At 45.7% G+C, this 70,330-nt stretch overlaps 5 protein-coding genes across 6 annotated transcripts in view; 1 reads left to right on the top strand and 4 right to left on the bottom strand.

The window, feature by feature from the left end:
* LOC134863328 (protein SPT2 homolog) overlaps window positions 1-1,303 on the bottom strand; it is a 1,563-nt gene extending 260 nt beyond the window's left edge. Inside the window, exons 1-2 of the mRNA XM_063881793.1 lie at window positions 1,215-1,303; window positions 1-1,140 (exon numbers count right to left, since the gene is read on the bottom strand). The exon at window positions 1-1,140 is cut by the window's left edge and continues 260 nt beyond it. Of these exons, the coding sequence (XP_063737863.1) occupies window positions 1-934 (934 nt within the window). The 5' untranslated portion in view covers window positions 935-1,140; window positions 1,215-1,303. The remainder of the gene's footprint in view (window positions 1,141-1,214) is intronic.
* mipol1 (mirror-image polydactyly 1) overlaps window positions 1-14,732 on the top strand; it is a 31,816-nt gene extending 17,084 nt beyond the window's left edge. Inside the window, exons 5-6 of the mRNA XM_063881887.1 lie at window positions 7,455-7,616; window positions 14,546-14,732. Of these exons, the coding sequence (XP_063737957.1) occupies window positions 7,455-7,616; window positions 14,546-14,612 (229 nt within the window). The 3' untranslated portion in view covers window positions 14,613-14,732. The remainder of the gene's footprint in view (window positions 1-7,454; window positions 7,617-14,545) is intronic.
* A 33,692-nt stretch (window positions 14,733-48,424) lies between these two features.
* On the bottom strand, window positions 48,425-52,778 carry LOC134863765 (forkhead box protein A1-like). The gene is made up of 2 exons (XM_063882443.1): window positions 52,713-52,778; window positions 48,425-49,378 (listed from the first exon to the last, which is right to left on the bottom strand). Exons 1-2 carry the CDS (start codon window positions 52,776-52,778, stop codon window positions 48,425-48,427), a joined length of 1,020 nt encoding a protein of 339 aa, XP_063738513.1.
* Window positions 52,779-62,954: 10,176 nt separating this feature from the next.
* On the bottom strand, window positions 62,955-67,656 carry clec14a (C-type lectin domain containing 14A). 2 transcript variants are annotated; one of them, XM_063882671.1, is made up of 3 exons: window positions 67,504-67,656; window positions 64,333-65,303; window positions 62,955-63,584 (listed from the first exon to the last, which is right to left on the bottom strand). In XM_063882671.1, exons 2-3 carry the CDS (start codon window positions 65,295-65,297, stop codon window positions 63,368-63,370), a joined length of 1,182 nt encoding a protein of 393 aa, XP_063738741.1. In that variant the 5' UTR covers window positions 65,298-65,303; window positions 67,504-67,656; the 3' UTR covers window positions 62,955-63,367. The 2 variants fall into 2 exon arrangements, with proteins under 2 accessions (XP_063738741.1, XP_063738742.1); XM_063882672.1 differs by lacking the exon at window positions 67,504-67,656 and adding an exon at window positions 67,298-67,459.
* A 251-nt stretch (window positions 67,657-67,907) lies between these two features.
* Window positions 67,908-70,324, bottom strand: LOC134863907 (tau-tubulin kinase 1-like). The gene is made up of 8 exons (XM_063882673.1): window positions 70,292-70,324; window positions 70,004-70,206; window positions 69,867-69,904; window positions 69,696-69,773; window positions 69,417-69,564; window positions 69,203-69,331; window positions 68,923-69,002; window positions 67,908-68,516 (listed from the first exon to the last, which is right to left on the bottom strand). Exons 3-8 carry the CDS (start codon window positions 69,867-69,869, stop codon window positions 68,487-68,489), a joined length of 468 nt encoding a protein of 155 aa, XP_063738743.1. The 5' UTR covers window positions 69,870-69,904; window positions 70,004-70,206; window positions 70,292-70,324; the 3' UTR covers window positions 67,908-68,486.
* Between the last annotated feature and the right edge of the window lie 6 nt (window positions 70,325-70,330).

Raw genomic sequence — 70,330 nt, 5'->3', positions numbered from 1 at the left:
TGCTGTTACTAATGTGTGTGACTCCACCTTTCCTGCTGTTACTGCTGTGTCTGACTCCACCTTTCCTGCTGTTACTGCTGTGTCTGACTCCACCTTTCCTGCTGTTACTGCTGTGTCTGACTCCACCTTTCCTGCTGTTACTGCTGTGTCTGACTCCACCTTTCCTGCTGTTACTGCTGTGTGTGACTCCACCTTTCCTGCTGTTACTGCTGTGTCTGACTCCACCTTTCCTGCTGTTACTGCTGTGTCTGACTCCACCTTTCCTGCTGTTACTGCTGCTTTTCCCAGCTCCACCTTTCCTGCTGCCTCTCCCTCCTTTACTCCCTGTGGGTCTGCCTCTCCCTCCTTTACTCCCTGTGGGTCTGCCTCTCCCTCCTTTACTCCCTGTGGGTCTGCCTCTCCCTCCTTTACTCCCTGTGGGTCTGCCTCTCCCTCCTTTACTCCCTGTGGGTCTGCCTCTCCCTCCTTTACTCCCTGTGGGTCTGCCTCTCCCTCCAAGTTTACTGTCCATGCTGCTGCTCCTTGGTCCTCTTCTGTCTCTCCTGCCACCGCTGCTCCCTCCTTCCCCCTGGTGGGGCTGGGCGTTGTTTTCCACGCAGATTTTGGACACCTGGCCCCCTGCTGAGCAGCTGTGGCACTGGAAGTGCAGGTTCTCCGGCTTGTAGCAGCGGTAGATGTTTTTGAGGTTCAGTCTCGATTTACTGATGGTTCTGAGCGCCTGGATCAGATCCTCTTTGGGAACCACAGAACCGTCCTTCGGTTGATCAAATACTCTGGTGAAGACGAAGGCGAACTTCCTCCAGTGAGGAACGTTCCGCTCCAGGTAGTCCAGGATGTTGAACTTGTGGCTGCGGTTGGTGCACTTGTGTCCGCAGGGGGACAGGTAGGTGTAGATCAGCAGGAAGTCTTTCCTCCTCTTCAGCAGGCCTTGCATTTTAGTCAGAACTAAGGGTTCTGCATGCACAGGTCCTGCCTGTCGGGCGACCACCACCCTGTTCCCCACGTAGACCTCCCCTTCTGAGAGGGTGTCTTCAACATGGCAGCTGTACCGGTCATCCTTCAGGACCTCAGGGAGGCTGTCTGGGTTCAGGTTCTTTCGGGATGTCGGCAGCAAAACAGAACTGCCCTCTTATTTGGTACCTGAGGAAGGTGGAGATCCGTCAGTTAGAACTTCTCCTGTAAATCACGTGACCTACGGACAGGAAGTTACTTACTCTCTCCGAAACGCCTCGACCACACCAGTCAGCCAGTTCACCGAGACACAGCTGCCGACTGGGAGCAGAGAAACCAGCAGCGAAACCAGCAGAACGTTGGAGAGCTGCTTCATCTGTCAAACACATTATATATAACATGTTAATATCTCCACACTGAGTGGAGAAAACACCACCTACAGAAACACTGAGGAGAAAACACCACCTACAGAAACACTGAGGAGAAAACACCACCGACAGAAACACTGAGGAGAAAACACCACCTACAGAAACACTGAGGAGAAAACACCACCTACAGAAACACTGAGGAGAAAACACCACCTACAGAAACACTGAGGAGAAAACACCACCTACAGAAACACTGAGGAGAAAACACCACCTACAGAAACACTGAGGAGAAAACACCACCTACAGAAACACTGAGGAGAAAACACCACCTACAGAAACACTGAGGAGAAAACACCACCTACAGAAACACTGAGGAGAAAACACCACCTACAGAAACACTGAGGAGAAAACACCACCTACAGAAACACGAGGAGAAAACACCACCTACAGAAACACTGAGGAGAAAACAACACCTACAGAAACACTGAGGAGAAAACACCACCTACAGAAACACTGAGGAGAAAACACCACCTACAGAAACACTGAGGAGAAAACACCACCTACAGAAACACTGAGGAGAAAACACCACCTACAGAAACACTGAGGAGAAAACACCACCTACAGAAACACTGAGGAGAAAACACCACCTACAGAAACACTGAGGAGAAAACACCACCTACAGAAACACTGAGGAGAAAACACCACCTACAGAAACACTGAGGAGAAAACACCACCTACAGAAACACTGAGGAGAAAACACCACCTACAGAAACACTGAGGAGAAAACACCACCTACAGAAACACTGAGGAGAAAACACCACCTACAGAAACACTGAGGAGAAAACACCACCTACAGAAACACTGAGGAGAAAACACCACCTACAGAAACACTGAGGAGAAAACACCACCTACAGAAACACTGAGGAGAAAACACCACCTACAGAAACACTGAGGAGAAAACACCACCTACAGAAACACTGAGGAGAAAACACCACCTACAGAAACACTGAGGAGAAAACACCACCTACAGAAACACTGAGGAGAAAACACCACCTACAGAAACACTGAGGAGAAAACACCACCTACAGAAACACTGAGGAGAAAACACCACCTACAGAAACACTGAGGAGAAAACACCACCTACAGAAACACTGAGGAGAAAACACCACCTACAGAAACACTGAGGAGAAAACACCACCTACAGAAACACTGAGGAGAAAACACCACCTACAGAAACACTGAGGAGAAAACACCACCTACAGAAACACTGAGGAGAAAACACCACCTACAGAAACACTGAGGAGAAAACACCACCTACAGAAACACTGAGGAGAAAACACCACCTACAGAAACACTGAGGAGAAAACACCACCTACAGAAACACTGAGGAGAAAACACCACCTACAGAAACACTGAGGAGAAAACACCACCTACAGAAACACTGAGGAGAAAACACCACCTACAGAAACACTGAGGAGAAAACACCACCTACAGAAACACTGAGGAGAAAACACCACCTACAGAAACACTGAGGAGAAAACACCACCTACAGAAACACTGAGGAGAAAACACCACCTACAGAAACACTGAGGAGAAAACACCACCTACAGAAACACTGAGGAGAAAACACCACCTACAGAAACACTGAGGAGAAAACACCACCTACAGAAACACTGAGGAGAAAACACCACCTACAGAAACACTGAGGAGAAAACACCACCTACAGAAACACTGAGGAGAAAACACCACCTACAGAAACACTGAGGAGAAAACACCACCTACAGAAACACTGAGGAGAAAACACCACCTACAGAAACACTGAGGAGAAAACACCACCTACAGAAACACTGAGGAGAAAACACCACCTACAGAAACACTGAGGAGAAAACACCACCTACAGAAACACTGAGGAGAAAACACCACCTACAGAAACACTGAGGAGAAAACACCACCTACAGAAACACTGAGGAGAAAACACCACCTACAGAAACACTGAGGAGAAAACACCACCTACAGAAACACTGAGGAGAAAACACCACCTACAGAAACACTGAGGAGAAAACACCACCTACAGAAACACTGAGGAGAAAACACCACCTACAGAAACACTGAGGAGAAAACACCACCTACAGAAACACTGAGGAGAAAACACCACCTACAGAAACACTGAGGAGAAAACACCACCTACAGAAACACTGAGGAGAAAACACCACCTACAGAAACACTGAGGAGAAAACACCACCTACAGAAACACTGAGGAGAAAACAACACCTACAGAAACACTGAGGAGAAAACACCACCTACAGAAACACTGAGGAGAAAACACCACCTACAGAAACACTGAGGAGAAAACACCACCTACAGAAACACTGAGGAGAAAACACCACCTACAGAAACACTGAGGAGAAAACACCACCTACAGAAACACTGAGGAGAAAACACCACCTACAGAAACACTGAGGAGAAAACACCACCTACAGAAACACTGAGGAGAAAACACCACCTACAGAAACACTGAGGAGAAAACACCACCTACAGAAACACTGAGGAGAAAACAACACCTACAGAAACACTGAGGAGAAAACACCACCTACAGAAACACTGAGGAGAAAACACCACCTACAGAAACACTGAGGAGAAAACACCACCTACAGAAACACTGAGGAGAAAACACCACCTACAGAAACACTGAGGAGAAAACACCACCTACAGAAACACTGAGGAGAAAACACCACCTACAGAAACACTGAGGAGAAAACAACACCTACAGAAACACTGAGGAGAAAACACCACCTACAGAAACACTGAGGAGAAAACACCACCTACAGAAACACTGAGGAGAAAACACCACCTACAGAAACACTGAGGAGAAAACAACACCTACAGAAACACTGAGGAGAAAACACCACCTACAGAAACACTGAGGAGAAAACACCACCTACAGAAACACTGAGGAGAAAACACCACCTACAGAAACACTGAGGAGAAAACACCACCTACAGAAACACTGAGGAGAAAACACCACCTACAGAAACACTGAGGAGAAAACACCACCTACAGAAACACTGAGGAGAAAACACCACCTACAGAAACACTGAGGAGAAAACACCACCTACAGAAACACTGAGGAGAAAACACCACCTACAGAAACACTGAGGAGAAAACACCACCTACAGAAACACTGAGGAGAAAACACCACCTACAGAAACACTGAGGAGAAAACACCACCTACAGAAACACTGAGGAGAAAACACCACCTACAGAAACAGAGGAGAAAACAACACCTACAGAAACAGAGGAGAAAACACCACCTACAGAAACACTGAGGAGAAAACACCACCTACAGAAACAGAGGAGAAAACAACACCTACAGAAACACTGAGAAAACACCACCTACAGAAACACTGAGGAGAAAACACCACCTACAGAAACACTGAGGAGAAAACACCACCTACAGAAACAGAGGAGAAAACACCACCTACAGAAACACTGAGGAGAAAACACCACTACAGAAACACTGAGGAGAAAACACCACCTACAGAAACAGAGGAGAAAACACCACCTACAGAAACACTGAGGACTGAACAGCTGTCAGAGAGTCTTGTGATGATGTGTCGATGATCAGACAGATGTGGAACTCGAGGTCTCTAAAGTCACTAGTTTGTCTCAGTCTTTAACTCTCACTGTTCTCTCAGTCGGTCTCAGTCTTTAACTCTCACTGTTCTCTCAGTCGGTCTCAGTCTTTAACTCTCACTGTTCTCTCAGTCGGTCTCAGTCTTTAACTCTCACTGTTCTCTCAGTCGGTCTCAGTCTTTAACTCTCACTGTTCTCTCAGTCGGTCTCAGTCTTTAACTCTCACTGTTCTCTCAGTCGGTGTCAGTCTTTAACTCTCCTCCTTTCAACCAGTGGATCCGTCTCTCTGATGGACTGATTATTATTGTGTTCATACACCCAGAGGCATGAGGAGGTCTGTGAGTCTGCACATCCACACTTCTGCTTCCTGCCGGACACAGATAAGACTTCTGCTGATGAGCCTCTGAACCTCCCTCCATTACTGTGTGTGTGTGTGTGTGTGTGTGTGTGTGTGTGTGTGTGTGTGTGTGTGTGTGTGTGTGTGTGTGTGTGTGTGTGTGTGTGTGTGTGTGTGTGTGTGTGTGTGTGTGTGTGTGTGTGTGTGTGTGTGTGTGTGTGTGTGTGTGTGTGTGTGTGTGTGTGTCTACATCTATAGATGAGCTCTCTCATGGCAGCGGCTGGTCTGAATGCGCCGCTGTGCAGAGTGTGATCCTCCATCCATCAGCAGGATGATCCTGCAGGGGGGGCAGTGTGTGTGGGGGTGGGGGGGGCATGCTTTCTGGAGGAAATCTAAACTCAGACCAGAAATGATTTTTATCTTTCATTTCACATCACTCTATCTGTGCACGTTACACAGATATCAAAACCTGTATTAACCTGGTGTCTCTACTTTAAAGAGTCCTCTCCTGCTGTAGTGTCTCTACTTTAAAGAGTCCTCTCCTGCTGATGTTCAGGTGTATATCAGTATGTAGTCTCTACTTTAAAGAGTCCTCTCCTGCTGATGTTCAGGTGTATATCAGTATGTAGAGTCTCTACTTTAAAGAGTCCTCTCCTGCTGATGTTCAGGTGTATATCAGTATGTAGTGTCTCTACTTTAAAGAGTCCTCTCCTGCTGATGTTCAGGTGTATATCAGTATGTAGAGTCTCTACTTTAAAGAGTCCTCTCCTGCTGATGTTCAGGTGTATATCAGTATGTAGAGTCTCTACTTTAAAGAGTCCTCTCCTGCTGATGTTCAGGTGTATATCAGTATGTAGCGTCTCTACTTTAAAGAGTCCTCTCCTGCTGATGTTCAGGTGTATATCAGTATGTAGTGTCTCTACTTTAAAGAGTCCTCGCCTGCTGATGTTCAGGTGTATATCAGTATGTAAAGTCTCTACTTTAAAGAGTCCTCTCCTGCTGATGTTCAGGTGTATATCAGTATGTAGAGTCTCTACTTTAAAGAGTCCTCTCCTGCTGATGTTCAGGTGTATATCAGTAGGTAGCGTCTCTACTTTAAAGAGTCCTCTCCTGCTGATGTTCAGGTGTATATCAGTATGTAAAGTCTCTACTTTAAAGAGTCCTCTCCTGCTGATGTTCAGGTGTATATCAGTATGTAGAGTCTCTACTTTAAAGAGTCCTCTCCTGCTGATGTTCAGGTGTATATCAGTATGTAGAGTCTCTACTTTAAAGAGTCCTCTCCTGCTGATGTTCAGGTGTATATCAGTATGTAGCGTCTCTACTTTAAAGAGTCCTCTCCTGCTGATGTTCAGGTGTATATCAGTATGTAGTGTCTCTACTTTAAAGAGTCCTCGCCTGCTGATGTTCAGGTGTATATCAGTATGTAAAGTCTCTACTTTAAAGAGTCCTCTCCTGCTGATGTTCAGGTGTATATCAGTATGTAGAGTCTCTACTTTAAAGAGTCCTCTCCTGCTGATGTTCAGGTGTATATCAGTAGGTAGCGTCTCTACTTTAAAGAGTCCTCTCCTGCTGATGTTCAGGTGTATATCAGTATGTAGTGTCTCTACTTTAAAGAGTCCTCTCCTGCTGATGTTCAGGTGTATATCAGTATGTAGAGTCTCTACTTTAAAGAGTCCTCTCCTGCTGATGTTCAGGTGTATATCAGTATGTAGTGTCTCTACTTTAAAGAGTCCTCTCCTGCTGATGTTCAGGTGTATATCAGTATGTAGAGTCTCTACTTTAAAGAGTCCTCTCCTGCTGTAGTGTCTCTACTTTAAAGAGTCCTTTCCTGCTGATGTTCAGGTGTATATCAGTATGTAGAGTCTCTACTTTAAAGAGTCCTCTCCTGCTGATGTTCAGGTGTATATCAGTATGTAGAGTCTCTACTTTAAAGAGTCCTCTCCTGCTGATGTTCAGGTGTATATCAGTATGTAGAGTCTCTACTTTAAAGAGTCCTCTCCTGCTGATGTTCAGGTGTATATCAGTATGTAGAGTCTCTACTTTAAAGAGTCCTCTCCTGCTGATGTTGAAGTGCCATAAGCCTATCACCTACAATGTGTACATAGTGATGTCACTATGTGTCTCGAAGTAAACAACTCAGAAAGACAAAAAGTATCCTCTTTCAGCCCTCAGGACCCCCTCACTCTCTCGCAGCCCTGTGACAACGTCTTTTCAGCACCAACCCTCCAGCTGCAGGTGCAACAGCTGTCCGAGGAGAAGCGGAGCGTGGAGGTGGAACTTCAGCGCTGTCAGGAGTCGGAGAGAGATGCTAGAGAAAGAGGGCACAGGTAACAACACACCTGTAACTCACACTTGTAACACACACCTGTAACAGACCTGTAACACACATGTAACACACACCTGTAACAGACCTGTAACACACATGTAATACACACCTGTAACAGACCTGTAACACACATGTAATACACACCTGTAACAGACAGCTTCACTGCAGAGCGGCAGGATGTGCACACCTGTCCTGATGATATCTTAATGAGAGTCAGTAACGAGGTCATCAGCGATGATCCATACGAAATGTTTCATTTACTAACTAGCATCAGGTTGTAAACATGCTAATCACATGATTACTCCTGCCTTTATCTGGTGCTTCCTGTTTGCTGCTCTCAGCGGGGGGGGGGGGGGCACTTCCTGTCTTCAGAGCACGTCTCTGTATGTAAAGCAGCCGTCAGCAGAGATGTGTTCAAAGACTGGTTAAGCGTGTGGTACTAAGGAGCTTTGGCGCTGCTGATTGATATTCGGGCTGCACGGTGATATTAATCCCGGGATGACGGCGGCTCTTCTTCTTCTTCTCTTCTTCTTCTCTGCTCTCACGGAGGATGAGCTCATCAGGAAACAGATTAACGTCCGTCTGCGTCTCCGGACTCAAACCCGCGGCGCCAGGCTCTCATTCAGCTGCCGGCGGGGGGGCGGCTCTGAAGGGCCTGAAGAGAATGTTTGCTCTGAGAGAAAAATCTGCTCTCATTACCGACACCTTAATTTGGTTTGGAGGGAAAGTCGTCAGGGTCACTTCCTCCTTATTTCCTCAGGAACTTCATACAGGAAGTACTCTCTGAAGCCCAAATAAACAGGAAATTATGTCCAAATAAACAGGAAGCTTCAGGTACAGACAGGAAGCTTCAGGTACAGACAGGAAGCTACAGGTACACACAGGAAGCTTCAGGTACAGACAGGAAGCTACAGGTACAGACAGGAAGCTACAGGTATAGACAGGAAGCTTCAAGTACAGACAGGAAGCTTCAGGTATAGACAGGAAGCTACAGGTACAGACAGGAAGCTTCAGCTACAGACAGGAAGCTTCAGGTACAGACAGGAAGCTTCAGGTACAGACAGGAAGCTACAGGTACAGACAGGAAGCTACAGGTATAGACAGGAAGCTACAGGTACAGACAGGAAGCTACAGGTACACACAGGAAGCTACAGGTACAGACAGGAAGCTACAGGTATAGACAGGAAGCTACAGGTAGAGACAGGAAGCTACAGGTACAGACAGGAAGCTTCAGGTACAGACAGGAAGCTACAGGTAGAGACAGGAAGCTACAGGTACAGACAGGAAGCTACAGGTACACACAGGAAGCTTCAGGTACAGACAGGAAGCTACAGGTACAGACAGGAAGCTTCAGTACAGACAGGAAGCTTCAGGTACAGACAGGAAGCTTCAGGTACAGACAGGAAGCTTCAGGTACAGACAGGAAGCTTCAGGTACAGACAGGAAGCTTCAGGTACAGACAGGAAGCTTCAGGTACAGACAGGAAGCTTCAGGTACAGACAGGAAGCTTCAGGTACAGACAGGAAGCTTCAGGTACAGACAGGAAGCTTCAGGTACAGACAGGAAGCTTCAGGTACAGACAGGAAGCTTCAGGTACAGACAGGAAGCTTCAGGTACAGACAGGAAGCTTCAGGTACAGACAGGAAGCTTCAGGTACAGACAGGAAGCTTCAGGTACAGACAGGAAGCTTCAGGTACAGACAGGAAGCTTCAGGTACAGACAGGAAGCTTCAGGTACAGACAGGAAGCTTCAGGTACAGACAGGAAGCTTCAGGTACAGACAGGAAGCTTCAGGTACAGACAGGAAGCTTCAGGTACAGACAGGAAGCTTCAGGTACAGACAGGAAGCTTCAGGTACAGACAGGAAGCTTCAGGTACAGACAGGAAGCTTCAGGTACAGACAGGAAGCTTCAGGTACAGACAGGAAGCTTCAGGTACAGACAGGAAGCTTCAGGTACAGACAGGAAGCTTCAGGTACAGACAGGAAGCTTCAGGTACAGACAGGAAGCTTCAGGTACAGACAGGAAGCTTCAGGTACAGACAGGAAGCTTCAGGTACAGACAGGAAGCTTCAGGTACAGACAGGAAGCTTCAGGTACAGACAGGAAGCTACAGGTACAGACAGGAAGCTTCAGGTACAGACAGGAAGCTACAGGTACAGACAGGAAGCTTCAGGTACAGACAGGAAGCTTCAGGTACAGACAGGAAGCTTCAGGTACAGACAGGAAGCTTCAGGTACAGACAGGAAGCTTCAGGTACAGACAGGAAGCTTCAGGTACAGACAGGAAGCTTCAGGTACAGACAGGAAGCTTCAGGTACAGACAGGAAGCTTCAGGTACAGACAGGAAGCTACAGGTACAGACAGGAAGCTTCAGGTACAGACAGGAAGCTTCAGGTACAGACAGGAAGCTTCAGGTACAGACAGGAAGCTTCAGGTACAGACAGGAAGCTTCAGGTACAGACAGGAAGCTTCAGGTACAGACAGGAAGCTACAGGTACAGACAGGAAGCTTCAGGTACAGACAGGAAGCTTCAGGTACAGACAGGAAGCTACAGGTACAGACAGGAAGCTACAGGTACAGACAGGAAGCTTCAGGTACAGACAGGAAGCTTCAGGTACAGACAGGAAGCTTCAGGTACAGACAGGAAGCTTCAGGTACAGACAGGAAGCTACAGGTACAGACAGGAAGCTTCAGGTACAGACAGGAAGCTACAGGTACAGACAGGAAGCTTCAGGTACAGACAGGAAGCTTCAGGTACAGACAGGAAGCTTCAGGTACAGACAGGAAGCTTCAGGTACAGACAGGAAGCTTCAGGTACAGACAGGAAGCTTCAGGTACAGACAGGAAGCTTCAGGTACAGACAGGAAGCTTCAGGTACAGACAGGAAGCTTCAGGTACAGACAGGAAGCTTCAGGTACAGACAGGAAGCTTCAGGTACAGACAGGAAGCTTCAGGTATAGACAGGAAGCTTCAGGTACAGACAGGAAGCTTCAGGTATAGACAGGAAGCTTCAGGTACAGACAGGAAGCTACAGGTACAGACAGGAAGCTTCAGGTACAGACAGGAAGCTTCAGGTACAGACAGGAAGCTTCAGGTACAGACAGGAAGCTTCAGGTACAGACAGGAAGCTTCAGGTACAGACAGGAAGCTACAGGTACAGACAGGAAGCTTCAGGTACAGACAGGAAGCTTCAGGTACAGACAGGAAGCTTCAGGTACAGACAGGAAGCTTCAGGTACAGACAGGAAGCTTCAGGTACAGACAGGAAGCTTCAGGTACAGACAGGAAGCTTCAGGTACAGACAGGAAGCTTCAGGTACAGACAGGAAGCTTCAGGTACAGACAGGAAGCTTCAGGTACAGACAGGAAGCTTCAGGTACAGACAGGAAGCTTCAGGTACAGACAGGAAGCTTCAGGTACAGACAGGAAGCTTCAGGTACAGACAGGAAGCTTCAGGTACAGACAGGAAGCTTCAGGTACAGACAGGAAGCTTCAGGTACAGACAGGAAGCTACAGGTACAGACAGGAAGCTTCAGGTACAGACAGGAAGCTTCAGGTACAGACAGGAAGCTTCAGGTACAGACAGGAAGCTTCAGGTACAGACAGGAAGCTACAGGTACAGACAGGAAGCTACAGGTACAGACAGGAAGCTACAGGTACAGACAGGAAGCTACAGGTACAGACAGGAAGCTACAGGTACAGACAGGAAGCTACAGGTACAGACAGGAAGCTTCAGGTACAGACAGGAAGCTACAGGTACAGACAGGAAGCTACAGGTACAGACAGGAAGCTTCAGGTACAGACAGGAAGCTTCAGGTACAGACAGGAAGCTACAGGTACAGACAGGAAGCTTCAGGTACAGACAGGAAGCTTCAGGTACAGACAGGAAGCTTCAGGTACAGACAGGAAGCTTCAGGTACAGACAGGAAGCTTCAGGTACAGACAGGAAGCTTCAGGTATAGACAGGAAGCTTCAGGTACAGACAGGAAGCTTCAGGTACAGACAGGAAGCTACAGGTACAGACAGGAAGCTTCAGGTACAGACAGGAAGCTTCAGGTACAGACAGGAAGCTTCAGGTACAGACAGGAAGCTTCAGGTACAGACAGGAAGCTTCAGGTACAGACAGGAAGCTTCAGGTACAGACAGGAAGCTTCAGGTACAGACAGGAAGCTACAGGTACAGACAGGAAGCTTCAGGTACAGACAGGAAGCTTCAGGTACAGACAGGAAGCTTCAGGTACAGACAGGAAGCTTCAGGTACAGACAGGAAGCTTCAGGTACAGACAGGAAGCTTCAGGTATAGACAGGAAGCTTCAGGTACAGACAGGAAGCTTCAGGTATAGACAGGAAGCTTCAGGTACAGACAGGAAGCTTCAGGTACAGACAGGAAGCTTCAGGTACAGACAGGAAGCTTCAGGTACAGACAGGAAGCTTCAGGTACAGACAGGAAGCTTCAGGTACAGACAGGAAGCTTCAGGTACAGACAGGAAGCTTCAGGTACAGACAGGAAGCTTCAGGTACAGACAGGAAGCTTCAGGTACAGACAGGAAGCTTCAGGTACAGACAGGAAGCTTCAGGTACAGACAGGAAGCTTCAGGTACAGACAGGAAGCTTCAGGTACAGACAGGAAGCTTCAGGTACAGACAGGAAGCTTCAGGTACAGACAGGAAGCTTCAGGTACAGACAGGAAGCTTCAGGTACAGACAGGAAGCTTCAGGTACAGACAGGAAGCTACAGGTACAGACAGGAAGCTACAGGTACAGACAGGAAGCTACAGGTACAGACAGGAAGCTACAGGTACAGACAGGAAGCTACAGGTACAGACAGGAAGCTACAGGTACAGACAGGAAGCTACAGGTACAGACAGGAAGCTACAGGTACAGACAGGAAGCTTCAGGTACAGACAGGAAGCTTCAGGTACAGACAGGAAGCTTCAGGTACAGACAGGAAGCTTCAGGTACAGACAGGAAGCTTCAGGTACAGACAGGAAGCTACAGGTACAGACAGGAAGCTTCAGGTACAGACAGGAAGCTTCAGGTATAGACAGGAAGCTTCAGGTACAGACAGGAAGCTTCAGGTACAGACAGGAAGCTACAGGTACAGACAGGAAGCTTCAGGTACAGACAGGAAGCTTCAGGTATAGACAGGAAGCTTCAGGTACAGACAGGAAGCTACAGGTTCAGACAGGAAGCTACAGGTTCAGACAGGAAGCTACAGGTTCAGACAGGAAGCTACAGGTACAGACAGGAAGCTACAGGTACAGACAGGAAGCTTCAGGTACAGACAGGAAGCTACAGGTACAGACAGGAAGCTTCAGGTACAGACAGGAAGCTACAGGTACAGACAGGAAGCTTCAGGTACAGACAGGAAGCTACAGGTACAGACAGGAAGCTTCAGGTACAGACAGGAAGCTTCAGGTACAGACAGGAAGCTACAGGTACAGACAGGAAGCTTCAGGTACAGACAGGAAGCTACAGGTACAGACAGGAAGCTTCAGGTACAGACAGGAAGCTACAGGTACAGACGGGAAGCTTCAGGTACAGACAGGAAGCTTCAGGTACAGACAGGAAGCTACAGGTACAGACAGGAAGCTACAGGTACAGACAGGAAGCTTCAGGTACAGACAGGAAGCTTCAGGTACAGACAGGAAGCTTCAGGTACAGACAGGAAGCTACAGGTACAGACAGGAAGCTTCAGGTACAGACAGGAAGCTTCAGGTACAGACAGGAAGCTTCAGGTACAGACAGGAAGCTTCAGGTACAGACAGGAAGCTACAGGTACAGACAGGAAGCTACAGGTACAGACAGGAAGCTACAGGTACAGACAGGAAGCTACAGGTACAGACAGGAAGCTTCAGGTACAGACAGGAAGCTACAGGTACAGACAGGAAGCTTCAGGTACAGACAGGAAGCTTCAGGTACAGACAGGAAGCTTCAGGTACAGACAGGAAGCTTCAGGTACAGACAGGAAGCTTCAGGTACAGACAGGAAGCTTCAGGTACAGACAGAAGCTTCAGGTACAGACAGGAAGCTTCAGGTACAGACAGGAAGCTTCAGGTACAGACAGGAAGCTACAGGTTCAGACAGGAAGCTACAGGTTCAGACAGGAAGCTACAGGTACAGACAGGAAGCTTCAGGTACAGACAGGAAGCTACAGGTTCAGACAGGAAGCTTCAGGTTCAGACAGGAAGCTTCAGGTACAGACAGGAAGCTACAGGTTCAGACAGGAAGCTTCAGGTACAGACAGGAAGCTTCAGGTACAGACAGGAAGCTACAGGTTCAGACAGGAAGCTTCAGGTACAGACAGGAAGCTACAGGTACAGACAGGAAGCTACAGGTTCAGACAGGAAGCTACAGGTTCAGACAGGAAGCTTCAGGTACAGACAGGAAGCTTCAGGTACAGACAGGAAGCTTCAGGTACAGACAGGAAGCTTCAGGTTCAGACAGGAAGCTACAGGTTCAGACAGGAAGCTACAGGTTCAGACAGGAAGCTACAGGTTCAGACAGGAAGCTACAGGTTCAGACAGGAAGCTTCAGGTACAGACAGGAAGCTACAGGTTCAGACAGGAAGCTACAGGTACAGACAGGAAGCTTCAGGTACAGACAGGAAGCTTCAGGTACAGACAGGAAGCTTCAGGTACAGACAGGAAGCTTCAGGTACAGACAGGAAGCTACAGGTACAGACAGGAAGCTTCAGCCACAGACAGGAAGCTACAGGTACAGACAGGAAGCTTCAGGTACAGACAGGAAGCTACAGGTACAGACAGGAAGCTACAGGTACAGACAGGAAGCTTCAGGTACAGACAGGAAGCTACAGGTACAGACAGGAAGCTTCAGGTACAGACAGGAAGCTTCAAGTACAGACAGGGGGTTTATTACTAAAGGTGTATGATGCGTTCAGGTTCATTCTGACAGCACAGTGTTTCCCCCAACAGGTTGGAGCGTCTGGTGGAGGTTTTGAGGAAGAAGGTGGGGTCAGGAAGTGTCCGAGCCGTCGTCTGAGCCAGCTTCTCCAGGGTTGAGGGTTGACTCTCAGAGTCGTGGAGGACTTCAGACCAGGATCTGGCTCTCAATCAAAGTGGAAACAATTGTGAAATAAAGTCTCTATATTAATGTTGATTAGATCCTCGGTTTCACATCAAACTCTTTATTTCCTGGGATTCAGTTTTGAGTCTCTGTCTGTGAGTCTCTGTCTCTGTGTCTCTGTCTCTGACTCTCTGTCTCTGTGTCTCTGTCTCTGAGTCTATGTGTCTCTGTCTCTGAGTCTATGTGTCTCTGTCTCTTGAGTCTGTCTCTGAGTCTCTGTCTCTGTCTCTCTGTCTCTGTGTTTAAGGTTCCTCTCTTTAGTTTAACTCTCTGTCTCTGTGTTTAAGGTTCCTCTCTTTAGTTTAAACTCTCTGTCTCTGTGTTTAAGGTTCCTCTCTTTAGTTTAAACTCTCTGTCTCTGTGTTTAAGGTTCCTCTCTTTAGTTTAAACTCTCTGTCTCTGTGTTTAAGGTTCCTCTCTTTAGTTTAAACTCTCTGTCTCTGTGTTTAAGGTTCCTCTCTTTAGTTTAAACTCTCTGTCTCTGAGTCTCTGTCTCTGACTCTCTGTCTCTCTGTCTCTGTGTTTAAGGTTCCTCTCTTTAGTTTAAACTCTCTGTCTCTGAGTCTCTGTCTCTGTGTTTAAGGTTCCTCTCTTTAGTTTAACTCTCTGTCTCTGTGTTTAAGGTTCCTCTCTTTAGTTTAAACTCTCTGTCTCTGTGTTTAAGGTTCCTCTCTTTAGTTTAACTCTCTGTCTCTGTGTTTAAGGTTCCTCTCTTTAGTTTAAACTCTCTGTCTCTGAGTCTCTGTCTCTGACTCTCTGTCTCTCTGTCTCTGTGTTTAAGGTTCCTCTCTTTAGTTTAAACTCTCTGTCTCTGTGTTTAAGGTTCCTCTCTTTAGTTTAACTCTCTGTCTCTGTGTTTAAGGTTCCTCTCTTTAGTTTAAACTCTCTGTCTCTGTGTTTAAGGTTCCTCTCTTTAGTTTAAACTCTCTGTCTCTGTGTTTAAGGTTCCTCTCTTTAGTTTAAACTCTCTGTCTCTGTGTTTAAGGTTCCTCTCTTTAGTTTAACTCTCTGTCTCTGTGTTTAAGGTTCCTCTCTTTAGTTTAAACTCTCTGTCTCTGTGTTTAAGGTTCCTCTCTTTAGTTTAAACTCTCTGTCTCTGTGTTTAAGGTTCCTCTCTTTAGTTTAAACTCTCTGTCTCTGTGTTTAAGGTTCCTCTCTTTAGTTTAAACTCTCTGTCTCTGTGTTTAAGGTTCCTCTCTTTAGTTTAAACTCTCTGTCTCTGTGTTTAAGGTTCCTCTCTTTAGTTTAAACTCTCTGTCTCTGTGTTTAAGGTTCCTCTCTTTAGTTTAAACTCTCTGTCTCTGTGTTTAAGGTTCCTCTCTTTAGTTTAAACTCTCTGTCTCTGTGTTTAAGGTTCCTCTCTTTAGTTTAAACTCTCTGTCTCTGTGTTTAAGGTTCCTCTCTTTAGTTTAAACTGAAATTAATCTGTGCTGATCGCTCTGACTCCGTGTTCCCAAAAACTTCAAATTAAAATTAAACTTTGACAATTTTCAACAAAAAACTCAAACTGTGTCCCCAAGAAATATTAAGACAGGAATCACTGTAAATATTAAACGTACCATGATCAGGTTCACTTACTCGTTTTAATTCCTCCAGAAACATCGAGATGTTTGTCCTTCAAATAAACTCCAGCTACATGTTGGGCCTACGTTACCCAGAGTTCCCCTGGCTGTGACCTCCGAACACCAGAGTCAACAAACTGTTAACATGTAAACAGACAACTACTGTTTGAATATTGATTGATTTACACACACACAAACACACATTCTGTGCTGCATTACTCTATTCTGACACGAGGAAATCTTTGAATTGTCGACCTGGCTGCAGTACACATACACACACACACACACACACACACACACACACACACACACACATCTTCAGGTGTTAATGAAACTGAATCGTCCAACATTAAATGCATAATAGTAACAGCCTGAACTTTATTCTGAAAAGCTCAAAAATAAAAACAGATTTAATTCAAATAAAATCATTATTAAATGTATTATTTCTTTATTTAAAATGATTCACCTGACACTCTGAGGTGCTGTGTGTGTGTGTGTGTGTGTGTGTGTGTGTGTACACACACCCCCTCAGCTGGCTGCCATGGTAACGGAGACCCCTCTTCTTGGGTGTCCAGTTTTAATCCTGCAGCCATTAATCTGCTCAGAAGAAAGACTCAGTTTGTAGGAGCTCCAACTTCTGACGCCACCTGTGTGTGTGTGTGTGTGTGTGTGTGTGTGTGTGTGTGTGTGTGTGTGTGTGTGTGTGTGTGTGTGTGTGTGTGTGTGTGTGTGTGTGTGTGTGTGTGTGTGTGTGTGTGTGTGTGTGTGTGTGTGTGTGTGTGTGTGTGTGTGTGTGTGTGTGTGTGTGTGTGTGTGTGTGTGTGTGTGTGTGTGTGTGTGTGTTCTTTGTGATGATGTCTATATTATTATCCCTGCTCTCTGATTCAAGATTCAAGAAGCTTTATTTATCGCGAGGGAAATTGAGGTGCAACAGTTCAATACAAAGAAGGAAGGAGAAATATACACTCAATATAACTAAACTACTAAATATACACTAAATATACATCAAATATTACTAAATATAAACTAAAATAACTAAATATAAACTAAATGTATCAACAATAAGAGCAGCTTTGCAAATATGAAATAGTGAAGTAGTTACAGTAACTACGTAGGTATATACAATATACAACAATACGTATAGTGCAAATGGCAGCACAGTAATAAGAGAACTAATGAAACTAAGCTGAATACTAAATACTGAATAAAGTGACATGTGTAAATGGAGTGAAATGAAATGACAGCATTGCGATGAAATAAAGTGTCACTGAGTCTCCAATGTTCCTCTAACGACCTGAGGTGGATGAGTTAAAGAGTCTGATGGCCACAGGAAGAAAGGACTTCCTGTGGCATTCTGTCTCACACCGGGGTGGAATGAGTCTATTGCTGAAGGTGCTTCTGTATGAGGTCAGCACCTGGTGGAGAGGGTGAGCGTTGTTGTCCATGATACTACGCAGCTTGCGCAGCATCCCCCTCTCAGACACCACCAGCAAAGAGTCCAGCTGGACCCCCAGGACGGAGCCAGCCTTCCTGACGATCCTGCTGATCTTGTTGGCGTCTGCTGACCTCAACCTGCTTCCCCAGCACGCAACACCAAAGAAGATGGCACTGGCTACCACCGACTGGTAGAACATCTTCAGCATGGTGTTACAGACGTTGAAGGACCGGAGCCTCCGCAGGAAGTAGAGTCGGCTCTGGCCCTTCTTATACACAACCTCAGTGTTCTTGGCCCAGTCCAGTTTGTTGTCCAGGTGAACACCCAGGTATTTGTAGTTCTGAACAATGTCGTCAGTCACCCCCTTGATGGAAATGGGTGTGGGGGTAGATTTCCTCCTGCGGAAATCCACCACCAGCTCCTTTGTCTTGGCGGTGTTGAGCTGCAGGTGGTTGAGCTCACACCACTCAACGAAGGAGTCCACGACGCTGTACTCCTCATCATTTCCCTAAAAAGAGAGAGAGCGACTGTTGCTGGCTGCCGCTCGTAGCAGCGCCGGAACCTGACTGATTGGCCCACAGATGTACTTACTTAAGTTTCTAAAAGTATACTTAACACACACAGAGATAAATCCATCTATCGGCACAGAGTTAAAAAAAACGCCTCAGTTTTCTGAATGGAGTTTAATATTTAATTATTATTAAATAAAGCAAAAAACAAATAAATCAGGACTTCATTCCATCATTAAGCAGTGCGTCTCGACTTCTGAAACAAGCTTCGACGGAAGAAGCTTCGACTGAAGAAGCTTCGACTGAAACAATCTTCGACTGAAGAAGCTGCGACTGAAGAAGCTTCGACTGAAACAAGCTTCGACTGAAGAAGCTTCGACTGAAACAAGCTTCGACTGAAGAAGCTGCGACTGAAGAAGCTTCGACTGAAACAAGCTTCGACTGAAGAAGCTGCGACTGAGACAAGCTTCGACTGAAACAAGCTTCGACTGAAGAAGCTGCGACTGAAACAAGCTTCGACTGAAGAAGCTGCGACTGAGACAAGCTTCGACTGAAGAAGCTGCAACTGAAAAAAGCTTCGACTGAAGAAGCTGCGACTGAGACAAGCTTCGACTGAAGAAGCTTCGACTGAAGAAGCTGCAACTGAAAAAAGCTTCGACTGAAGAAGCTGCGACTGAAACAAGCTTCGACTGAAGAAGCTTCGACTGAAGAACCTGCAACTGAAACAAGCTGCGACTGAAGAAGCTGCGACTGAAACAACCTTTGACTGAAGAAGCTTCGACTGAAACAAGCTTTGACTGAAACAAGCTTCGACTGAAACAAGCTTCGACTGAAGAAGCTGCGACTGAAACAAGCTGTGACTGAAACAAGCTGCGACTGAAACAAGCTTCGACTGAAACAAGCTTCGACTGAAGAAGCTTTGACTGAAACAAGCTGCGACTGAAAGAAGCTGCGACTGAAACAAGCTGCGACTGAAACAAGCTGCGACTGAAACAAACTTTGACCGAAACAAGCTCGACTGAAGAAGCTTCGACTGAAACAAGCTTTGACTGAAACAAGCTTCGACTGAAACAAGCTTTGACTGAAACAAGCTTCGACTGAAGAAGCTGCAACTGAAACAAGCTGCGACTGAAACAAGCTGCGACTGAAACAAGCTTCGACTGAAACAAGCTTCGACTGAAGAAGCTTCGACTGAAACAAGCTTTGCCTGAAACAAGCTGCGACTGAAACAAGCTGCGACTGAAACAAGTTTTGACTGAAACAAACTTTGCCTGAAACAAGCTGCGACTGAAACAAGCTGCGACTGAAACAAGTTTTGACTGAAACAATCGTCGACTGAAGAAGCGTCGACTGAAACAAGCTTTGACTGAAACAAGCTTCGACTGAAACAAGCTGCGACTGAAGAAGCTTCGACTGAAACAAGCTTCGACTGAAACAAGCTTCGACTGAAACAAGCTTTGACTGAAACAAGCTTCGACTGAAACAATCGTCGACTGAAGAAGAGTCGACTGAAACAAGCTGCGACTGAAACAAGCTGCGACTGAAACAAGCTTTGACTGAAACAAGCTTTGACTGAAACAAGCTGCGACTGAAACAAGATTCGACTGAAACAAGTTTCGACTGAAGAAGCTTCGACTGGAGAAGCTTTGACTGAAACAAGCTGCGACTGAAAGAAGCTGCGACTGAAACAAGCTGCGACTGAAACAAGCTTTGACTGAAACAAGCTTTGACTGAAACAAGCTGCGACTGAAACAAGCTTTGACTGAAGAAGAGTCGACTGAAACAAGCTGCGACTGAAACAAGCTGCGACTGAAACAAGCTTTGACTGAAACAAGCTTTGACTGAAACAAGCTGCGACTGAAACAAGTTTCGACTGAAACAAGTTTCGACTGAAGAAGCTTCGACTGGAGAAGCTTTGACTGAAACAAGCTGCGACTGAAACAAGCTGCGACTGAAACAAGCTTTGACTGAAACAAGCTTTGACTGAAACAAGCTTTGACTGAAACAAGCTGCGACTGAAGAAGCTGCGACTGAAACAAGCTGCGACTGAAACAAGCTGCGACTGAAACAAGCTGCGACTGAAGAAGCTTCGACTGAAACAAGCTGAGACTGAAGAAGCTGCGACTGAAAGAAGCTGCGACCGAAACAAGCTCGACTGAAGAAGCTTCGACTGAAACAAGCTTTGACTGAAACAAGCTTTGACTGAAACAAGCTTCGACTGAAGAAGCTGCAACTGAAACAAGCTGCGACTGAAGAAGCTGCGACTGAAACAAGCTGCGACTGAAACAAGCTGCGACTGAAACAAGCTGCGACTGAAGAAGCTTCGACTGAAACAAGCTGAGACTGAAGAAGCTGCGACTGAAACAACCTTTGACTGAAACAAGCGTCGACTGAAACAAGCTGCGAATGAAACAAGCTGCGACTGAAAAAAGCTTTGACTGAAACAAGCGTCGACTGAAACAAGCTGCGACTGAAAGAAGCTGCGACTGAAACAACCTTTGACTGAAACAAGCGTCGACTGAAACAAGCTGCGACTGAAACAAGCTGCGACTGAAAAAAGCTTCGACTGAAACAAGCGTCGACTGAAACAAGCTGCGACTGAAACAAGCTTTGACTGAAACAAGCTGCGACTGAAACAAGCTTTGACTGAAACAAGCTGCGACTGAAGAAGCTGCGACTGAAGAAGCTGCGACTGAAACAAGCTTTGACTGAAACAAGCGTCGACTGAAACAAGCTTTGACTGAAACAAGCTGCGACTGAAGAAGCTGCGACTGAAGAAGCTGCGACTGAAACAAGCTGCGACTGAAACAAGTTTCGACTGAAACAAGCGTCGACTGAAACAAGCTGCGACTGAAACAAGCTGCGACTGAAACAAGCGTCGACTGAAACAAGCTGCGACTGAAACAAGCTGCGACTGAACAAGCTGCGACTAAAACAAGCTTTGACTGAAACAATCGTCGACTGAAACAAGCTGCGACTGAAACGAGCTGCGACTGAAACGAGCTTCGACTGAAACGAGCTGCGACTGAAACAAGCGTCGACTGAAACAAGCTGCGACTGAAACGAGCTTCGACTGAAACAAGCTGCGACTGAAACAAGCGTCGACTGAAACAAGCTGCGACTGAAACAAGCTGCGACTGAACAAGCTGCGACTAAAACAAGCTTTGACTGAAACAATCGTCGACTGAAACGAGCTGCGACTGAAACGAGCTTCGACTGAAACGAGCTGCGACTGAAACGAGCTTTGACTGAAACGAGCTTTGACTGAAACAAGCTGCGACTGAAACAAGCTTTGACTGAAACAAGCTGTGACTGAACAAGCTGCGACTGAAACAATCGTCGACTGAAGAAGCGTCGACTGAAACAAGCTGCGACTGAAACAAGCTTCGACTGAAACGAGCTGCGACTGAAACGAGCTTTGACTGAAACGAGCTTTGACTGAAACAAGCTGCGACTGAAACAAGCTTTGACTGAAACAAGCTGTGACTGAACAAGCTTCGACTGAAACAATCGTCGACTGAAGAAGCGTCGACTGAAACAAGCTTCGACTGAAACAAGCTGCGACTGAAACAAGCTTCGACTGAAACAAGCTTCGACTGAAACAAGCTTCGACTGAAACAAGCTGCGACTGAAACAAGCTGCGACTGAAACAAGCTTTGACTGAAACAAGCTTTGCCTGAAACAAGCTTTGACTGAAACAAGCTGCGACTGAAGAAGCTGCGACTGAAGAAGCTGCGACTGAAACAAGCTTTGACTGAAACAAGCTTCGACTGAAACAAGCTTTGACTGAAACAAGCTTTGACTGAAACAAGCTGCGACTGAAACAAGCTGCGACTGAAACAAGCTTTGACTGAAACAAGCTGCGACTGAAGAAGCTGCGACTGAAGAAGCTTCGACTGAAACAAGCGTCGACTTATGAAGCTGCGACTGAAATAAGCTTTGACTGAAACAAGCTTCGACTGAAAGAAGCTTCGACTGAAACAAGCTTTGACTGAAACAAGCTTCGACTGAAACAAGCTTCGACTGAAACAAGCTTCGACTGAAACAAGCTTCGACTGAAACAAGCTGCGACTGAAACAAGCTGCGACTGAAACAAGCTGCGACTGAACAAGCTGCGACTGAAACAAGCTTCGACTGAAACAAGCTGCGACTGAAACAAGCTGCGACTGAAACAAGCTTCGACTGAAACAAGCTTTGACTGAAACAAGCTTTGACTGAAACAAGCTGCGACTGAAACAAGCTTCGACTGAACAAGCTTCGACTGAAACAAGCTTCGACTGAAACAAGCTTCGACTGAAACAAGCTGCGACTGAAACAAGTTTCGACTGAAGAAGCTGCGACTGAAACAAGCTTCGACTGAAACAAGCTGCGACTGAAACAAGTTTCGACTGAAGAAGCTGTGACTGAAGAAGCTGCGACTGAAGAAGCTGCGACTGAAGAAGCTGCGACTGAAGAAACTTTGACTGAAACAAGCTTTGACTGAAACAAGCTTCGACTGAAACAAGCTGCGACTGAAGAAGCTTTGACTGAAACAAACTGCGACTGAAACAAGCTGCGACTGAAATAACTTTCGACTGAAACAACCTTCGACTGAAACAAGCTGCGACTGAAACAACCTTCGATTGAAACAAGCTTAGAATGAAAATCTTTGACTGAAACAAGCGTCGACTGAAACAAGCTTTGACTGAAACAAGCTTTGACTGAAACAAGCTGCGACTGAAGAAGCTGCGACTGAAACAAGCGTCGACTGAAACAAGCGTCGACTGAAACAAGCTGCGACTGAAACAAGCTGCGACTGAAACAAGCTTTGACTGAAACCTTCGACTGAAACAAGCTGCGACTGAAGAAGCTGCGACTGAAACAAGCGTCGACTGAAACAAGCGTCGACTGAAACAAGCTTCGACTGAAACAAGCTTCGACTGAAACAAGCTTTGACTGAAACAAGCTGCGACTGAAACAAGCTGCGACTGAAACAAGCTGCGACTGAAACAAGCTGCGACTGAAGAAGCTGCGACTGAAGAAGCTGCGACTGAAACAAGCTGCGACTGAAACAAGCTGCGACTGAAACAAGCTTTGACTGAAACAAGCTTCGACTGAAACAAGCTTCGACTGAAGAAGCTGCGACTGAAACAAGCTTCGACTGAAACAAGCTGCGACTGAAACAAGCGTGGACTGAAGAAGCGTCGACTTATGAAGCTGTGACTGAAGAAGCTGCGACTGAAACAAGCTTCGACTGAAACAAGCGTCGACTGAAGAAGCGTCGACTTATGAAGCTGTGACTGAAGAAGCTGCGACTGAAACAAGCTTCGACTGAAACAAGCTTCGACTGAAACAATCGTCGACTGAAGAAGCTGCGACTGAAGAAGCTGCAACTGAAACAAGCTGCGACTGAAACAAGCTTCGACTGAAACAATCGACTGAAGAAGCGTCGACTGAAACAAGCTTCGACTGAAAGAAGCTGCAACTGAAACAAGCTGCGACTGAAACAAGCTTCGACTGAAACAATCGTCGACTGAAGAAGCGTCGACTGAAACAAGCTTCGACTGAAACAAGCTTCGACTGAAACAAGCTTCAACTGAAACAACCTTCGACTGAAACAAGCTTCGACTGAAACAAGCTTCGACTGAAACAAGCTTCGACTGAAGAAGCTGCAACTGAAACAAGCTGCGACTGAAACAAGCTTCGACTGAAACAATCGTCGACTGAAGAAGCGTTGACTGAAACAAGCTTCGACTGAAACAAGCTGCGACTGAAACAAGCTTTGACTGAAACAAGCTTCGACTGAAACAAGCTTCGACTGAAGAAGCTGCGACTGAAACAAGCTTCGACTGAAACAAGCTTCGACTGAAACAAGCTGCGACTGAAACAAGCTTCGACTGAAACAAGCTGCGACTGAAACAAGCTTTGACTGAAACAAGCTTCGACTGAAACAAGCTTCGACTGAAGAAGCTGCGACTGAAACAAGCTTCGACTGAAACAAGCTTCGACTGAAACAAGCTGCGACTGAAACAAGCTTCGACTGAAACAAGCTTCGACTGAAACAAGCTGCGACTGAAACAAGCTGCGACTGAAACAAGCTTCGACTGAAACAAGCTTCGACTGAAACAAGCTGCGACTGAAACAAGCTGCGACTGAAACAACCTTTGACTGAAACAAGCTGCGACTGAAACAAGCTTTGACTGAAACAAGCTTCGACTGAAACAAGCTTCGACTGAAACAAGCTTCGACTGAAACAAGCTGCGACTGAAACAAGCTGCGACTGAAACAAGCTTCGACTGAAACAAGCTTCGACTGAAACAAGCTTCGACTGAAACAAGCTTTGACTGAAACAAGCTGCGACTGAAACAAGCTGCGACTGAAACAAGCTTCGACTGAAACAAGCTTTGACTGAAACAAGCTGCGACTGAAACAAGCTGCGACTGAAACAAGCTTCGACTGAAACAAGCTTTGACTGAAACAAGCTTTGACTGAAACAAGCTGCGACTGAAACAAGCTTTGACTGAAACAAGCTGCGACTGAAGAAGCTGCGACTGAAGAAGCTTCGACTGAAACAAGCGTCGACTTATGAAGCTGCGACTGAAATAAGCTTTGACTGAAACAAGCTTCGACTGAAAGAAGCTGCGACTGAAACAAGCTTCGACTGAAACAAGCTTCGACTGAAAGAAACTTCGACTGAAACAAGCTTCGACTGAAACAAGCTGCGACTGAAACAAGCTGCGACTGAAACAAGCTTTGACTGAAACAAGCTGCGACTGAACAAGCTGCGACTGAAACAAGCTTCGACTGAAACAAGCTTCGACTGAAACAAGCTGCGACTGAAACAAGCTTTGACTGAAACAAGCTGCGACTGAAACAAGCTTTGACTGAAACAAGCTGAGACTGAAGAAGCTGCGACTGAAACAAGCTTCGACTGAAACAAGCTGCGACTGAAACAAGCTTCGACTGAAACAAGCTTCGACTGAAACAAGCTTCGACTGAAACAAGCTTTGACTGAAACAAGCTGCGACTGAAACAAGTTTCGACTGAAGAAGCTGCGACTGAAGAAGCTGCGACTGAAGAAACTTTGACTGAAACAAGCTTTGACTGAAACAAGCTTCGACTGAAACAAGCTGCGACTGAAGAAGCTTTGACTGAAACAAACTGCGACTGAAATAACTTTCGACTGAAACAAGCTTCGACTGAAACAAGCTTTGACTGAAACAAGCTGCGACTGAAACAACCTTCGATTGAAACAAGCTTCGACTGAAACAAGCTTTGACTGAAACAAGCTTTGACTGAAACAAGCTGCGACTGAAACAAGCGTCGACTGAAACAACCTTCGACTGAAACAAGCTGCGACTGAAACAAGCTGCGACTGAAACAAGCTGCGACTGAAACAAGCTTTGACTGAAACCTTCGACTGAAACAAGCTGCGACTGAAACAAGCTTTGACTGAAACCTTCGACTGAAACAAGCTGCGACTGAAACAAGCTTTGACTGAAACAAGCTGCGACTGAAACAAGCTGCAACTGAAGAAGCTGCGACTGAAACAAGCTGCGACTGAAACAAGCTGCGACTGAAACAAGCTTTGACTGAAACAAGCTTCGACTGAAACAAGCTTCGACTGAAGAAGCTGCGACTGAAACAAGCTTCGACTGAAACAAGCTGCGACTGAAACAAGCGTGGACTGAAGAAGCGTCGACTTATGAAGCTGTGACTGAAGAAGCTGCGACTGAGCAAGCTTCGACTGAAACAATCGTCGACTGAAGAAGCTGCGACTGAAACAAGCTTCGACTGAAACAATCGTCGACTGAAGAAGCTGCGACTGAAACAAGCTTCGACTGAAACAAGCGTCGACTGAAGAAGCGTCGACTTATGAAGCTGTGACTGAAGAAGCTGCGACTGAAACAAGCTTCGACTGAAACAATCGTCGACTGAAGAAGCTGCGACTGAAGAAGCTGCAACTGAAACAAGCTGCGACTGAAACAAGCTTCGACTGAAACAATCGTCGACTGAAGAAGCTGCGACTGAAGAAGCTGCAACTGAAACAAGCTGCGACTGAAACAAGCTTCGACTGAAACAATCGTCGACTGAAGAAGCGTCGACTGAAACAAGCTTCGACTGAAACAAGCTTCGACTGAAACAAGCTTCAACTGAAACAACCTTCGACTGAAACAAGCTTCGACTGAAACAAGCTTCGACTGAAACAAGCTTCGACTGAAGAAGCTGCGACTGAAGAAGCTGCAACTGAAACAAGCTGCGACTGAAACAAGCTTCGACTGAAACAAGCTGCGACTGAAACAAGCTTTGACTGAAACAAGCTTCGACTGAAGAAGCTGCGACTGAAACAAGCTTCGACTGAAACAAGCTGCGACTGAAACAAGCTTTGACTGAAACAAGCTTCGACTGAAGAAGCTGCGACTGAAACAAGCTTCGACTGAAACAAGCTGCGACTGAAACAAGCTTCGACTGAAACAAGCTTCGACTGAAACAAGCTTCGACTGAAACAAGCTTCGACTGAAACAACCTTCGACTGAAACAAGCGTCGACTGAAACAAGCGTCGACTGAAACAAGCTTCGACTGAAACAAGCTGCGACTGAAACAAGCTGCGACTGAAACAAGCTTTGACTGAAACAAGCTGCGACTGAAACAAGCTTCGACTGAAACAAGCTTCGACTGAAACAAGCTTCGACTGAAACAAGCTGCGACTGAAACAAGCTGCGACTGAAACAAGCTTCGACTGAAACAAGCTTCGACTGAAACAAGCTGCGACTGAAACAAGCGTCGACTGAAACAAGCTTTGACTAAAGAAGCTTCGACTGAAACAAGCGTCGACTGAAACAAGCTTTGACTAAAGAAGCTTCGACTGAAACAAGCTTTGCCTGAAACAAGCTGCGACTGAAACAAGCTTTGACTGAAACAAGCGTAGACTGAAGAAGCTTTGACTGAAACAAGCTTTGACTGAAACAAGCTGCGACTGAAACAAGCTTTGACTGAAACAAGCTTTTACCTGAAACAAGCTGCGACTGAAACAAGCGTCGACTGAAACAAGCGTCGACTGAAACAAGCTTTGACTAAAGAAGCTTCGACTGAAACAAGCGTCGACTGAAACAAGCTTTGCCTGAAACAAGCTGCGACTGAAACAAGCTTTGACTGAAACAAGCTGCGACTGAAGAAGCTTTGACTGAAACAAGCTTTGACTAAAGAAGCTTCGACTGAAACAAGCGTCGACTGAAACAAGCTTTGCCTGAAACAAGCTTTGACTGAAACAAGCTTTGACTGAAACAAGCTTCGACTGAAGAAGCTTCGACTGAAACAAACTTTGACTGAAACAAACTTTGACTGAAACAAGCTTTGACTGAAACAAGCTTTGACTGAAACAAGCTTCGACTGAAACAACCTTCAACTGAATCAAGCTTTGCCTGAAACAAGCTTCGACTGAAACAAGCTGCGACTGAAACAAGCTTTGACTGAACAAGCGTCGACTGAATAAGCTTCGACTGAAACAAGCGTCGACTTATGAAGCTGCGACTGCAGAAGCTGCGACTGAAACAAGCTGCGACTGAAACAAGCTTCGACTGAAGAAGCTTCGACTGAAACAAGCTTTGACTGAAACAAACTTCGACTGAATCAAGCTTTGCCTGAAACAAGCGTCGACTGAAACAAGCTGCGACTGAAACAAGCTTTGACTGAACAAGCGTCGACTGAAACAAGCTTCGACTGAAACAAACTTCGACTGAAACAAACTTCGACTGAATCAAGCTTTGCCTGAAACAAGCGTCGACTGAAACAAGCTTCGACTGAAACAAACTTCGACTGAAACAAACTTCGACTGAATCAAGCTTTGCCTGAAACAAGCGTCGACTGAAACAAGCTGCGACTGAAACAAGCTTTGACTGAACAAGCGTCGACTGAATAAGCTTCGACTGAAACAAGCGTCGACTTATGAAGCTGCGACTGAAACAAGCTGCGACTGAAACAAGCTTCGACTGAAGAAGCTTCGACTGAAACAAGCTTCGACTGAAGAAGCTGCGACTGAAGAAGCTTCGACTGAAACAAGCTTCGACTGAAGAAGCTGCGACTGAAACAAGCTTTGACTGAACAAGCGTCGACTGAATAAGCTTCGACTGAAACAAGCGTCGACTTATGAAGCTGCGACTGCAGAAGCTGCGACTGAAACAAGCTGCGACTGAAACAAGCTTCGACTGAAGAAGCTTCGACTGAAACAAGCTTCGACTGAAGAAGCTGCGACTGAAGAAGCTTCGACTGAAACAAGCTTCGACTGAAGAAGCTGCGACTGAGACAATCTTCGACTGAAACAAGCGTCGACTTCTGAAGCTGCGACTGAAACAAGCTGCGACTGCAGAAGCTGCGACTGAAACAAGCTGCGACTGAAACAAGCTTTGACTGAAACAAGCTTTGACTGAAACAAGCTTTGACTGAACAAGCGTCGACTGAATAAGCTTCGACTGAAACAAGCGTCGACTTATGAAGCTGCGACTGAAACAAGCTGCGACTGAAACAAGCTGCGACTGAAACAAGCTGCGACTGAAGAAGCGTCGACTGAAACAAGCTGCGACTGAAACAAGCTTCGACTGAAACAAGCTTCGACTGAAACAAGCTTTGACTGAAACAAGCTTTGACTGAAGAAGCTTCGACTGAAACAAGCTTCGACTGAAACAAGCTTTGACTGAAGAAGCTTCGACTGAAACTAGCTTTGACTGAAGAAGCTTCGACTGAAACAAGCCGCTGCAGAGAGGAGCTTCCTCACGGCTTCTGTACCAACAGCTGTTCTTTCTCCTCTCCATCCAGACACCAGGACCCCCAAAGACCATGCCTCCGTTTCTACTCGTCTTTATCTTGGTTTCTACTTGTCCTGCAGCAATTCTTTTTCTTCTTCTCCTTCTCCTTCTCCTCCTCCTCCTCCTCCTCCTCCTCCTTCTCTTTATCCTCATTCTTCTCCTTCTCCTCTTCCTCCTTCTCCTCCTCCTCCTCCTCCTCAGTGGCGGCTGGAGAACATTTTTTTGGGGGGGCGCAGTTGGGCGGCACGGTTTAAATAGCACTTTTTTAGAGGTTTAGCTTAAGACAGTTGGTTAGGTGGCTGCGGCCACATTCGTGCTTCTTACATTTTTGTGTGAAGTGCTTTAGATCCTTCATCCCGGTTGTAGTCCAAAGTGTTTCAGTCCCAGGACTTTGAAATAACAGACAAGGGAAACAAAAAAAGGCATTGCTCACTGTACAACCAGCTAACCAATTCCGCTTAGCATACAAGTTTGAGGAGAAAGTCCGAGTGTAGGTTCTCCCGCGATCAGTGGTCGTCTGTTGAATGTTTAAATCCGGACGCTCGGGTCCCAAGTCTTTCAATTTCTTCTTTTCGACATCTGATAGTCGATGAAACGGTGTTTTAAGTAGAGCTTGCACGGAGTTCTCAGCCATCGATGTCGCCATATTCACTCAATCTAAGTTTCAGCTAGCTACGGTGCTGCTCTTTACGCTTGTGGTTAGGGAATGATAACGATGCTGATTCGCCGAAATAGTCCAATCGCGTATCTAAGAATGTCACATTGAACTAAGACACAATGCCATTGGCAGATCTAAGTTTCATCCCCCAATGAAAAGCTATCCTTGCTAAAATGACTGAGAAAAGTATAAGCTCTCCTATAGACTCCCATGTTATCGGCGCCCACGGACGGTAGCCGACCTGCCTATTCTCAGAAAAGGCGAATGGCAATATATTATGTCCGGACACATTTTAGCGGTTCTTGACAGTGGTCTCCCATACACATTTAACCCATAAACACGGTACATTTCTTATTTCAATTATGTTGTATATATAACGTTTTTTAACTCAAAAAGTCAGGGTGGGCGGCGCCCAAGCGCCCACTATTGACGCACCGCCACTGCTTCTCCTTCTCCTTCTCTTTCTCCTCATTCTTCTCCTTCTCCTCATTCTTCTCCTTCGCCTCTTCCTCCTTCTCCTTCTGCTTCTTCTTCTTCGGTGGTGGTTTGTTGTAAGAGGGGTTTTTGAAACTTTGTTTTTGGAACGTTATTTCGTTCTGTTTTTTCCACTGTGTTTGACTGTTGATCGTTTGTTGGGTTATTTGTAGTTTTGTAAAGTAGGTTAGTTGGTTTTCACGGGTGGTTTCCCCGTGCCTCGTGGCAGGGATGACGTCCTCCGGGACGCCATCGGTGTCTGAGACACGGAGTGCGGTTGGTGGCTCAGGCCTCCAGCACCGTGGAGCAGGTGCTGCTGGCTGTGGGGGATCAGGTCGGTCATGAAAACATTTGTTATGCTTCCCGCATGAATAAAGCGGTCGTGGTCTTTCTAAAAGACCAGAAATACGTCACGGACTCATCGAGAGCGGATTAACCCTAGAGGAGGAATTTATTCAGGTTTCACCGCTGGCGACACCGTCCACGCGGATCACCGTTTCTGGCGTTCCTCCGTTTATCCCGAATGAAGCGCTGGAACGGGAGCTGAAGCGGTTTGGTAAGTTTGCCAGTAATCTCCGCACTGTTGCTCTGGGGTGTAAAGACTGAAAAACTGAAACATGTTCAATCTCTGCGGAGACAAGTGTTCATGTTTCTGAATTGTCCCACTCAGACACTCGATGTGTCTTTCCGTGTGAGACACGAAGATGGTTTCTACATGGTGTATGCCAGCTCTGGGAACGTTAAGTGTTTTGAGTGTGGGGAGTTGGGTCACAAACGCATTGCATGTCCACATAGACGGCACACCGCTCCACCTGGTGCGTCTGGGGCAGCTGATCCCGGGGCGGCTGAGCCCGACACGGGCCCTGGTGCGGGAACCAGTGCCGCGGGTGCTGCGGACTTAGTACAGACGAGTGTTGTGAGAGAAGAAACCGGGACGGTGGAGAGTGTGGTGAGTGGAGCTAAAAATGTGGGTACAGGTAAAAGGGTGGAGGATACTGTAGCAGGACAGGTGAGGACTGGTGCTGTGAGACAGGTGGAGGCTGGAGCAGGAGCTGCCGGCTGGCTCTGATCAGCAAGAAGAGCTGATACAGACTCCAGGAAACAGTGAGGTAGCAGAGATGGACACAGACGGTGAGGGGGATTCTGACAGTGTTTCGGTTGCAGATAGTGTCTCTCAGAATACAGATTTATATTCTTTGGAAGAGATTAATGTCTTTTTGAATGAGTCTTTTGGCAAGTCAGTGGAAGTGAGGGATTTTTTTCCTGACACTAATAAGTTTCTTCAGACAGTGAGCACTCTCCAGAAAATTGTAGGGATGGATCTGTTGGATGAAAAGAAACGATATCGTCTCAGAAAACATGTCACTGCTGTGAAAAAAGGTGCAAGAGGAAGCAAAAGGGGGAAGAAACTGAAAAAGTCCAAATAATTTCAACATGATCATGCAACACTGGTGTCTCCTCTCTGCTGTGTGTACCGGTCGGTTCTCCTTCTCTGCTGTGTGTACCTGCCGGTTCTCCTTCTCTGCTGTGTGTACCTGTCGGTTCTCCTTCTCTGCTGTGTGTACCTGTCGGTTCTCCTTCTCTGCTGTGTGTACCTGCCGGTTCTCCTTCTCTGCTGTGTGTACCTGTCGGTTCTCCTTCTCTGCTGTGTGTACCTGCCGGTTCTCCTTCTCTGCTGTGTGTACCTGCCGGTTCTCCTTCTCTGCTGTGTGTACCTGCCGGTTCTCCTTCTCTGTGTCTTTCCTCTAATGCAGGCTTTGAGGGTTGTTTTTGATCAGAAAAAATTAGATGTGATCTTACTGCAGGAAACTCACAGTGATAGCCTGAATGAGACAGACTGGGGAATGTGGTGGGGGGGTCAGTATGTACTCAGTCATGGCTCTAACCTTAGTGCTGTTTTATTCTCCCCCTCTTTAAATGTTAAGCTTGTTTCCAGCACAGAGATAGTGGCAGGTAGAGTCTTGATGGTGAAAGTGGAACTTCTACAGTTTATTTTCACTTTTATTAATATTTACGCACCCAACCAAGGCCCTGAACCAGTGTCCGAACTACGGGGGGACTCGGGGGATCCGAGACCCCCTGAAACTGACACGAGATCCCCCGAAAACATGATTTGGGAAATGTTGGGGGGTCTCTAAAATATTGGCAAAATGTGTTTTATTGATATTGAAATCGTGTGTAACGGGAACTATTTGCATATCAGAAGTGTTGTGTTTACATCAAAGATAAAATAAACAGATATGACAACGACTGCAGTCTATCCCCATCATTTCTCACGAATTCTAGGCCTGTTTGTGTGTGGGTGTGCCTCTTTCCCATGCGCATTTTGATACAAAGTATGTTGTGGGTGTGGCCGAAGTTTGAGAAAGTGTTTTTTTAATCATTCCGTCTTCAGTCAGATCGTGTAAGTGCAAGTGGTCAGCGTTAGCAATGGCTAAACGACAGCAAGGCACTCTTTCCCATTTTGGATTTTTTAAAAAAAGCAAAAGTTCTGAGGAACAAGATGTTGTTCAGTCAGCAGATGACAGTGGACAAGCGTCCGCAACCACGTGCATTACTGGAAACGCTGGACCCACGGTCAGCGTGCAGCAGGACCAACGGTCAGCATGCGGCATGCAGCAGGATCGAGCAGGCAGCATGGAGCTATCTGCCGGTGAGTCCACGTCCGTGGCCCTCTCTCACCCGAGCATCTGGACGAGCCAGCAGTGGACAGAGTGGAAGTCCCGAAACCCCTGGCTGTATACAAAGGATGGCAAGTTGGGATGCTCTGTCTGCCGGGACACAAAAACCCTTTTATCGGAAATGGGAAGTGGCACACACCTGTCTGAGGAATGGATACACGGGGATGTAAGTAGCCAGACACAATTCGGGTTACGTAAAAAAATATACAAACATAGGGATAGCAACGCGCACAGAAGGGCAGTCGAGATAACAGAAACCAAGCAAAAGGACATTCTACCCAACAGAGTTACTGCGATTAATGCCAAAGCGACAGAAGAAACGGCACTGTCCTTTAGATCGGCCTATATGGTGGCCAAGGAAAGGCTAGCCTATCAGAAGCTACCTGCTATAATGAAATTGCAAGAGCTGAATGGGGCAAAAGTGGGTCCTGTGCACAAATCAGACAAATCATGTGCTGAAATGATTGGTCATATTGCGCAGGAAATGAGAAGAAAGTTAGTTTCAAACATAAAAGAAATGAATTCAAGAATCAGCCTAACCATTGATGAGAGCACAGTGCACGGACGTGCCTATCTCATTATGTATGTAAGATGTGACGTGAGTGGGAAAGGAGACGTGGACAATGTATTTTTGGACATTGCAGAGCTGACACAGGGCACAAATGCAGAATCCATTTTCAATAGTTTGAGACAGAGTTTGCGCCAAGCTGGGGTAGATGACGAGTTTTTGTCACTTTGGACAGAATAGGACAAGAGCCTCATCCTCAGTCTTCCCTTTTATTGTCACAGGGGATCAGAGAGGCTGACTTAGTGGATGTGTGGAGGATGAAACATCCCTCAGTTAAACAATACACCTGGGTGAGGATGCTAGTTGGAGGCGTTAGTGCAGCCAGGTTAGAGTGATTTTACGTCTGCCTCTTTTATCGCTCGAGCAGTGAACTGTCACATCCAACCTGTTGGTTTCACAGATCATCATCTCATTTCCTTAGATTTGGTTTTATCCACTGCAGGAAAACCTAGATCGTTCTGGCACTTTAATGTTAACATTTTACAAGATTTCAATTTCTGTGACAATTTTAAATTGTTCTGGCTTAACTGGAAATCAGAGAGAACTCTTTTCCTTCCCTGAGTCAGTGGTGGGAGGTAGGAAAGGCTCAGATTAGAGTTTTCTGCCAACAGTATACATCCTACTCCACTGCAAACATTAGAAGGGCTATAGAGCAGTTAGAGAGGGAGACCAGTGAGTTAGAGAGGGTGTCTGTTGAAAACATAGAACAGTCCCTCCTAAAAAAACAACAGCTTAACTGTTTTCTTCAGGAGAAAGCCAAAGGAGCTCTGATCAGAGCCCGTTTTACTTCCATGAGAGACATTGATGCACCAACCACCTTTTTCTTCAACCTGGAGAGGTCTGTGGGCCAAAGGAAACAGATGGTATGTTTACGTCTTCCCGATGGACAAGTAACCTCTGAACCTGCTGAGATGAGGAGACACGCAGTGTCCTTCTACACAGACCTGTTCAAAGCCGAAGGTTGCGATGTGGAAGCTGCTGATGAACTTCTTCAGGGTCTTCCACAGTTGAGTTCAGCAGAAAGTGACACCCTGGGTTCTGACATTACTCTGGAGGAACTGACCTCTGCAGTGACACAGATGGCCTCCGGCAAGGCTCCAGGCATAGATGGCTTACCTGCAGACTTTTTCAAACACTTCTGGAGTATTTTAGGACATGACCTGTTGGACGTGGTTAAGGAGTCCTTTGGAAAAGGGGCTCTTCCAGCTTCCTGTAGGCGTGCGGTGATTTCACTGTTACCTAAGAAAGGAGATTTAACCCTGCTGAAGAACTGGAGACCTGTGGCCCTGTTATGCACAGACTATAAGATACTGTCAAAGGTCTTAGCCAACAGGCTGAAGTGTTTTATTGAACTTCTTATTGGAACTGATCAGACATATTGCATTCCTGGCAGATCAATTGTGGACAATTTGTTTTTGATGAGAGACACTTTTGACGTCTGTGAGCTGTATAACCTAAATGTTGGTATCATTTCTATTGACCAGGAGAAGGCGTTTGATCGTGTTGATCACTCCTTTCTGTTTGCCACATTGCAGGCTTTTGGTGTTGGGGAGAATTGTTTCTCCTGGGTGAAGTTGCTATACAGTGATGCATGTTGTATTGTGAAGGTGGGGGGAGGGCTGAGCAGACCTGTACCAGTTAAAAGGGGGATCAGGCAGGGCTGCCCTATCTCAGGCCTATTATACAGTATTGCCATCGAGCCCCTTTTGAACAGGCTTAGGAACCAGCTGAGGGGCCTGTGTATGCCAGAGTCAGCTCAGGGCCCCCCTGTGGTTGTATCAGCTTATGCTGATGATGTCAGTGTATTTATCCAGGGTCAGCAAGACATCCAGGAGCTACAAGACAGTCTAGTTCTGTATGGCAATGCTGCTTCAGCCAAAGTTAACTGGGAGAAGAGCGAGGCTTGTTTGGTAGGTCAGTGGGGTGTAGAGAATAGGCCCAGTCTTCCTGGTAACCTCAGGTGGGGAAACAAGGGTTTAAAGGTCCTGGGAGTTTGGTTGGGGACTGGGGACATGGTGGCACAGAACTGGGAGGGACTGCTGGGAAAAGTGCAAGCTAAATTATCCAAATGGAAATGGCTGCTACCCCAGCTGGGGGTAGCCATACAGGGGAAGAGTTCTCATACACCGCCGGACCTCATGAAACAACTGCAGCGGCTCCTTGTGGATTTCTTCTGGTCGGGACATCACTGGGTGCCAGCATCGGTCCTGTACCTACCTGTGGCAGAGGGGGGGCAGGGCCTTGTGGACATCACGGCTAGGACTGCTGCTTTTTCGACTACAGGCAGCTCAGCGGCTGCTGTATGGGTCATCTCCCTGCTGGCTGGCTATGGCCCGACTGTTGCTTTGGAAGGCAGGGGGTTTTGGTTTTGATAAACACCTGTTTCTGCTCAAGGCCCCTGCGTACAAGATAACTGGACTTGCACCTTTTTACAGTTCAGTCATCAGTGCCTGGAAGATCCTGAGTTTTTCCAGACCACCTGACGCCCGTCCTGGGATGTGGCTGTTTGAGGAGCCACTGTTTGATAGTGGTTTTCTTTCTGGAACCCCCTTCTCTTCGGCCACCCTAAGGAGCGGTTTCATCAAAGCAGGAGTGGTAAAACTGGGCCATTTGACAGGGATCTACAGAAAGACTGGCTGAAGTGACAGGTGTTCGGTCAACCCGAGCTTTACAAAACTTGGTAGATGAGGTGTGGCATTCGCTGTCGCCATCCCACCGGACTTTCGCTCGGAATACGGATCTAGCTGACCAGTGGAGAAAGGGATACGAATACGTCTTCCCTCCCTTGAGTGTGGGTGAATGGAGAGAAGAGGAAGGTCTCCTGCTGTCCCTGAGGACTTTGACACTTGGAACTTTCAGCTCCAGCAGTGGGAAGCAGCTATACTCTTGCTGTGTAAAGGTGCTCAACATCAGTTCACTTGCAGGCGTCAAGGAGTCGAGGTGGACAGATGTGTTTGGCTTGGGTTTTTCCCCCTCAGGGCAGCTGGCGTATCCTGTATAAGTCTCCAGTCGAGAACGGATGGCTGACATCCAGTGGAGAATTATACATGGAGCAATTGCCACAAATAAATATAGAGCACATTTTGACCCAGGCACAAGGGTCCCCGATTGGCTGGTGTAAAACAAATGGTACAGGAGTGGGTGGAGGGGTTAGGGGAGGTTTTCTCCATACCACTATTTGTCCATGGCCCCAAATACACCCTGAAAAAGAGTAAACCTCTAGCTTTGGTAAATTTCTTGTTTGCTAATGCTAAGTTAGCGATCTGGAAAAGTCGGAAAAATCAACTTGCTGGAGTGGGATGGACAGATGTAGTGCTCTGTCTGAGGGGGCTGGTGGCAGCGCGTCTGAGGGTGGAGCATGCATACTACAAACTGACCAATAATCTGCAGGGCTTTTTGGATGTGTGGGCTGTTGGGCAGGTTCTGTGCTCACTTGGGGAGAACAACTCTTTAGTGCTGACTTTTTAAAAGATGTAGTTTGTAGTAGTGTGTGTGTGTGTGTGTGTGTGTGTGTGTGTGTGTGTGTGTGTGTGTGTGTGTGTGTGTGTGTGTGTGTGTGTGTGTGTGTGTGTGTGTGTGTGTGTGTGTGTGTGTGTGTGTGTGTGTGTGTGGTCTTTTAGGGGAACAATTTTAAATATTATTGATTTATTTATGAAAAACTGATGATTTTAATGGAATGTTTTTTTCTGAGTTTTGTTGTAGAAAAGAAATAAAGTGGTTTTTAAAAATCAAATCTTCTCTCCTCCTCCTTCTCCTTCTCCTCTTCCTCCTCCTTCTTCTTCTCATTCTTCTCCTTCTCCTCTTCCTCCTCTTCTTCTTCTTCTTCTTCTTCTTCTTCTCCTTCTCCTCCTCTTCCTCCTCCTTCTTCTTCTCATTCTTCTCCTTCTCCTCTTCCTCCTTCTTCTTCTTCTTCTTCTTCTTCTCTCCTTCTTCTCCTCCTTCTCCTCCTTCTCCTTCTTCTACTTCTCCTCCTCCTCCTTCTTCTTCTCCTCCTTCTTGTTCTACTTCTCCTCCTCCTTCATCTTCTTCTTCTTCTTCTTCTTCTTCTTCCGGTGCATGCTGGGAGATTTTGGAGTGTGAGCGGAAGAAAAGAGCGACGTTTAATAGTTACATTTTTTCCGTGTGTACTTGTTTATGGGTGTTAGGTTAATATAGTTAATCGGTGATAGTTTGCTTTGCTTAACTTTGGGGTCTTTTGGTGCTGTTTTTGGGGTGTTTTGCGGGCTTCTCCTGCCGGTGTCTCGCCCCCCCCGGGCTTTCGGGACGCCCAATGGTAAATGGGGACTTTGCCAGACCCCACGGGGGCCCCCCATTAAAATATCGGCCGGTTCCCATGCACTGTTGGAGGAAAACCGGGTTTGGTTTGGGGGGAAAGGGTGGGGACCCGGGCAGCATTAAGCCCCGGGCGGGGAAATGAACAGGGGGGCGTGATCTTTTTTGGACCAGGTGGAGAAATAAACCCGCGTTATCGAGCCCGGCACCCAACGGTGAGTGAAGTTTTTGTGGGGTGCGGGGCCCCCCCCCTTGACGCCCCTGAAAACCAAAAGGGGTTTTTGTCCAACGCCCCTTTCCCCTTCTTAACCCCTGATGATTTCCCCCTCAGAAAGAGAGCTTTTTCCGGGACACCGGAAATTTTGTTTTTCCGGTGAAGAAGATGTTTTTGGGTGTAAGTCTCAGTTACTAAAAGCACGTGGTGTCTCTCGCAGACAGGTCTATATGTTTTTTAAAAACGGAAGGGGGGCTCAACCCCTTTTTAAACTTTTAAAGAAGATGTTTTATGATTTCGTGTTTTTTTTGCAACCTCATCGGTTATGAATTTGTTTTTTTTTGGGGGGGAAAGGGGGGCCCCCGGGGGGGGGAGTCCCTTTTCCGGGGCGGGGGGACTGGGCTCCGCCTGGTCCGGAGGGTATTTCGGGCCTCCGCCCCCGGGGGCCCGGCGGGGGGAGGGGGCCGGTTGTAGTGGAGCAGCGGGGGGGCTGCCTGTTGCGAAGGGGGGGGTTTCTCCAGCGGGGTTTGCCCCGCTGGTAGGGCCCCGGTGTGGGGGTTTGGGGGGGGCCCCCCCCCCCGGAGGGGGGCCGGGCGGCTGCTAAAGGGGGGTGTCCCCCCAGCGAGGGTGGCCTTTAAAACCCGGCCCGCTGTGGCGGTGGGGGGCTCCCCTCCAAAGGGGCGGCGGGGGCCCCTGCTGAGGGGGGGTGTCCCCCACGAGGGGTTGCCGTTTTTTCCCGGCCCCGCTTTTAGGGTGGGGGGCTCCCCCCCGGAGGCGGCGGCCCCCTCCCTGAGGGGGGGGTTTACTCCAAGACGGTGGCCGTTAATCCGGCCGCTGGGGGCGGGGGCCCGGGTTTGGTTTGGAGCGCCGCTGCCCCGGGAAAGGCACCCGGCTCTTGCTGTGCCCGGGACGGGAAATGCGGGGGTTTTTCCCACGGGTTTTGTGGGTGTGGTAAGGATGTTCACGAAAGGGGGGTTTTTGGTTTTTGTGTAGAAGGTAAAGGAAAATAAGGGGGTGGGAGAAAAATAAAAAAAAAAAATTTAAAAGGGTTTAAAAAAAACAAAAAAAAAACTGAGGTAATTAAAAGAGGGTAGAGAGGGTTTTGGGAAGTCCCCAAAAAGGGGAAAAAGGGAAAAAGGGAGGAGAGGAAAAACCGGGGGGGGGTTGGGAAAAGGGAAAAGGGGGGGGGAAAAAAAAAAAAAAAAAAAAAATTTAAAAGGGAGGAAAGGGGGAACAACCACCTACTGTTAGAAAAAAAAGGGGGGGGGAAAAAAAAAAAGGGGGAGGGGGAAAAAGGGGGGGGGAATTTTTTTTAAAGGGGGTTTTTTAAAAAAAAAAAAAAAAAACCCAAAGGGGAAAAAAAAAAAAACCAAAAAAAACCCCGGGGGGGGGGGGGGTTTGGGAAAAATTTTCCCTTTTTTTTTTTTTTGGGCCCCCCTTTTTGGGGCCCCCCCAAAAAAAAAAAAAAAGGGGAAAAAAAGGGAAAAAAAAAAAAAAAAATTTTTTTTTTTTTTTTTTTCCCTTTTTTTTATTTAAAACCCCCCCCAAAATTTGGGGGGGGAACCTAAAAAAAAGAAAAAAAGGGGGGCTTTTTAAAAAAAAAAAAAAAAAAGGGGGTTTTTTAAAAAAAAAATTTTTTTTTAAAAAAAAAATTTTTGGGGGGAATTTTTTAAAAATTTTTTTTAAAAACCCCCCCCCTTTTTTAAATTCCCCAAAAGGGGAAAAAAAAAGGGGGGGGGGGTTTTTTTTTTTTTTAAAACCCCCCCAAAAAAAAGGGGGGGTTTTTTTAAAAAGGGGTTTTTTTTAAAACCCCCCAAGGGGGTTTTTTTGGGGGGTTTAAATTTAAAAAATTTTTTTCCCCCCCCTTTTAAAGGGGGTTTGGGCCCCCGGCCCCCCCGGCCCCGGGGGGGGGGGGTTTTTTTTAAAAAAAAAACCCCTTTTTTTTAAAAAAAATTTTTTAAAATTTTTTTTAATTTTTTTTTAAAATTTTTAAATTTTTTTTTTGGGTTCCCCTTTTTTTTAAAAATTTTTTTTTTTTTAAAAATTTTTTTTTTTTTTAAAAGGGTTTTTGGGAATTTAACCTTTTAAAAAATTTGGGGGGAAAAAACCCCCCCCTTTTTTAAATTTTCCGGGGGAAAAATTTCCTTGGGGGGGAAAAAAAAGGGCAAAAAAAACCCCCCCCAAACCCCAAATTTTAAAAAACCCAAAAAAAAAAAGGGGGGGGTTTTTTTGGGGAAAAAAAAAACCCCCTTTTGAATTTTTTTTTTGGGAAAAAAAAGGGGCCCCCCAAAAATTTAAACCCCCCCCCCTTTTTTTTCTTAAATTTTAAAAATTTAAAAAATTTTTTTTAAAAAAAAAAAAAAAAAATTAAAAAAAATTTAAAAAAACCCCCAAAAAAACCCCCCCTTTGGGGTTTTTTTTCCCCCCCCCTTTTTAACAAAACCCCCCCTTTTAATTTTTGCAGAAAATTTGGGGAAAAAAAAAATTTTTTTAAACCCAAAATTTTTAAACCCCGGGAAACCCCCAAAAAAGGGGGGGGGGGGTTTTAAAACCCCCCCCTTTTTTTTTTTAAACCCAAAGGGGAATTTTTTTTAAAAAAAATTTTTAAAAAGGGGGAAAAACCCCCGGGCCCCCCCCCAAAAAGGGGGGGGGGTTTCCCCCCCCTTTTTGGGGGGAAAAAAAAAAAAAGGGGGGGGGGCCCCCCTCTTTTTTTTTTTAAAAAAAAAAAAAAAAATTAAAAAAGGGAAAGGAATTTGGGGCCCCCCAAAAAATTTTTTTTTGGGGGGCCCCCCCCCGGGGTTTTTTAAAAAATTTTAAAAAAAATTTTAAGGGGCCCCAAATTTTGGGGGGGGAAGGGGGGGGGTTTTCCCAAATTTTAAAAAAAAAAACCCCCCCAAAAAAAAGGGGGGGGGGTTTTTAAAAAAAAGGGGGGGGGGGGAAAAGGTTAAAAAATTTTAAACCCCCCAAAAAACCCCAAAAAAGGGGGGGCCCCCTTTTTTAAAAAAGGGGGGGGGGAAAAAAGGGGAAAATGGGGGGAAAAAAAAAAAATTTAAAATTTAATTTAAAAAAAAGGGGGGGGGGGAAAAGGGGGGGCCCCCCCCTTTTTGGGTTGGGGGGTTTTTTTTAAAAAAAAATTTTAAAAACCCCCCGGGGGGGAAAAAAACCCCCCTTTGGGGGAAAACCTTACCAAAAAAAAAAAAAGGGGGGCCCCCCCCCAGGGTTTGGGGGGGGGAAAACCCCCCGGGGGGGGGGCCCCCCCGGGAAACCCCCCCCCTCCCCCAAAAAAAAAAAAATTTTTTTTTTTTGGGGGGGGGGGGGTTCCAAGGGGGGGTTTTTTTTTTTAAAAAAAGGGGGGGGGGGCCCCCCCCCCAAAAACCCCAAAAAATTTGGGCCCTTTTTTTAAAAAAATTTTTGGGCCGGCCCGGGGGGGGGGGGTTTTTCCCCCCAAAAATTTTTTTAAAGGGGGGGGTTTTTAAAATTTTTTAAAAGGGGCCCCAAAAAAAGGGCCCCAAAAAAAAAGGGGGGGGGGAAAAATTTTTTTGGGAAAAATTTCCCGGGGGGGGCCCCCCCCCTTTTGGAAAAAGGGGGGGAATTTTTTTCCCCCCCCCCCCCCGGGGGCCCCCCCCCCCCCGGGCCCTTTTCCCCCCAAAAAAAAGGGGAAAACCCGGGGGGCCCCCCAAGGAAAAAAACCCCCCCGGAAAAAAACCCCCCGGGTTTTTTTTCCCCAAAAAAAGGGGGGCCCCCCCCCAAAAAAAAAAAAAAAAAATAAAAAAAAAAAAAAAAAAAAAAAGGGGAAAAAACCCCCCCCTTTTGGGGGGGAAAAAAAAGGGGGGCCCCCCAAAAAAAAAACCCCCCAAAAAAAAAAGGAAAACCCCCCGGGGGCCCCCGGGGGGCCCCCCCAACCCTTTCCCCCAAAAAACCCTTTTTTTAAAAAAAAAAATTTTTTTTTTAAAAAGGGGGTTTTTTTTTTTAAACCAAAGGGGGTTTTTAGGTTTTTTTTTTTAAAAAACCCCCCGGGGCCAAAAAAAAAAGGGTTTTTTTAAATTTGGGGCCAAAATTTTTAAAAAAAATTTAAAAAAAGGGGGAAAAAGGGAAAAAAAAAAACCCCCCCCCTTTTTTTTAAAAAAAAAAAAAAAAACCCCAAAAAGGGGGGTTTTGGGGGGTTTTTTTAAAAAAAAAGGGTTTTAAAATTTTTTTGGGGGGGGAACCTTTTCCAAAAGGGGGGGAAAAAAATTTTTTTTTTTTGGGGGGGGGGGGAAAAAAAAACCCCCCGGGGGGTGAAAAAATAAAACCCCCCCTTTTTTTTTTAAAGCTTCCAAAAAAAGGAAAAAACCCCCCTTTTTTTCCCCCCTTTTTTTTTTTTTTTTTTTTTTCCCCCCCCCTTTTTTCCCCCCCCCCTTTTTTTCCCCCCCCCTTTTCCCCCGTTAAAACCCCCCCCTTTTTTTTTCCCCCCCCCTTTTTTTTTTTTTTTTTTTTCCCCCCCCCCCCCCCTTTTTTTTTTCCCCCCCCCCCCAAAAAAAAAATTTTTTTTTTTCCCCCCTTTTTTTCCCCCCCCCTTTTTTTTTTTTTTCCCCCCCCCCCCCCTTTTTTTTTCCCCCCCCCTTTTTTTTCCCTTTTTTTTTCCCCTTTGGGGTGGGGCCGAAACGGACCCGGCCCACAGTGGAGGATTCTGTACAAACCCCCCTTAAAGAAACGTACTGCCGACCTCCAGTGGAGAATTTTACACGGCGCTATCTCCATCATCAATCCTGCTGTCAGTAACAACTGTCCATTTTGTGGTTTTAGAGAGACTGTCTTCCATGTGTTTACAGAGTGCCAGAGACTCACGGGTTTCTTCTCTCTTAACATTGGTTTTTAGTCTTTTTAGTATAGCTTTTACTGAGAGCGTGTTTATCATGGGGGCTCCATACAGAAAGACAAGCAAGGAAAAGTGTCAGCTCCTAAACTACCTCTCTGGTGAGGCTAAAATGGCTATCTACCTAAGTAGGAAGAACAGAGTGGAAAACAAAAAGGGACAAGAAGCAAAAGCGATCTGGCTGTGCAACATCAGAGCCAGACTCTGGCTAGAGCATCGTTTTTATAAACACATCGGGGACTTGGAAGCTTTTAAACAACGGTGGTGTTATGAAGACATTGTATGTTCTGTGGTGAACGATGATTTGCACTTTACACAAGTTTTTAAGGCTTAGCTTTTTTATTTATTCGAGGTAAATAGATTGTTGTTGTATTTGATGCAAACCTGCAATAAAGTGTTTTTGTAAAAGTCAAAGTCTTCTTCTTCTTCTCCTTCTTCTCCTTCTTGTTCTACGTCTCCTTCTTCTTCTCCTTCTCCTTCTTCTCCTTCTTCTTCTCCTTCTCCTCCTTCTCCTTCTTCTTCTCCTTGTTCTACTTCTCCTTCTTGTTCTACTTCTTCTCCTTCTCCTTCTTGTTCTACTTCTCCTCCTTCTTCTACTTCTCCTTCTTGTTCTACTTCTCCTCCTCCTTCTTCTTCTTCTTCTCCTTCTTGTTCTACTTCTCCTTCTCCTTCTCCTCCTTCTCCTTCTTCTCCTCCTTCTCCTCCTTCTCCTTCTTCTACTTCTCCTTCTTGTTCTACTTCTCCTCCTTCTTCTTCTTCTTCTTCTCCTTCTACTTCTCCTTCTCCTTCTTCTCCTCCTTCTCCTCCTCCTTCTTCTTCTTCTCCTCCTTCTCCTTCTCCTCCTTCTTCTTCTCCTTCTTCTTCTTCTCCTTCTTCTACTTCTCCTCCTTCTTCTTCTTCTCCTCCTTCTTCTTCTTCTTCTCCTTCTTCTACTTCTTCTTCTCCTTCTTGTTCTACTTCTCCTTCTCCTTCTTCTCCTCCTTCTCCTCCTTCTCCTTCTTCTCCTTCTCTGCTCTCGTCGGGTGGCGTTTCTTCTTCTCTGCTCTTTTCGCTGCTCCGGCTCAGTCCTGTTATTGAGTTTATTAATTCAATCCCCTCCGAATAGCTCCTGCTTTCTAGTGGGGAATGAAAGGCGAGGGGAATAAAGGGCCGATGGCCGCCGCTTTGTGTCCACATTTCCCTCCATAAGGCTGAGGGGCCCCGCGCCCCCCTCCCCTCCGCCTCCACCCGTCCAGAACATATGGGCCGTATTACAGCAGACTGGGTGGCAAAGACCCCCTAATACCACACTGATATATTAATACTGAAAATACACATTCATATATTAACACTCTAAACTACAGGAAATAGTGAAATATCACAAATCAAATGTAGACTTTTAAATATGTGAAGTAAATACACAACACAGCTGAACACAGAAGATAAGCCATGACTTTAGGGAACAGTCAAAGCCAAAACACTTCTAAGTTTGATGTCTCTTTGTGATGGATGCATTAATTGGATGGATAATTGAATTCATTGTTGCACATTTTATTTTATGATTTGTGTTTATGAATGACATACTTCTCAAAAGAATAGCAAGCAATGATATAATATTTAGTTAGTGAATATAATGCTGACTAAAACTGAAAGCCCTGTCTTTATGTTTATTATTGATAATAGGACCAAATGAATAATAGAAATAGGTATTTTATTATTATATACTTTACCTGATATTAATTGTTATCTTCGGGTTTGTTTTATTACATATAAAGTGTGTGTGTGTGTGTGTGTGTGTGTGTGTGTGTGTGTGTGTGTGTGTGTGTGTGTGTGTGTGTGTGTGTGTGTGTGTGTGTGTGTGTGTGTGTGTGTGTGTGTGTGTGTGTGTGTGTGTGTGAAGAGATATTCACACACACTTTAAATACATCTTTAAAACCTGATTTTATTTTTTACAAACTGAATTTAATTTATATTTTAGTGTTTTTCTTTACAGCTCTGACCCTTCACAATAAAAGCCTCTCTGTTAGATCATGGATGACAGAAACACTCAACACACACATTACACACATAACGCACACACACACACGCACACGCACACTACCGGGTGTGTTATGTTAAATGTCAGTGAATGCATCTCTGTCTTTCGTCTTAAAATAATCAGTTTAAATAAAACATCAGTTCTTCATCCGTTTCAGGTTTTTTAATCTTGGGTCTCTTTAATATACATGTACTGTCTCCTCTCTTGAAGTAAAATCTTGTGTAAAATGTTTACGCAAAAAAACGTCGGTGTTTGAATTTATTAATGAATTCATTTGATTTATTTAAAGACTTCCCGAAAGTGAAACTATAAAAACACAGGAAAGCAAAAATAATGATTGGACCTTCAGGATCATCTAAACCTTGCGTTTAATATTTATCATTTGATTTGTGTCGTGTGTTAAATTAAAAACAGCGTGAAATGTTGGTTTAACAAACAGCTTTAAATAAAACCAAGATAAATTAATCATCCGTATTTTTATTTGTATGTTTTCTTCTGTGTTTATTTCATTTCTTTAAAATAAATGTTTTAATCTTAATGGATTTAATAATGTTATGAAATGAGATGTTCTATATGCTGTCCCGAAGCTGCTCTCCGGATCTGTGGATGAGGCGGAAACATCGCGGGGGTTTCTGGACAATCGCCGGATAATTAGCGGATAATTGACGGATGATTCGGGATCATGGAGACATTTCACAGCTCTGTGTGTGAGGGGGGAGGATCACAGTGAACGTGTCGCGGTGCGTTCAGGGTCACCGAGCTGCAGTGGAGGTCAGGGCGGCGCTTGAGGCTCTGGAGCCGCTTACCGAGCTCCGTGTCCGGCGGTGGGGGGGGGCGTCTTATACCATAAACTGACGCAAGAAAAAAACCTGAAAATATATAATGTGAAAAAATATTTTTCATTATTACAGTTAATTAAACACTAAAACACTTTCTTAAATCATCAAAACAGAATCAACATTTTAATCTTCGACTTGGTTTCTGAAAATATTTGTATGAACCGGATTTAAACAGACTTTTCCCAGCGGTGTAAAAATAACCGCCGTTATTAAAGCTTTAATCAAAAGTGCAGAATATATGATCTACAGAGTAAATCCAGTGTGTTGTGTATATTATTCATGACTTTAGTTTAGACTCTGTAAATTAAACTCTGTTATATTTCTAGTAAAACTATCATCAGTTAAATACATTAGATGAACGGGTCGGGGTTTAGGGTCCGGTGTTTAGGGGCCGGTGTTCGGGGTCAGTGTTTAGAGGCTGGGGTTTAGGGGCCGGTGTTTGGGGGCCCATATAAAGCCTTATACACAATGATGTAAGAAGGATTGGAAACACGGAATATTAAGTTTGTTTGTTTTTATTTTGAAAATGACAGAATAAGTTAACAACGTGAAGAAGAAGAAGAAGAAGAAGAAGAAGAAGAAGAAGAAGAAGAAGAAGAAGATGGCTGTCGCTATGGTAACACTCGGTTTACGAAAAACTTCAAAATATCGGAAACCTCCTCAAAAGTCTTTCCATCAGGAAACCACAGAAGCAGAGGAATGAGTGTTGCGTTGTCGGTGATAAAGTCTCAGGGTTCAGAAGAACATGCAGTAAAACAGACACACAACGAGGACGTGCTGGGAGGGGGGGGTTTCTCTGTTCACACTTTTAGAGAAGAAGCCCCCCCAATTCATGCACAGGGTAAGGATAATTAATATCAATACAAAAACACATCAGGAGTGGGGGGTCTCCTTCCACACAGCTTTTCATCATAACAACAATAACAATAATCTGAATTCATCTACTCTACATGAATCGGCTTTAATGTATAAACTACATTTCCCAGCATGCCTTGTGTTCTGACACTTTAAAGCACCACAGAAGAAGAAGCTGATGTTTTCTGCAGGTTATTTATTTTCACATTTTATTTATTCAATCAGTAATAAATAAAACGTGTTTTTTATATTTCCTGTTATTATTATTTCACATAAAACTTTAGTTCTGCTTTTTATCTTCTGTATTTTAAGGTTGGACGTTCTTTCTTTAATGCAGAAACTAAATATATTTGAGTTTAAATATAAAGTTTGGTGTTAATATTTTCTCTTGTCTCGGGTTCATTCAGGATGAATTCCAGAAAGTTTATAAAATCATATAATAAACATAATGAATGTAATAATGGGGTGGGATTACAGACCAGAAGAGCTGTGGGGGGGTCACCCCCCGGGGTCCGAGGTCGTGAGAAATGACCTCTGATTAAACACTGAGTTATAATAAATAATGACCTTTCATTTGAAATCCACTCTCCGCAATAAGACTCTTAATTTGAAATGCACTATAACAGCGACTTCTTTATTAATATTATCTTAATATTCATTTTCTTTAGGTTTCTTGAAACACTATCATGATTGATAAATGTGGTGGTTATTTTTATTTTAATGTTAAAGTGAGTTTATCAGCAGGAAGCATCCAAAGCCCCGCCAAAGTAAAACCCTGGAGTTTAAATCTGAGAAAACAGCTGACTATTTTTACGATCCGTTTATCCGACAATTTCTTTCTAAGGTTAAACATGTCGGAAAATATTTTCAGAAGTGTACCCCCGCATCTCAGAAGCTGGTCTGAGGGTCCCCGGAGGAAAACTCAGATCTCCGGACCAGAGGATTGGTGGACCAGAGGACCGCAGGACTGGAGACTTTGGTCCCATTAACTGAGAGACGCAAGGCATGATGGGAGTTGGAGTTGTTGTTTTATTTCAGAATAGTCTATCGATTTGTGATGGTTTGGTCCTGAACTCCTGCAAGATTAACCTTCGAAGTGAAGCTGCAGAATTTAGGGCCCCCAAGGCCCCCGAAGCACCTGAGGGGGTCTACTGTACAGAGGACTTCAGTAAACCCCAACCCAGAACATGATAGGGTCTGAAAGCTGCCTACGAAGGTCAGGGTCCTGATGAATGTTGGAGGGGTGGGGGGGGATGCCTTTAACAATTATTAAAAGTTAAATGTTTAAAAGTTGTAGTTGAGCCCCAGGAAGAAGTGCTATCTAAATAACATGTATTATTATTATTATTATTATTGTTGTTATTGTTATTATTATTGTTATTATTATTGTTATTATTTATTATTATTATTATTTATTATTATTATTTATTATTATTGTTATTATTATTTATTATTATTGTTATTATTTATTATTATTTATTATTATTGTTATTGTTATTTATTATTGTTATTTATTATTGTTGTTATTATTATTATTTATTATTATTGTTATTATTTATTATTATTTATTATTATTATTATTTATTATTATTGTTATTTATTATTGTTGTTATTGTTATTATTGGAACGTGTGGAAGGAGGCCCCCGAGTGGAAGCAGGCCCCTGTGTGGAAGCAGGCCCCTGTGTGGAAGGAGGCCCCCGTGTGGAAGGAGGCTCTCGTGTGGAAGGAGGCTCCTGTGTGGAAGAAGGCTCCTGCGTGGAAGGAGGCTCCTGCGTGGAAGGAGGCCCCTGCGTGGAAGGAGGCCCCCAAGTGGAAGCAGGCCCCCAAGTAGAAAGAGGCCCCCAAGTGGAAGGAGGCCCCCATGTGGAAGGAGGCTCCTGTGTGGAAGGTGTCCCCTGTGTGGAAGGAGGCCCCTGTGTGGAAGGAGGCCCCGCGGTCAGTTTGAGTCTCTGCCGCTCACAGTCAGTCAGGAAGTCCATGCAGGATAAGAGTCTGAACAGGAAGTCCTATGAGGTATTGATGAGTGGGCGGGGGTAACCCCCCCCCTGGTAGTAGTTAGGCTCCAGCGTTTCGGGGCCACGGGCCCCAGTCCCCCCGCTGTATGAGTACTGCAGGGCCTCATAGGCCCTCAGGTCCAGCTTGCTCTGCTCCGAGGACATCAGGTTGCTGATGGAGAACGGGTGGTCGAAGGCGTAGTGGTCCTTCAGATCCATGTGGGGGGGGAGGAGCTTCAGGTCCAGGCCGGGGGGCGGGGCCAGGCCGAGGGGTGGGGCCTGGCTGGAGGGGGGGGGGTCTGGGGGTCCTGGTTTATCTGATGGAGACGCCCCCCCCTCCTTCCCTGGCTTCCTGTCGCATTTGAACCTCTTCTGGCGCCGCAGGTAGCAGCCATTCTCGAACATGTTCCCGGAGTCCGGGTGCAGCGTCCAATAGGAGCCCTTCCCCGGTTTGTCAGGCGAGCGAGAGACCTTGACGAAACAGTCGTTGAAGGAGAGCGAGTGTCGGATGGAGTTCTGCCAGCGCTGCTGGTTCTGCCGGTAGAAGGGGAACAGGTCCATGATCCACTGGTAAATCTCGCTGAGCGTCAGCATCTTGCTGGGCGCCTGCTGGATCGCCATGGTGATGAGCGAAATGTAGGAGTACGGCGGCTTGGCATGAGGGAAGCTGCGCCGGAACGCCTTCCTGCCCCCCCCACCTCCTCCATACAGGCCGGGGCTCGGACTCACGGCACTGTAATGGTTCAGGTTCACCTGCTGGGCCGAGCTCATGGGGGGGCTCATGGTCCCGCCCCCCCCGAGGCCAGTCATGGACACTGGGCCTGGTCCCATCCCCCCTCCCGGACTTAGCCCGGATCCGTATGACATGTTGAAGGAACCCGACGTCCCGCCGCCCGACATGTAGCCCGACATGGAGCCCATTCCCAGACTAGAACCCATCCCACCGCCTGCCATTGGAGAGTAGACCTGCAGAGAGAGAGACTATTAGACAAGAACCAGAATTACAGCAGATCTACACCACGTCACCACCGCTAAGCTAAAGGTGGCTAATGTTAGGCTATAAAGGAACTACAGCACGGTCACATGACTTGACTTCACGTCACCACCGCTAAGCTAAAGGAGGCTAATGTTGGGCTATAAAGGAACTACAGCACGGTCACATGACTTCACCTCACCACCGCTAAGCTAAAGGAGGCTAATGTTGGGTTATAAAGGAACTACAACACGGTCACATGACTTCACCTCACCACTGCTAAGCTAAAGGAGGCTAATGTTGGGCTATAAAGGAACTACAGCACGGTCACATGACTTCACCTCACCACTGCTAAGCTAAAGGAGGCTAATGTTGGGCTATAAAGGAACTACAACACGGTCACATGACTTCACCTCACCACCGCTAAGCTAAAGGAGGCTAATGTTGGGTTATAAAGGAACTACAACACGGTCACATGACTTCACCTCACCACTGCTAAGCTAAAGGAGGCTAATGTTGGGCTATAAAGGAACTACAGCACGGTCACATGACTTCACGTCTCCACCGCTAAGCTAAAGGAGGCTAATGTTGGGCTATAGAGGAACTACAGCACGGTCACATGACTTCACGTCACCACCGCTAAGCTAAAGGAGGCTAATGTTGGGCTATAGAGGAACTACAGCACGGTCACATGACTTCACGTCTCCACCACTAAGCTAAAGGAGGCTAATGTTGGGCTATAGAGGAACTACAGGAAACCATTGACATCCAGACCTGGGGACAGGAAGTGAGGACTCATGTCAGGGTTCATAACATGTCATTTAGATAACACTTTTATCCAAAGTGACTTACAATAAGTGCAACAAACATAGAGAATCAAACTCTCTCCAACATTTCCACTTCAAGTCCTCCCATAGAGCTGGTGGGCCTCAGCTAACTTTAGCTTTATTTTGTTCAGGATTCATTTGCAGAACTTTATCATGAAACTGAGACTAAACCTGATTCGATTTGTTTGGAGGTCATCAGCGCCTTCTCCTCTGATATAAATATATAAATGTGAAAACTGAGAATGAAGGTTCAGTTTAAGGTTAAATCTGAGTTTGAGCCGGCTGGTGCTAACGTTAGCTCAGCCGGTGCGCTGACAGCTCCTCTTCAGAGGTGAAGCAGCAGGGTGGAGGTGTGGATTAAGACTGGTATAAAGATACTGGGCTCACGAGACCTGAGAACTCAATAACACGTTTCTCTGAAAATACACAGGAAAACCAAGAATATAATCAGGTTAAATAAACACAATTACAGTCGTGTTTTGATGCAGAAACGAGTCATTTTATACTCTAATATTCATTATGAATCCTCCCGTTACGGAGCGCTGCTCATCGGTTCTGACTCCTGAAGGAACGGGATATTAATTCAACTTTGCAGAAACACATATTATATATTAACCTGATCAGACTGTCATCTTATTTCTGTTTATTCTTCTTTTACTCAGAAACAATCTTAGTCTTCATTTCCCGGGATGTGTTCTCGTTGTGCGGCTCCTGTAACACCGGAATTACACGGTTCAATAAAGGTCTCTCTTAACCTAAAATAACGGAATGATAAAAACTCTTTCAGTTATTATTTATTATTTCTGCTGGGATTTTAAGGTTTCAATAATCATCCAGAGAATGAATTATAGCAGCTTTGATTTAACCTAATAAACATTTACAGAATTCATATCAAATAAAAAAGGCAGGATTTTAGTTTGAACATCTCTTCTGTAACAAATGATCAAATAACGATATTTGTTTAATAACCTTAAATGAGTTAACCTTTATCAACCTCCGAAAAACCAAAGAAATAAAAATCTCATGAATTATGATTTGAAATGATGAAAGTATTTCCAGCGTGTTTCTCTTCAAAACGCGTCCTAAAGTCCTTTAATTATAAACCTTTAATCACTTATCAATAAGTGCAATCATGACGGCCTCCAGCGGAGATAACGGGAGGGTTATTAAATATAGATTCATAAACTAATTCAAACTAACAGGGCGATGGTTTCTTTCAGCCTCTTAATTATGAAACAAATTACATTTCAATGTTTTTTGTATTAACTTTATTGTGGGACGTTTTTGATATGATATTAATGATATGATTTATTATTAACATTAAAGATATGCATGTTTGTATTAACTTTATTGTGGGACGTTTTTGATATGATATTAATGATATGATTTATTATTAACATTAAAGATGTTTGAGTCTCTTCCGACCCGTGCCGGACTTTAAAGACTCAAACAATGACAGCGGATTCTTTATCATCTGCAGATATTATTTAAAATAATCAAATCCAGCTTCACCTCAGCAGGCAGATTTGAAATATAAATAATATAAAAGTGATTAAAGGAAATCTTGAATCGAAGCAGATCCCACGGACACGCTTTCACACCGCTGATGGTAATCCGATTATCCGAGTATTATCTGCCGTTTTGACTCTGTCTTTCCTCCTGACCACACGGGATTACTTTATTACACTAAGATCATTTATTTTATAAAGGTTTTCGATTCTGGACGAAATGTTGTAATGTTTATTTATTCATTTATAATGAAACTCCTTTCTGATCCAAAACATCTTCTTCAATAAAACATTTAGCTTTTATTAATTATGTATTTTAACATCCGTAAATCACATCATAATACAACCCTTTATCCATTTAATAAGAAAGGTATCTTCAGCTCGATGTTGAATGATCCTTTCAACGCTCAAACACACAGATCGTTATTGTTAATAATAATAAAGGTCTTTATTATTTGAGTCTTCTTTAAAACGTTTCAAATGAACTGAACATGTTTCTGCTTTTTCATTCTTCTCCTAAATAATACAATATTTCATCTGCGCTTTAAAGTCCCTGTACTATTCTCTTCCCCACTGCTGACTGAATCTGTTCTGAAACGGTAACCTTTGTTGGTGTAATATATGGTCATTGATCAAATCTTTCCGCTGCGTTATTAATGTTTTTCCTTTCTGTAAAGCACTTTAAATAAACCTGTTTTATAACATCTTTAATAAACTAACAGAAGTTTACTCATCGCGAGTTTAAGTTTTCCCCGGAATAAACCCGGACCCTGCCCCGGGTCCCAGAGCCTCTCAGAGCCGGGTCAGAGGCGCTGTTCCCCGGTTTTCAGCGGCTCTGTGACCCGGATAAGGGCTCGGTTCTCCGGCTCACAGAGGCGTAGCGGAGCCGGGTCAGAGGCTCTGTTCCCCGGCTTTCAGTGGCTCTGGGACCCGGGGGAGGGCTCGGTTCTCCGGCTCACAGGGACACCTTCTCTTGTTGAGACTTTGGTTACCTCCTCGTTGTAGTATCCGCTCCAGTCCGGAGCCTCGTGCCCTTCCATCTTCACCGGACCCAGCATGTCGGGGCCCGCGGCCGGAACACGGGTCCTGCAGCTCCAGAACCGGAAACCGGGCTGAGAGAAGGAGGTCCTGCAGGTCCAGAGAACCGATCCGAGCCGAACCGAACCGAACCAGGAGGAGCAGAGAGAGACAGTGAGGAGGAAAGAGAGTGACCCAAGGAGAGGAGCTGCTGCAGGTCCAACCCCCTCTAACACACACACACACACACACACACACACACACACACACACACACACACACACACACACACACACACACACACACACACACACACACACACACACACACACACACACACACACACACACACACACACACACACACACACACGAGAGTAGTAGATCAAAAGTAGTATTTTTTTTTGACAAAAACCAATTCGCAGTCCAGTTTTAAGTTGTTTTATTTGCGGGGAATTCATAATAATTTAGAGGAAATAATAGAAGGGAAGTCGAAAACTGCCAGAGAAAATGAATGCGAAAAATGTCAGGGACAATAATCAGTTCAAGTCGAATATTTCAGAAATCTGGCAAAGAAGACATTTTTAAAAGAAAGACTTTTGTAATTTTTCGCCAAATACCGTTTTAAAATGTCCCCTCTGTGGGGCGGTTAACGTATTCTGATTAACAGAAGTTGTTAGATTAAAAGGAACATCACATTTTGATTTGAACTCTTCTGGTGGAAAAATGGTTTAAGGTGTTGCAACACTGCGGGGACAGAGACCACCATGGAACCCCCCCACTTCATCAAAGACATGATATCACCTGTCATCGGGGATCATGGGGCTGTCTGTGATTGTTGGTGAGTTCAGGATAAATCTGTAAACATGAGGAACATTTAGAGGTGTCCTTTAGTCTGAAAGGAGACCAAGAATAACGTGTTCAGAGCCACTGAAATACATCAGAAACATTATGTATAATATAATCAGCAGTGTGTTCCTCTCTGATGTCAGGTTATGTATTTATATTATTTCAATCAGGTTAAAGGTAATTGAAACAACACTGATCATTATTTATTAGTTTTTTATTTATTAACATTTTTTATCATTAAGTAACTTCCTGGGATGTATTTATGAATGGTTAAATAGTGTAACAGCTAATGAATGATCGGAGGATTCAAGAGACTGCAGAGGAACTCAGTGACAAAGAGAAAAACCTGAACTGGATCTTAAATTGAAATCATTGTTTTTATTTTTCATCGCTGGTATTTATGTGATCTACTCTCAGGTTCATACAGCTGTCAGTCCTCTGGGGTCACGCTGGGGTCACGCTCAAACAGGTAATTATCAGAGAGAAGCTTTTAGGGCGACGGCTGCAGGATTTACAGTCAGTAAGGATCTGAGTCACACACACACACACACACACACACATAGACTGACAGGCTCCAGCACCAGAATTGAGGACATGAGCAAAGGGCCTGATATTTGTGTTGAGAAAAAAAGGACTTTAAAGAGTCCTCGACTTTAAAGAGTCCTCTCCTGCTGCTGATCAGGTGTATATCAGTATGTAGCGTTTCTACTTTAAAGAGTCCTCTCCTGCTGCTGATCAGGTGTATATCAGTATGTAGCGTCTCTACTTTAAAGAGTCCTCTCCTGCTGCTGATCAGGTGTATATCAGTATGTAGAGTCTCTACTTTAAAGAGTCCTCTCCTGCTGATGTTCAGGTGTATATCAGTATGTAGCGTTTCTACTTTAAAGAGTCCTCTCCTGCTGCTGATCAGGTGTATATCAGTATGTAGCGTTTCTACTTTAAAGAGTCCTCTCCTGCTGCTGATCAGGTGTATATCAGTATGTAGAGTCTCTACTTTAAAGAGTCCTCTCCTGCTGATGTTCAGGTGTATATCAGTATGTAGAGTCTCTACTTTAAAGAGTCCTCTCCTGCTGATGTTCAGGTGTATATCAGTATGTAGAGTCTCTACTTTAAAGAGTCCTCTCCTGCTGATGTTCAGGTGTATATCAGTATGTAGTGTCTCTACTTTAAAGAGTCCTCTCCTGCTGATGTTCAGGTGTATATCAGTATGTAGAGTCTCTACTTTAAAGAGTCCTCTCCTGCTGATGTTCAGGTGTATATCAGTATGTAGCGTCTCTACTTTAAAGAGTCCTCTCCTGCTGATGTTCAGGTGTATATCAGTATGTAGCGTCTCTACTTTAAAGAGTCCTCTCCTGCTGATGTTCAGGTGTATATCAGTATGTAGCGTCTCTACTTTAAAGAGTCCTCTCCTGCTGATGTTCAGGTGTATATCAGTATGTAGTCTGTACTTTAAAGAGTCCTCTCCTGCTGATGTTCAGGTGTATATCAGTATGTAGAGTCTCTACTTTAAAGAGTCCTCTCCTGCTGATGTTCAGGTGTATATCAGTATGTAGCGTCTCTACTTTAAAGAGTCCTCTCCTGCTGATGTTCAGGTGTATATCAGTATGTAGTGTCTCTACTTTAAAGAGTCCTCTCCTGCTGATGTTCAGGTGTATATCAGTATGTAGTGTCTCTACTTTAAAGAGTCCTCTCCTGCTGATGTTCAGGTGTATATCAGTATGTAGAGTCTCTACTTTAAAGAGTCCTCTCCTGCTGATGTTCAGGTGTATATCAGTATGTAGCGTCTCTACTTTAAAGAGTCCTCTCCTGCTGATGTTCAGGTGTATATCAGTATGTAGAGTCTCTACTTTAAAGAGTCCTCTCCTGCTGATGTTCAGGTGTATATCAGTATGTAGAGTCTCTACTTTAAAGAGTCCTCTCCTGCTGATGTTCAGGTGTATATCAGTATGTAGCGTCTCTACTTTAAAGAGTCCTCTCCTGCTGATGTTCAGGTGTATATCAGTATGTAGAGTTCTACTTTAAAGAGTCCTCTCCTGCTGATGTTCAGGTGTATATCAGTATGTAGAGTCTCTACTTTAAAGAGTCCTCTCCTGCTGATGTTCAGGTGTATATCAGTATGTAGCGTCTCTACTTTAAAGAGTCCTCTCCTGCTGATGTTCAGGTGTATATCAGTATGTTGAGTCTCTACTTTAAAGAGTCCTCTCCTGCTGATGTTCAGGTGTATATTAGTATGTAGTGTCTGTACTTTAAAGAGTCCTCTCCTGCTGATGTTCAGGTGTATATCAGTATGTGGAGTCTCTACTTTAAAGAGTCCTCTCCTGCTGATGTTCAGGTGTATATAGTATGTAGAGTTCTACTTTAAAGAGTCCTCTCCTGCTGATGTTCAGGTGTATATTAGTATGTAGTGTCTGTACTTTAAAGAGTCCTCTCCTGCTGATGTTCAGGTGTATATCAGTATGTGGAGTCTCTACTTTAAAGAGTCCTCTCCTGCTGATGTTCAGGTGTGTATCAGTATGTAGCGTCTCTACTTTAAAGAGTCCTCTCCTGCTGATGTTCAGGTGTGTATCAGTATGTAGCGTCTCTACTTTAAAGAGTCCTCTCCTGCTGATGTTCAGGTGTATATCAGTATGTAGCGTCTCTACTTTAAAGAGTCCTCTCCTGCTGATGTTCAGGTGTATATCAGTATGTAGCGTCTCTACTTTAAAGAGTCCTCTCCTGCTGATGTTCAGGTGTATATCAGTATGTAGTGTCTCTACTTTAAAGAGTCCTCTCCTGCTGATGTTCAGGTGTATATCAGTATGTAGAGTTTCTACTTTAAAGAGTCCTCTCCTGCTGATGTCCAGGTGTATATCAGTCTCTACTTTAAAGAGTCCTCTCCTGCTGATGTTCAGGTGTATATCAGTATGTAGCGTCTCTACTTTAAAGAGTCCTCTCCTGCTGATGTTCAGGTGTATATCAGTATGTAGTGTCTCTACTTTAAAGAGTCCTCTCCTGCTGATGTTCAGGTGTGTATCAGTATGTAGAGTCTGTACTTTAAAGAGTCCTCTCCTGCTGATGTTCAGGTGTATATCAGTATGTAGAGTCTCTACTTTAAAGAGTCCTCTCCTGCTGATGTTCAGGTGTATATCAGTATGTAGTGTCTCTACTTTAAAGAGTCCTCTCCTGCTGATGTTCAGGTGTATATCAGTATGTAGCGTCTCTACTTTAAAGAGTCCTCTCCTGCTGATGTTCAGGTGTATATCAGTATGTAGCGTCTCTACTTTAAAGAGTCCTCTCCTGCTGATGTTCAGGTGTATATCAGTATGTAGGTCTGTACTTTAAAGAGTCCTCTCCTGCTGATGTTCAGGTGTATATCAGTATGTAGAGTCTCTACTTTAAAGAGTCCTCTCCTGCTGATGTTCAGGTGTATATCAGTATGTAGAGTCTCTACTTTAAAGAGTCCTCTCCTGCTGATGTTCAGGTGTATATCAGTATGTAGTGTCTCTACTTTAAAGAGTCCTCTCCTGCTGATGTTCAGGTGTATATCAGTATGTAGCGTCTCTACTTTAAAGAGTCCTCTCCTGCTGATGTTCAGGTGTATATCAGTCTCTACTTTAAAGAGTCCTCTCCTGCTGATGTTCAGGTGTATATCAGTATGTAGCGTCTCTACTTTAAAGAGTCCTCTCCTGCTGATGTTCAGGTGTATATCAGTATGTAGTCTGTACTTTAAAGAGTCCTCTCCTGCTGATGTTCAGGTGTATATCAGTATGTAGTGTCTCTACTTTAAAGAGTCCTCTCCTGCTGATGTTCAGGTGTATATCAGTATGTGGAGTCTCTACTTTAAAGAGTCCTCTCCTGCTGATGTTCAGGTGTATATCAGTATGTAGTGTCTCTACTTTAAAGAGTCCTCTCCTGCTGATGTTCAGGTGTATATCAGTATGTAGAGTCTCTACTTTAAAGAGTCCTCTCCTGCTGATGTTCAGGTGTGTATCAGTATGTAGAGTCTCTACTTTAAAGAGTCCTCTCCTGCTGATGTCAGGTGTGTATCAGTATGTAGCGTCTCTACTTTAAAGAGTCCTCTCCTGCTAATGTTCAGGTGTATATCAGTATGTAGCGTCTCTACTTTAAAGAGTCCTCTCCTGCTGATGTTCAGGTGTATATCAGTATGTAGCGTCTCTACTTTAAAGAGTCCTCTCCTGCTGATGTCCAGGTGTATATCAGTATGTAGCGTCTCTACTTTAAAGAGTCCTCTCCTGCTGATGTCCAGGTGTGTATCAGTATGTAGCGTCTCTACTTTAAAGAGTCCTCTCCTGCTGATGTTCAGGTGTATATCAGTATGTAGCGTCTCTACTTTAAAGAGTCCTCTCCTGCTGATGTCCAGGTGTGTATCAGTATGTAGAGTCTCTACTTTAAAGAGTCCTCTCCTGCTGATGTCCAGGTGTGTATCAGTATGTAGCGTCTCTACTTTAAAGAGTCCTCTCCTGCTGATGTTCAGGTGTATATCAGTATGTAGTGTCTCTACTTTAAAGAGTCCTCTCCTGCTGATGTTCAGGTGTATATCAGTATGTAGCGTCTCTACTTTAAAGAGTCCTCTCCTGCTGATGTTCAGGTGTATATCAGTATGTAGTGTCTCTACTTTAAAGAGTCCTCTCCTGCTGATGTTCAGGTGTGTATCAGTATGTAGAGTCTGTACTTTAAAGAGTCCTCTCCTGCTGATGTTCAGGTGTATATCAGTATGTAGCGTCTCTACTTTAAAGAGTCCTCTCCTGCTGATGTTCAGGTGTATATCAGTATGTAGAGTCTCTACTTTAAAGAGTCCTCTCCTGCTGATGTTCAGGTGTATATCAGTATGTAGAGTCTCTACTTTAAAGAGTCCTCTCCTGCTGATGTTCAGGTGTATATCAGTATGTAGTGTCTCTACTTTGTGTATGTGTGTGTGTGTGTGTGTGTGTGTGTGTGTGACAGCCTGTTATTAAACTCATGTTGACGGCTTTGTTTTTCCGCTGAACTCTTCAACTCTGTTTTATCAGAACAAATATCTACCCCCCCCCCCCCACACACACACACACACACTGTGTCAGCAGGTGAGGTCCTGAGATCACGTGACCTCCAACCTTACCTGAACTCTGGGTTCAAACTCCATTTCCCACAATTCCCCCCCAGCTTCATCAATGGGGAGAGTACCTGAGCACTTCTCCCCCTCGACTGAATAACAGTGAAATACTGAACACATGTCCTGATGTGAGGCACTGGTTGAGCCCTAACGTGGGACGGTTGTTCCTGTTCGAATGTGATTTATTGTACAGACCGATGACTGTAAGGAACAAAACACTTCCTGTTAACAAGCTTACACAGGTGTAAACACACAGAGGCTGTTACTGACCTGTCAATCACAGGTAGCCCCGTCCTAAAGCATACGCTGCTTCACCGTCTGTTTCAGCATTGACTGTGTGAACATCAAGCTGCACTCAAGAGACTGGAAACATACAGACTGAAACATAAAGTCATCAGGAATATGTTTACTATAAATCCAGAGGAGCAGGAGCATTTCCTCATAGACTTCTATACAATCTGAGGTGACAAAGAAGCAGAGAAGCAGGAACATGCAAACGATGCAGCTTGATGCAGATTCAGCTTTACTTTTCTGCAGGTTAGCTCCTGTATCAACACAGTTTTTGCCTCAGGTTCGCCATTAATCTCGAGGTTGTTAGATATACCCCCAGTTCCCCTCCTCATGCTGAAGGAGTACAACACTGACCTAAGGCTTCAGGTTTAATGGCTCTATAATAAAATGTAAACATTACAGGAAGCTACAACCTGACTCTCTGCGGTGTTTCAGTTCACAGAGCTGAGCAGATGCTGCCCCCTGCTGGGGTATTGATGGTGTTGCAGTGACAGTAATCAGCTGTTCCTCTACACATGAAATATTTCATGGATGTGTTCACTTAAACAAATTATCAATAATTCTCAGACTTATCTCAGGTATTGAGCTCTTTGATCAATTGATTAATAAATAATTGTTTTATATCTAACAGCAGTTCAAGTTGAGGTGAGGCTGGTAACAGAAATGACAAAAGACCACACCATCCAGAGTCCACTAGAGAACTGCACCATCCAGAGTCCACTAGAGAACTGCACCATCCAGAGTCCACCAGAGAACTGCACCTTCCAGAGTCCACCAGAGAACTGCACTATCCAGAGTCCACTAGAGGACTATACTACCCATAATCCACCAGAGAACTGCACTATCCAGAGTCCACCAGAGAACTGCACTATCCAGAGTCCACCAGAGAACTGCACCTTCCAGAGTCCACCAGAGAACTGCACCATCCAGAGTCCACCAGAGAACTGCACTATCCAGAGTCCACTAGAGAACTGCACTATCCAGAGTCCACCAGAGAACTGCACCTTCCAGAGTCCACCAGAGAACTGCACCATCCAGAGTCCACCAGAGAACTGCACTATCCAGAGTCCACCAGAGAACTGCACTATCCAGAGTCCACTAAAGAACTGCACCTTCCAGAGTCCACCAGAGAACTGCACTATCCAGAGTCCACCAGAGAACTGCACTATCCAGAGTCCACCAGAGAACTGCACTATCCAGAGTCCACCAGAGAACTGCACTATCCAGAGTCCACCAGAGAACTGCACCATCCAGAGTCCACCAGAGAACTGCACTATCCAGAGTCCACTAGAGAACTGCACCATCCAGAGTCCACCAAAGAACTGCACTACCCATAATCCACCAGAGAACTGCACTATCCAGAGTCCACCAGAGAACTGCACTATCCAGAGTCCACCAGAGAACTGCACTATCCAGAGTCCACTAGAGAACTGCACCTTACAGAGTCCACCAGAGAACTGCACTATCCAGAGTCCACTAGAAAACTGCACCATCCAGAGTCCACCAGAGAACTGCACCATCCAGAGTCCACTAGAGGACTATACTACCCATAATCCACCAGAGAGCTGCACTATCCAGAATCCACTAGAGAACTGCACCATCCAGAGTCCACTAGAGAACTGCACCTTCCAGAGTCCACCAGAGAAATGCACTATCCAGAGTCCCCCAGAGAACTGCACCATCCAGAGTCCACTAGAGAACTGCACCTTCCAGAGTCCACTAGAGGACTATACTATCCATAATCCACCAGAGAGCTGCACTATCCAGAGTCCACTAGAGAACTGCACCATCCAGAGTCCACTAGAGAACTGCACCTTCCAGAGTCCACCAGAGAAATGCACTATCCAGAGTCCACTAGAGAACTGCACCATCCAGAGTCCACTAGAGAACTGCACCATCCAGAGTCCACCAGAGAACTGCACTATCCAGAGTCCACCAGAGAACTGCACCATCCAGAGTCCACCAGAGAACTGCACTATCCAGAGTCCACCAGAGAACTGCACCATCCAGAGTCCACCAGAGAACTGCACTATCCAGAGTCCACTAGAGAACTGCACTATCCAGAGTCCACCAGAGAACTGCACCATCCAGAGTCCACCAGAGAACTGCACCATCCAGAGTCCACCAGAGAACTGCACCATCCAGAGTCCACTAGAGAACTGCACCATCCAGAGTCCACTAGAGAACTGCACCTTCCAGAGTCCACCAGAGAAATGCACTATCCAGAGTCCACCAGAGAACTGCACCATCCAGAGTCCACTAGAGGACTATACTACCCATAATCCACCAGAGAGCTGCACTATCCAGAGTCCACTAGAGAACTGCACCATCCAGAGTCCACTAGAGAACTGCACCTTCCAGAGTCCACCAGAGAACTGCACTATCCAGAGTCCACCAGAGAACTGCACCATCCAGAGTCCACCAGAGAACTGCACTATCCAGAGTCCACCAGAGAACTGCACCATCCAGAGTCCACCAGAGAACTGCACTATCCAGAGTCCACTAGAGAACTGCACTATCCAGAGTCCACTAGAGAACTGCACCATCCAGAGTCCACCAGAGAACTGCACTATCCAGAGTCCACCAGAGAACTGCACCATCCAGAGTCCACCAGAGAACTGCACTATCCAGAGTCCACTAGAGAACTGCACCATCCAGAGTCCACCAGAGAACTGCACCATCCAGAGTCCACTAGAGGACTGCACTATCCAGAGTCCACTAGAGAACTGCACCATCCAGAGTCCACCAGAGAACTGCACTATCCAGAGTCCACTAGAGAACTGCACCATCCAGAGTCCACCAGAGAACTGCACCATCCAGAGTCCACTAGAGGACTATACTACCCGTAATCCACCAGAGAGCTGCACTATCCAGAGTCCACTAGAGAACTGCACCATCCAGAGTCCACTAGAGAACTGCACCTTCCAGAGTCCACCAGAGAACTGCACTATCCAGAGTCCACCAGAGAACTGCACCTTCCAGAGTCCACCAGAGAACTGCACTATCCAGAGTCCACTAGAGAACTGCACCATCCAGAGTCCACTAGAGAACTGCACCTTCCAGAGTCCACCAGAGAACTGCACCTTCCAGAGTCCACCAGAGAACTGCACTATCCAGAGTCCACCAGAGAACTGCACTATCCAGAGTCCACCAGAGAACTGCACCATCCAGAGTCCACCAGAGAACTGCACCATCCAGAGTCCACCAGAGAACTGCACCATCCAGAGTCCACTAGAGAACTGCACCATCCAGAGTCCACTAGAGAACTGCACCTTCCAGAGTCCACCAGAGAAATGCACTATCCAGAGTCCACCAGAGAACTGCACTATCCAGAGTCCACCAGAGAACTGCACCTTCCAGAGTCCACTAGAGAAATGCACTATCTAGAGTCCACCAGAGAACTGCACTATCCAGAGTCCACCAGAGAACTGCACTATCCAGAGTCCACCAGAGAACTGCACCTTCCAGAGTCCACCAGAGAACTGCACCTTCCAGAGTCCACCAGAGAAATGCACTATCCAGAGTCCACCAGAGAACTGCACTATCCAGAGTCCACCAGAGAACTGCACCATCCAGAGTCCACTAGAGGACTATACTACCCATAATCCACCAGAGAGCTGCACTATCCAGAGTCCACTAGAGAACTGCACCATCCAGAGTCCACTAGAGAACTGCACCTTCCAGAGTCCACCAGAGAACTGCACTATCCAGAGTCCACCAGAGAACTGCACTATCCAGAGTCCACCAGAGAACTGCACTATCCAGAGTCCACCAGAGAACTGCACCATCCAGAGTCCACCAGAGAACTGCACCATCCAGAGTCCACCAGAGAACTGCACCATCCAGAGTCCACCAGAGAACTGCACCATCCAGAGTCCACCAGAGAACTGCACCATCCAGAGTCCACCAGAGAACTGCACCATCCAGAGCAGTGTCAGATGTCTACGGACAGCTAACAGAATCACAGGGTGTCAGCTTCCTGAAACTTTCTTGATCCAAAACAGCAAAAAATCTTTATTGATCACAAAGTAAAAACACATGATCACATTTGAATACAGACACTCACATATTCAACAGAATCTGAAATATAAAATCATTTCCCTGAATTCAAACTGGATAACAGTTTGTCTTCAGTCCTAAATGTACACTGGATATTTATAAGAGATTACTTATATCATCATGGTTACAAAATGAAATATAGACGTAGTAAACATCATAAACAATAATCCAGGTTTACTTTTTAAACAAATAACACGCTGTATTTATAACAAACACCTCACAGAAAAATCCACGTTGTTCTCATATGTGTAATTGTGTTAATAATCTCAGTGAATATTCAAGGTTTTTTATAAACATGTGTATATAATTTTTCTGTCAGGACAAATCACAGCTCTGCTCCTCACGATGCATCCTTCTCATTGGCCGGTTCATAGCCCTCTTTGTTCTTCATGGCACGTTTCCTCCTCATGCAGAGCACCACAATCACCACAACGACCAACACCAGCACCACCAGCGCTGCCACGGCAACCAGCAGTGGCAAGAGGAAGCCAAGGGTCGGAGCGCAAACCGGTGAATCCTCGGCGTGATGCTCGCCGGCGTCATCGACACAGAAACACCTGTAGGGGGCGGCAGAGAGGTTAACACAGTTAATGCAGTCTAACACAAACATGAGGAACACCAGCAGGGGGCAGCAGAGAGGTTAACACAGTTAATGCAGTCTAACACAAACATGAGGAACACCAGCAGGGGGCAGCAGAGAGGTTAACACAGTTAATGCAGTCTAACACAAACATGAGTTACACCTGTAGGGGGCAGCAGAGAGGTCAACACAGTTAATGCAGTCTAACACAAACATGAGTTACACCTGTAGGGGGCGGCAGAGAGGTTAACACAGTTAATGCAGTCTAACACAAACATGAGGAACACCAGCAGGGGGCGGCAGAGAGGTTAACACAGTTAATGCAGTCTAACACAAACATGAGGAACACCAGCAGGGGGCGGCAGAGAGGTTAACACAGTTAATGCAGTCTAACACAAACATGAGGAACACCAGCAGGGGGCGGCAGAGAGGTTAACACAGTTAATGCAGTCTAACACAAACATGAGGAACACCAGCAGGGGGCGGCAGAGAGGTTAACACAGTTAATGCAGTCTAACACAAACATGAGGAACACCAGCAGGGGGCAGCAGAGAGGTTAACACACGTTAATACAGTCTAACACAAACATGAGGAACACCAGCAGGGGGCAGCAGAGAGGTTAACACAGTTAATACAGTCTAACACAAACATGAGGAACACCAGCAGGGGGCGGCAGAGAGGTTAACACGTGTTAGCTAGCATTAGCTTAGTGGGTAAACTCTGACCTGTAGGACCCCACTTTGTTGAGACAGGAGGTTCTGCAGGGCCCGGCCCCCCCGTTGCACTCATCGATGTCCTCACAGTTTCCGGACCCGTTTCTGATGAAGCCCGATTCACAGGGCTGGCAAGCGGCACTCAGGTTGGCCATGGATCCGTCTGTAAGACGCCATGCGGGAGGGCGGCCCGAGCACACCAGGTCCAGCTGCAGACCGGACCAGCATTCCACCAGAACCGAGGTGCTGTTTTTCACACTGAGGGAGCGGGTGCCAGGGTCCAGAGGCCTGGGACACGGGTCAGGTTCTGGTCCTGAGTCAGGCTTCAGGTCTGGTTCTGGTCCAGAGTCTGGCTTCAGGGCGGGTTGTGGTCCAGAGTCAGGCTTCAGGTCAGGTTCTGGTATTTTTTCAGGTTCTCGTTCAGGTCCTGTTTCTAGTTCTGGGTTGTGTTCTGGTCTTTTTTCTGGTTCTGGTTCTGATCCTGTACCTGGTACTGGTTCTGGTGCTGGGTTTCCGATCCCCCAGCCCTTACAGATGGAGGGGTGTTCGGTCTTACAGCTGAAGGGAATCAGGCCCCAGCTGGTCCCGGTGGTATTGGTCAAGTCCAGCCTGATGGCAGCACAGCGTAAATTGGTGCAGGTCTCCTGGGGCTCCTGGGCCCAGCGGACCACCTGCGGAGCCCAGCTGCCCCCCCCGGTCCAGCTGAATCCCCTTAGAGGAAGATCCAGGTCCACACAGGCGTCCTTCACCTTCCTCAGCCCAACCCAGAAAGTGGAGTGGTTCGACCCGGAGACCAGGTCCAGCACCGCAGAGACCTCCTGGTCCGAGGACAGGGAGGCGAGTCTGCCGGGGTGGCAGGAAGCCTCCGCCAACGAGAACATGGTGGGGGAGGGATGCAGCGAGTACAGGGGGGGTGAGGCCCAGATCGAGGGTGCCAGAACCCAACAGAACCAGAACCAGATCCTCTTCATCTTCATCTGATCCTGAGGAGAGACACATCCGGGTCTGATTAAAACGTAAAACTGTTTAAAATATTAACGGTTGATATGAAACACATAAAGCTGTCGGCAGGTTTTATTATTCAGTGTTGAGCAGCTTTGGACCGGGATCATTATCAGATCTGCTGCAGGGCTTTACATCTTCATGTATTTATGTCACACCTGATGAGGTGTCGAGTCATGCAGCTCTAAAGTATGAAGGGAGGGACCTCGGATCAGCAGAGGCGACTCATCACAAAAGACTTGATGACTCAGCATTTATCTTCTCACTGATACTTATGTAAAGAGTAAAGAAGTGACATCACTACAGAACACTCACACTCCTATTGGCTAGCGCTCCAACACATTGTATGTGATAGGCTAAGGGCGGGACATCTCGGGGCAATTGACCAATCCCAACAGATCCGGCCAGCTAACCAATCACAGCAGAGCGGACTCTGGTTTCAGACTCTCTTTCTGAACATTAAAGCATGGAGACATGTCCCAGGAGAGACGCTACATACTGATATACACCTGAACATCAGCAGGAGAGGACTCTTTAAAGTAGAGACACTACATACTGATATACACCTGAACATCAGCAGGAGAGGACTCTTTAAAGTAGAGACTCTACATACTGATATACACCTGAACATCAGCAGGAGAGGACTCTTTAAAGTAGAGACTCTACATACTAATATACACCTGAACATCAGCAGGAGAGGACTCTTTAAAGTAGAGACACTACATACTGATATACACCTGAACATCAGCAGGAGAGGACTCTTTAAAGTAGAGACTCTACATACTAATATACACCTGAACATCAGCAGGAGAGGACTCTTTAAAGTAGAGACTCTACATACTGATATACACCTGAACATCAACAGGAGAGGACTCTTTAAAGTAGAGACGCTACATACTGATATACACCTGAACATCAGCAGGAGAGGACTCTTTAAAGTAGAGACTCTACATACTGATATACACCTGAACATCAGCAGGAGAGGACTCTTTAAAGTAGAGACGCTACATACTGATATACACCTGAACATCAGCAGGAGAGGACTCTTTAAAGTAGAGACTCTACATACTGATATACACCTGAACATCAGCAGGAGAGGACTCTTTAAAGTAGAGACACTACATACTGATATACACCTGAACATCAGCAGGAGAGGACTCTTTAAAGTAGAGACGCTACATACTGATATACACCTGAACATCAGCAGGAGAGGACTCTTTAAAGTAGAGACACTACATACTGATATACACCTGAACATCAGCAGGAGAGGACTCTTTAAAGTAGAGACGCTACATACTGATATACACCTGAACATCAGGAGAGGACTCTTTAAAGTAGAGACACTACATACTGATATACACCTGAACATCAGCAGGAGAGGACTCTTTAAAGTAGAGACACTACATACTGATATACACCTGAACATCAGCAGGAGAGGACTCTTTAAAGTAGAGACACTACATACTGATATACACCTGAACATCAGCAGGAGAGGACTCTTTAAATAGAGACACTACATACTGATATACACCTGAACATCAGCAAGAGAGGACTCTTTAAAGTAGAGACACTACATACTGATACACACCTGAACATCAGCAGGAGAGGACTCTTTAAAGTAGAGACACTACATACTGATATACACCTGAACATCAGCAGGAGAGGACTCTTTAAAGTAGAGACTCTACATACTGATATACACCTGAACATCAGCAGGAGAGGACTCTTTAAAGTAGAGACGCTACATACTGATATACACCTGAACATCAGCAGGAGAGGACTCTTTAAAGTAGAGACACTACATACTGATATACACCATCAGCTAAAAGTACTTCAACTGTGAAAATACTTGTACTGCAGAATGAATATAATATTTACTGTTATAGTTTGCAAGGTAGATATCATAAATACTGTGTACTACAGTACTGCATTATCATGAGGTATTATAGGAGGCAGTAAAAGGTACAAAACTTACCTCTGAAATAGGAGTAGGAGTATAAAGTACAATACTCAAGCAAAGTCCAAATATGAGATTTAAGGTAAAGTATTTAATATGGATTTAACACAGCCTGACCAGTATAGTGAACGTTTACCGGTACAGACACAGGATTGAGGAGTGAGGAAGAGGAGCAGTTTCCTGTTTGCAGGAACTAAATATCTCAAATTATATTTAAAACTTACCTCCTCTAGAGTCCTCTGGTTCCTCTCCTCTAGAGTCCTCTGGTTCCTCTCCTCTAGAGTCCTCTGGTTCCTCTCCTCTAGAGTCCTCTGGTTCCTCTCCTCTAGAGTCCTCTGGTTCCTCTCCTTCTCTTTTAGTATCCAGACACTATAATCCAAAGGGGTAAGTCCTTTTTTTTCCTTCTCCTGAATGTATCCTCACCACCTCCTCCTCCTCTTCTTCCTCTTCCTCCCGCTCCTCCTCCTCCTTATTCTTCTCTCAGTTTCTCCTCCACAGTTGCCCCCCCACCCCCGACAGGAAGTGTGTTCAGTCTTGATACGGAGTCTGTTTCCTGCTGAGAGACTGAACCAAATCTCAGTCTGAGCTCCACAGAGAGATCGAAGGAATACTGCGCTGTGATTGGCTGAGAGCTGGAGGTACAGGTGGTGAGGTCACCTGTCTAACAACACTGAACATCAAGACTGTGAAGTTAGAGGGGGGAGGGGGCAGATTCCACAAATTCAGTTTGTTTTGATCTGACAGGAAGAGGGTGTGCTGAATGGAGCTGCTACTGAACACACACACACACACTCACTCTGGGGAGGATGATTGTTGTCACGGCAACACAGATGCTTCCTGGAGGAAGTCGATGAAGAATGGCAGGAAGTAGGTTGTAAAGGGCGGAGCCATGACTAATGGAGCTGTTGTCAGGGCAACGCTGCATGACCTGACTGTGAGTGTGTGTGTGTGTGTGTGTGTGTGTGTGTGGGGTTGCGGTCAAATTGTACACAAATCAGCTCCTCTCGTCCTAGTCCTGGACCCGTGTGAAAGGTCAGGGGTTAAGGAATAGCGGATAGGAGAATTCAGAAGAAGGAGAAGAGAGAATCAGACTCACAGACACTATCCCACGTGTTTATGATGTCATCAATGAGCGTCTGCTGTGGGGAACTACAGATCTGTGTTCAGGACTACAGACTCTAGAGACTCTGGGCTCTGATGGTGCTGGTTATGAGCGAGGATGACAGAAAGGTTGGAACTGAAGTAAAAAAGGAAGGTCATCATGGATTAGTATGTAAAAAGAAAAAGGTCTTTGTAAAGTATGAGGGGAGAAAGAGAGTATAGAGAGGGGGGGTGACAAATAAAGGTTCTGAAACATCGGGGCGAAATCATGAAGTTTATTTAACCAGAACCACACACACACACACACACACACACACACACACACACACACACACACACACACACACACACACACACACACACACACACACACACACACACACACACACACACACACACACACACACAAAGTGAGTCTGAAGACATTTCATTCGTGACTGAAATAAATATTCCAGGGGCATTGTGGGAAATGTAGTGTCTGGAGTTTCTGACTCCTAGAAAATATCGTCTGCGGAGGAGTCGCCGTCTGCTGCTGCACTGACCTCCATCACCTCCTCCTCAGGTGAGCTGCAGGGCAGGTGAACATCCAGCCTCATGACTCCTCCTCCTCGCTGCTGATTGGCTGCACAAACAGTGTTCTTGTTATTGTTTCATATAATCCATAAACCTGATGTACTCCCCCGTCTCTCCAGAGGGAGACAGTAAAGCATGCAGACAGCCCCCCCTGGTGTCTGTCTCCAGGACTCTCACACTGACAACATGTCCTTCTAAGCTGCAGTAAAATCAATGCTGTGTGTGTGTGTGTGTGTGTGTGTGTATTACCTGCAGAGGGAGGGGTCAGTGACAGGTGTCTATGCAGGTCAGAGGTCGGCGTGCTGATTGGCTCCTGTGTCAGGTCTCCGGGGGCCACTGAGCCCTGATTGGTCAATTCGAGGTCAACCTCTGACACCCCTGCAGGAAACACAGAGGGCAGTCATGTGATCGAGGGGGTCATGTGATCGAGGGGGTCATGTGAAATAAATATGATAATCTGTACCTGCACTCAGCTCTCCAGGTGAGATTTCACCCCCCTGGGCTGCACTATTGCTGCTGGGATTTGTAGTTCTGGGAGGTTTTGTAGACTGGAGGTCTCTCACCTCCCCCATACTCACCTCCTCCTCCTCCTCCTCCTCCTCCTCCTCCTCCTCCCCCCCAGGAAAAACATACAAACTTTATTGAGACAAATGAGCAGAGAACACCACAAGTTAAAATCCACCGTCAGAACATTTGGAATAATAAAAACTGTGTGTGTGTCTGTGTGTGTGTTTGTGTGTACCTCAACGAGTGTGTTGCTCAGCAGGGTCATCAGGAGGTCCTGACCTCTGACCTGACCGTCACTGGAGGGGTCAGAGTCCTGAAGGGGGGACAGGAAGTGACATCACAGAGAGGAAACTCCACTTATATAATAATAAATAGGTTTAAAGAGTTTAATATTTCCTTCACTCACCATCTCCGTCAGAGAGCTGCCGAGGCTGAGGACGGCCTCTGGGGGGGGGGGGGGGGGGTAACACATGTACAGTTAGTACTGCAGTACAGAGGTTAGTAATACCACAGTATCCGGTCCAGCTAATGGTGTGCTGGTACCTGTCCTGTTGTTGGGGCTGAGCAGCAACTCCCCCTCGGAGATGTGTCTCAGCGCTGCTTCAGTCACTGAGGAGGAACTGGAGGGGGGGGGGGAGCTACTGGTGGGGGAGGCTGCTGCGGGGGGGAGAGGGGGGGAAGGATCAGGAGGGAGGGAGAGGGCAGCGGGGCAAAGAGAATGCTCCTCCACTGCTGCTTCTGACACCCTGCAGGAGGAGAGAGGAGTCAAACACCAGACATTTCCCACAATGCACCTGGAATGTGTGTATGCGGGTCAGAGGTTGTACGTACAGCGGCGGGCGGGTCTCCTCTGCTCTCTCATCCACTGGC

Source organism: Eleginops maclovinus, chromosome 4 (genome assembly GCF_036324505.1).
Source record: "Eleginops maclovinus isolate JMC-PN-2008 ecotype Puerto Natales chromosome 4, JC_Emac_rtc_rv5, whole genome shotgun sequence".
Lineage (NCBI taxonomy): Eukaryota > Metazoa > Chordata > Actinopteri > Perciformes > Eleginopidae > Eleginops > Eleginops maclovinus.
Note: the sequence above shows the minus strand (reverse complement) of the source record. Positions and strands in the feature narration are given on the sequence as shown.

Bases quoted from the DNA above. Each gene is read 5' to 3' on its own strand.
- LOC134863907 (XM_063882673.1), bottom strand. The intron at 69,565-69,695 runs GTACACACAAAC...CCTGGGGGGGAG, and splicing joins TGAGCAACACACTCGTTGAG to GAGGAGGAGGAGGAGGAGGA. The intron at 69,332-69,416 runs GTACAGATTATC...TGTTTCCTGCAG, and splicing joins ACCTGGAGAGCTGAGTGCAG to GGGTGTCAGAGGTTGACCTC.
- LOC134863765 (XM_063882443.1), bottom strand. From the start codon at position 52,778: ATGCTGGGTCCGGTGAAGATGGAAGGGCACGAGGCTCCGGACTGGAGC. The intron at 49,379-52,712 runs GTAACCAAAGTC...CTCTCTCTGCAG, and splicing joins GCGGATACTACAACGAGGAG to GTCTACTCTCCAATGGCAGG.
- clec14a (XM_063882671.1), bottom strand. From the start codon at position 65,297: ATGAAGATGAAGAGGATCTGGTTCTGGTTCTGTTGGGTTCTGGCACCC. The intron at 63,585-64,332 runs GTCAGAGTTTAC...CGCCCCCTACAG, and splicing joins AACAAAGTGGGGTCCTACAG to GTGTTTCTGTGTCGATGACG.